The 72,089-nt window shown below is 40.5% G+C and overlaps 2 protein-coding genes across 2 annotated transcripts; one reads left to right on the top strand and one right to left on the bottom strand.

The window, feature by feature from the left end:
* The first annotated feature begins 15,141 nt into the window (after positions 1-15,141).
* Positions 15,142-64,492, top strand: LOC128733095 (Y+L amino acid transporter 2). Its single transcript, XM_053826707.1, has 10 exons — positions 15,142-15,517; positions 35,342-35,658; positions 35,718-35,964; positions 52,432-52,557; positions 53,333-53,426; positions 53,547-53,761; positions 54,353-54,582; positions 54,652-54,904; positions 55,238-55,332; positions 62,894-64,492. Exons 2-9 carry the CDS (start codon positions 35,392-35,394, stop codon positions 55,294-55,296), a joined length of 1,491 nt encoding a protein of 496 aa, XP_053682682.1. The 5' UTR covers positions 15,142-15,517; positions 35,342-35,391; the 3' UTR covers positions 55,297-55,332; positions 62,894-64,492.
* Positions 64,493-68,516: 4,024 nt separating this feature from the next.
* On the bottom strand, positions 68,517-69,911 carry LOC128745705 (cystinosin homolog). Its single transcript, XM_053842785.1, has 5 exons — positions 69,757-69,911; positions 69,262-69,694; positions 68,797-69,205; positions 68,637-68,739; positions 68,517-68,580 (listed from the first exon to the last, which is right to left on the bottom strand). Exons 1-5 carry the CDS (start codon positions 69,909-69,911, stop codon positions 68,517-68,519), a joined length of 1,164 nt encoding a protein of 387 aa, XP_053698760.1.
* Positions 69,912-72,089: the final 2,178 nt, after the last annotated feature.

The raw sequence follows: 72,089 nt of genomic DNA, 5'->3' as shown, positions 1-72,089 counted from the left end.
CTCTAACCAACACATAAGCGCATACCCATACTTTCAATGTAAGGATAGAAAAGTTAGTCTACATATTATTCTGACAGAGCAAATTGCTATGTTGTGCATGTATGCGCACGAGACATCTTTCACAGCATCCCTTCGGTATATGCTGACTGTCGTATTCCATTCATTCATTTGCGTGGGAATCCGTGTACGGAAAAGGAGTTTTTCCTTTTCCAAGATCGAGAAAATTTACAACAAATTAGTGATTAGTGAAACCTGCCCAATATCGTGATTCGACTATCTTTATTAAGTGTTTTGTTTAATCCTGAATCGGATCTAACTTTAGGTCATTCAGCTGAAATCAATTTGCCGACCGGAACAAGCGTAGTCATCAAGAAAGTAAGTTTTAAATAGAATTAAATATATAGTTCATCAACCCTTCTGTCTAAAAAAAATATGAACTTTTGAAAAACAATTGCTCCATAACGAAACCGCAATCTAAACTCTAGTGCTGAGCTTTACTTCCATCTCGCGCAATCCTGTCAATAGCAGGCAACAGTCGCTGTGACCGAGAAGGATGATGAAAATTTAATTATCTTTCTATCATCTAGAGAAGAGAACTGCGTCAGGATTTCCCGGGAGGACGTGGTTAGCAGTGGTGTGAAATGCACTTTGTTTTCTATATATGGGACAGTACCCTATGAGTATGTAATTTAAATCGTCCTTCAAACATGCCTGTCGAGAAGATATATAGGTAATGACGTTTTTCGCATTCAAATGACCTTAAATGTATGTTGAACGCTGGTTAGAAGCATAAGAAAGTACGAGCTACCAAAAAAAAAGTGGTGATGGTAAATATGACGCTCACTGTTTTCAAAACAATCGAAAGCTATCAATCCGTTTAGCTGTTTAAAACCAACACGTTTACGCTAAATATGATATTATAGATTTGCAATTAAGCTTTAAACGGTGCTAAGTAACTCGTTTGTATACGAATGTATTCTTACAATAAACAAATCGATAAGGATTAAATAATGCATTATTTTTATTGGTAACAAACATTTGTGTTAGAATTAGATTTAGTCACAATTGTGTATGTTTCTCAAAATTGGTTGAGGTTAGGTGAGACTTTTTGAGAGGTACTGCTATATTAGTTCTGATTTGTAGAAGCGGAAAATCATTATATTCAAACCTGTTTCCACAATTGATGGAAATGTTGAACCTGTTTCCAGTCTTTATGTTTATTCTTATTTTTATTTCAAATTTATCTCGCTGTTTTCTACGAAGCTACTAAAAAGTGTGAATGCAAATAATGCAGTGTAATGCATAATTTTCAATATAGGAGTTTACCATTCACCCTAGTGAAATTAGCATACACAAGAAGAGCATTAGAATTGACGCCGACTGTAGTATGTGGTGGCATATGTGCAACGCTTTGGCATGCATGTGTTTGGCTTATTTCGTTGCTAAATTACTTGTGTGTACGGGATTCACCCTTTCATCAATGCTGCTTACTAAACTATAACAAACCCATTCCTGGCATCAGCTGTTATTATCTAATTAGACATTGTCCAAGCAAGACCTCATTACTAACTATAAAAATCTCTGAAAGCCTTCATTTGGAAGATAAATTTCAAAAGCAACTTTTTGCTCGAAATAATAATACCGTTTACCTATAAAACTTTGGTTTACGCAAAGTAAATACGTTTTCATGAAGAGAATTTTTGGATTGAGCAATAGCAATAATTGAAATTAGAAAACACATGGATAATTATCATAATTATCGATAAAATTTCGCAAATTTTTCGAACAGTCTGCCTCTTCTTTGTTTTGTGAGGTAAAGCAAAATCTTGCTGACAACAGGTGTAATTTTTACCTTGCTGGGAAAAACATAGAGAAAAACTGGCAACACCTGTTCTGAGGCACCCTATGCTTCAGATTTTTTTTTCTGTCAATGTTATGGTTTCAAACATCAGCTCTGTGTTGTTCTGTTACCTTTTACTTTTACTTTTTACCAACTCTCAGAAAACTTTCGAGTTCCGTCTAGAAAAAATGTTTTGTCCTCTGAGATAGTCAATTGGCAATTTCTACGAAAAAAGTGACGCGATGACCTGTTAAGTCGTGATGCAGCAATAACTAAGCAATAACTCGGAATAACTAATTATCAGACGGAGTCCGAAAATGTCTTTTTCGGTTTGTGCGGTATGAGGCACAACTATTATGTCTTTTCGCTTATTTTGGCCGGTTTTCTCATAATGTGCTACTCAAACGAATCAATTGTAGCCTGTACCGATCACCCGAAATGAATTGTCCAAACTCGATCTTGGGCCACTGCCCACTCATCGCCAATTTCGTAGTCGTCTCAGAAATTACTTTCAATCTGGCCGAGCCATCTTGCACATTAAAGTGGGGTTGTTGAAGAGAACTGTATTCGGCGCACTGCCGTCCGGCATCCTCACGTCGTGCCCGGCCCACCGTAGCCTACCGACTTTCGCCAAATGCACATTGGGAATCTCTAGTAGCAGTGCCTGTAGCTCGTGATTCATACGTCTCCGCCATTCTCCGCTTTCAGTTTGTACTCCGCCAAATATCGTCCACAGTACCTTCCACTCGAACACGGCAAGGGTGCATATGTCCTCCGTGAGTAGCGTCACGGCTTCAAGTCCTTAAAGAACAACAGGTCTTACAAGGGGTTTGCACATTGCCAGCTTCGTACGGCGGCGTATGCTTTTCGATCGAAGCGGTTTGAGAAGCACAAACTAGGCCCGATTTTCCGCTTGAATGCACCACCAGTTCTCCTTACTAGTGTTGTTATCCGCGGTCACCAGCGATCCCAAATCCACGAATTCATACCACTTCTACTGTGTTACCTGACTCATAACGAACCCCAATTTCCGAAATTCTAAAATCTCATGTGTTTATTTTTGGAATAAACATGTAATTTCTTATGTTATATAGTTGATATTTGTATGCTCTATTCGAATTTATGATCAATTAAACGAAAAACCACAAAGTTTGTGAGTTATGAGTCCCTCCCCCGTATATAACGTATATTCGTCATGAGTCAGGTAACACAGTAGTTCGTCGCTGTCAAGGATTACCGTTCGTGAGAGGCGCGTTTGTTTCCTTTGAGCATCTTCCTTCATGTATTTGGTCGACGCATTTATTTGTAGCCAAATCCTCCAAGACTCCATTTTCAGTCTGGCGCAGAGTGCCTCTGCCGCCGCGAAGTTCCTGGCTATGATATCCAAGACATCTGAAAAGCCTAGGAGTTGGTGAAAATCCTGCCTCTTGTTTCGATACCCGCAAGTCGGGTCACACCCTCCCTCAGCGATGTTGAACAGCAAGCACGATAAGCCGTCACCTTGTCTCAATCCGCGTCGAATCTCAAAGAGACTTCAGTATGACCTCGAGATGCTCACGAAACACATCACTCCAATATAGCTCTGAACAGTCGCGTCAGTTTATCCGGAAAACCGTATTCGTGCATTATCTACCATAGTTGGTCTCGAGCGACTGTATCGTGCGCTGCTTTGAAATCAATAAAGATTTGATGTGTGGGCACATTGTATTCCTGACATTTCTGCAAGATCTGTCGGATGGTAAAAATTTGGTCCGCAATGGCGCAAGCTCCCATGAAGCCTGCTTGCTAATTCCGCTACGAACCCCTGTGCTATCGGTGACAGCCGACGTAACAGGATCTTAGAGAGTACCTAGTGGGTGGCGTTTACCAGCGTTATGCCGCGATAGTTGCAGCAGTCACCCATTTGTAAATGGGACAAACCACTCCATCCATTCCTGCGGTAGCTTGTCCTCCTCCTGAATCTTGGATATAACCAAGTTAGAGCAGTTGCCAGCAGTTCTTGTTTATGTTTATAAAGCTCTGCCGATAGGCGGTCCTTACCAGCGGCTATGTTGGTCTTCAGCAACACGATTTCTCGTTTGACTTCTTGGAGATCATGTGCTTGGTCATTACAATCAATCTGCGACTCTGCTATTAAGGTGTTCATCGAAGAACTGTTTCCACCTGTCGACCACCTCGTGCTCGAGGATAAGATTCCTACCCTTGTCCCTACTCATGTCAGGTTTCGATGTGCAGCCCTTACGAGTTTGGTTCACCTTCTCATAAAACTTGCGCATGTCATCAGCTCGTAATAATTGTTCCAATTCTTTGCAATCTCTGTCCCGATTTTGGCGCTTTTTACTTCTCAGGCTCGTGGTCAACTGGTCGCCTTTCTCGTCGATATTTGAACAACTTCTCTTTAGTGGCAATGCGCAAATAATTTTTCCAAGTATTTTTTTTCTCTCCACGACTTGTTGGCCCCCATCAAACCAATCATTTCCTATACTCCGAGGCTCTTCACCTAGTGCCCCCGGTAGCGGCCTCTCCGGTGGCCGATGAAAGCATCAAACGTCTCGGAAGAAGGCAGATCTAGCTGAGACTATCTAGCAGCCTAATATACGGTTGACAGTTTTGAGCGCACATATACTGCTACTAGGTGATGGTCAGAATCAATATCCTCATTCCGTAGGGAACATATGTTCATGGCGTTAAAGAAGAACCGTACATCAACCGGAACCGGAATGTCAATCTGGTTCATTGTACGGTCGTTGGTCAGGTGATCTCCAGGTGGCGTTGTGGATATCTTTGCGTACGAAAAAGGTGCTTCGAATCACCAAGCCTCGGGAAGCTGAGAAGTTAATACATAGTTGGCCGTTATCATTCATGTCGGTGTGCAGGTTATGGGTTCCTATCACCGTTCTTTACATTTCTTTCCGACCGACATGGGCGTTTATATCCCCGAAGACGATCTTGATGACCCGTGGCGAGCAGCCCAAGAAACATTTATGCGCTGAATAAACATTTTAGCAGCCACAATTATTCAGCCATAGCTGAAAATCTAACGAATAAAATTTATATAAACAACTGTACAATACTTATTCAGCCGAAATTGGAGAACTTATACAACCTATTTTTTTCGAGGCGGAAAAACACTTGTTAAGCAGTTATATCGCCTCTATGCGCCTTGTTTCCAGCTTTGCGCAAATTGGTTATTTAAAAACGGGCAAAAGCCTCTATTAAGCTACATTACAGCTTCAAAGCAGCTATTAGCAAGCCCGAAGCTTGACTTAGATGTTTAAGAGCTGAAAAAAGGTTTTTATTTCTAATACTAAACCATAGTTCAGCCACAGGTTAAATAAATTCAGCTAAAAAACGTTTGATCAGCCTGGAATTGTTACTTGGGCAGCTGCTTTCAAAGCTGAAATGGAGCTTAATAGACGCTTTTGCGTGTTTTTAAATAACCAATTTGCGCAACTCTGTCAATTCTATTTTTAGAACGTGAAACAGTTTTGCAATACTTTTTGAGTCGCTTAATCAACGTCTTATCAACCTTTATGCATCCAAAAAATAATCTATTTTTAAATTTAAAAAAGAATAGAACGCGTCCTATTTATTTTGCTTTGGCGTCGTATGCTATGTTTTAAATTTTCTATGCTATGTATGCTATGTTTTTGAATTCGTATATACAAGCTAATTAAAACTGCATGTCGTCATCTTTCGGGAATTGAACCGCCATCTTCTGATCCATAGGCACTCATCGTATGATCCGCCACATCTGCATCTGCAGAACAGACAGTGGAAATATCTTTACACTTGAAGCAGTCGATAATGTCGATAACTGACATATATTTTTGCTGCCAGTCGAATTGCGAAACTCTATGATCTGACAATCTGATCTGATCTGTGTGCTGTGAACCGAATGAAAGCTTAGTATTAGTTTGTAAAGCCACTTTAACACCCTTAAGCAGCTTTAAAGTAGTTTGAAAGCTGTGAGCCTAATGAAAGCGTCTAAAAGCCACTTTAACACCTTTAAGCAACCGTAAAACGTTTCTATGTGTATGGCTGTTTAGAAGCGGACTGTTTAGCAGAAAAATCCGCTATTAAGCTTGTTTATCAGCTTTGGAGGAAAGCTGGTTTGGAAAAACTTAAAGCAGCTTAAACATCGCTTGGTCAAACACCATTTTGCGTGCTTACTTTATGCAGCTTGGATCGCCTCAAACCAATTCGTAAACAACAATTGCTCTTGCTGTTCCCGAAAGATGACGACATGCATTTTTATTTAGCTTGCATATACGAATTCAAGTTATTCGAAATTTAAAATATAGCTTATGACACCAAAGCAAAATAAATATGACGCGTTCCATTTTTGAAATTTAAAAATAGATTATTTTTTGGCTGCATAAAGGTTGATGAGACGTTGATTAAGCGACTGAAAGAGCATTGCAAAACTATTTCTCGTCCTAAAAATAGAATTGACAGCATTGCGCAAATTGGTTATTTCAAAAAACGCAAAAGCCTCTATTATACTCCATTGCAGCTTTGAAAGCAGCTACCCAAGTAACAATTTCAGGCTAATCAAACGCTTTTATAGCTGAATTTATTCTACCTGTGGCTGAACTATGGTTTAGTTTTAGAAATAAAAACCTTTTTTCAGCTCTTAAACATCTAAGTCAAGCTTCGGGCTTGCTAATAGCTGCTTTGAAGCTGTAATGTAGCTTAAAAGAGGCTTTTACGCATTTTTAAAAAACCAATTTACGCAAAGCTGGAAACAAGGCGCACAGAGGTTATATAAAGGGCGATATAATTGCTTAACAAGTGTTTTTTCTACCTCAAGCGAAATAGGTTGTATAAGTTCTCCAATTGCGGCTGAATAAGTACTGTAGAATTGTTTACATAAATTTTATTCGATGCATATTCAGCTATGGTTGAATAATAATGGATGCTAAAATATTTAATCAGCGCATAAATGTTTCGTGGGAGGGCTGTTTATTAAGATGACAAATCGTTTATTCAGCTAGTATAGCACAATTATTGAGAATATTGACGGGTTGTGGATAGGTTGAAGATGCGCCTAATCTGCTTGTGACACTATTATGTGAAGCAGCTGATTTACAGCGCACTCGTTGGCTGCTTAATCACTTATAGAATACAGAGGTCTTTGCTTAAATTTATTCAGCGTCTACCACCTGTATTCAGAGTTAAATCAGCTATGACCAAATCAGTAGCATTTTAATTCAGCTTCGGTGTTTGTTGGGAGCTGTCGTACATTACCTCGTGTAGAACGCTTCCTTCTCATCGTCGGGTCTACCTTCGTGCGGGCAGTGCACGTTGATGACATTCTCTCGTTGATCGCCTTCCAATCTATCACGCGATCTTGCATTCTGCCCAACACTACAAAGCCCTCTTGCAGCATGTTGGTAGTGCCACCACTCTGGCAACACTGGGCCTTTCCTTAGACCCCTGCAGAAATTTAATTTAGGCCCTTGGAAAACTGACTTTTTTCTTCACTTTTGAGAAGAATTATCCGTCTGATGTCTGGTGGCTCCAGAAGAATGGCGGCGTTTGGCATGGTTTCGATTTCGGGAACATAAAAGATACGCGTTTGTTTCAAGATTTGATATCCTACTGTATTTTTAAATCGAATATTAATAAGCTAAAAGTCAAAGATTGTTGATTTCCTCTACAATTTTTGCTTCGATATAAATAACTGCAATTGCTTTCAACGCTATATACGTCATGCAACTTTTCCTTTTTGGAGCGTATTGCAGACCAATCTCGTCATGCGGCTTCGGCGTTGTCCCGAGACGATGAGTATCGTCAGTATCGGCCAGCAAATCCATGCAGTAAAATCTCATTTCCTGCAACAGCATTATATGCTGGCAAACGCGACCTGCTTGGCAAAAGTCAAGGAGTAAATATACGACGTCATTTGTATTTTCTTTTGATAAGAAAATTCCCACATAACTCACACTCACGCTTCTATTCGGTCGTGTCCTTGTGGGTGACTGGTTCGAACGTGGCCTGCAGAATTAGCGAAGAAAGACGTAGTAGCGACTAGTAGCTTTGATAATGGCAGACAATCGAACTGGACTGCCTTGCTCAGTTTGCGTCAATATTTGGTAAACGATGAAAGATTGGTAGTGGTAGCTTTAAAGTTAACCGCGAATAAAAGCATAATACTTATCTTTGTCAGTATTCAACCGCAAACCCGGTGCCGTCAAAATAAGTTTACGTCATGATCCTGTGTGTACTGGAATAATGCAGAAGTGACGTATATTAAATTTTCTCTGATAAATGAGCATTCGAAGCAATACTAAACTTAAAAAGAAACCGCGATTTCGGACCAGATTTGAATATTCCATACTTCATGTAAGAACCACAACAATTACGCATCATATTTTTTTTCGAGAATGGACGCTCATTTCATTTCATTAACGATGTATAATCCATGTAACAGTGAATTCATACTTACCTCATACAGCAATATTGTTATTTATACGCTATGCAGTATACGAGCAAAATTCGATTATTTTAATAGGTAATTTAAGGTGGATTTTACGCATTGCTGCACTCTGTATGTGTTTGGTTGATAATCCAACAAGTTACGAAAAATATGCCCTTTAGTAGCAACTTAGTAAATATTACAAATATTTAACATATTATCAAAATCTCGACGTACGGTTGCAAGACAAAAATAAGACAACTACTCACATTTCAAAATTAGTTGAAACAGCAAGCAGCGATTGTACATAGAAATAGTGTCTCGCTCTACGCGTTTCGGTGAAAGTTCCCGATGTTAAACGATTCCAATGTCAAATCTCGATTGGGTCAACGACACGCACACAATTTGCAAGAATCGGTCAACTGCCTGTCTGAACAACTTGCCCCGTTTACCCAAATTAAAAACCGGTTTTTGCTACGGTTTCAAACCCCTATTGCTATTCTACGGGGTTAACAAAAACAAGCATATGACCTTCAGTTCGGAAGTCACGGAGTAGTAAACTTACTGTATACCAACAACATAACAACAAAATCTGCGTGAGCGTCATTAACAAAACCCCCAGTTCCATGAACCGACCTTTGCCGCTCCATATATCTCTCGAGTGCATCGCTGCCCACTCTAGCACTCACTCTCTAGTCTCTGTTAGAGGCGCTCCCAGCCCGCCCGATGAATGAACCAAACATGTGCGTCGAACAACAGTGGGCTACTTTGGAATCAACATGCTATTTATTTTAAAAAATAAGCATAGTCAAACCGCTAAACCAACCTACATTACCTCAAATTGATTTAAGAGTTATGCGACCCCTACCTTTTATTTTCGAAACTTGAATAATGATCAAAAATGGTTCGTTAAAAGAGTACACAGGGGGAAGTTCCCCAAAGCCGCACAGCTCCCAGTACTGGACACTTCTGACCAGGGATGGTTCGATCACTTTGTCTCAATTTTGATTCATTTGACAGTAGCGTCCTAACCAAGCAAAATTTGACAAATTGATGTACGGGACATTTGTAGATAATAACTAAATCTACAGTTTTGTTGAATAAAGTGTTGCTGTATCTTTTGTAGTTACGGTGCTACAATGCTAGTATCTCATTAGTAACTAAATGAACGTTCATTTAGTTACTAAAGAGGTACTAGCATTGTAGCGCTGTAACTACAAAAGTTACAGCAACACTTTATTCTACAAAACTGTAAATAATAACGAGTTCTACAAATGTCTCATACTTAACTTTGTCAAATTTTGCTCGGCTGAGACGGTAGTAACAAATGAATCAAAATTGAGTCAAAGTGATCGAACCATCCCTGCTTCTGACTTCCGAAGTTCAAATGGGTCATATTAATAGCAAATACGAAAAAATCAACAGAAAAGAAAACGAATGTATTTGATGGGATTTATTATGAGCTCTTGAAACCAAAATAAAACTGGGAAACGTTATAGAACTCGATTTATACTATTGAACCGAGCACTGCGAGATACACCCACAATACGAGCAAAGGCGCGGCAAAGTAAGGTTACAGCATGGCAATGCTTGACCTCATGTTGCTAAACCCGTTAAAACCTACTTCAAAATACTCAAATGGAAAATCCTACATCCCAAGTGCACGGAAAAAAATTTGATTCAGCTGCCATGAACGAAATGAAATCATGAAATGTGAATTCCTGTCAAATCATGACTGAACTGCCATATCAGACAACACAAAATCATGAACAATAGTTCACGATTTTGCGTTGTGTTGTACTATAAGAAGCTCGTGATATCATGATTATTATTCATAGTGTAGGGTATGTTGCTGCTTCGTCGTAATTGCCTATTCCCGTCCTATCCAACACAAATTTTAAAGTTTTTAGTTATTGTCTAATATTTTAGTTTGTTGTCTATCATACGCGATCAATCAAAGTGAGCTGAAATCTATTTAAATGCTTTTTATCATTAAAGAAGTCCTACCAACCAAATTTCCTACGTTTTTTCGTGCGACGAAGAAGAAAATGTCGACTAATCGTTTTAATTTCCATCATTCATAAATGAAAATAACTCATGCAAGGCATTGTCGTTATTCTACAGCAAGGAAAACTTGCCTGACCCGCAGAAATTTTGCAGAATAACATTTGTCATGCCGTCCTACACAAATACATGCGCGTTAGCTTCGTAAACATTGTAGTGATTTTTAGTTTGGACGATGAAAAATTTCGAACGAATTTAAGAAGTAAAGTCAGTTGCGTAATTTCAATAATATGCTTTAATAATCGCTTTTCAGTGATTTCAAAGTTCACGGATCGAAAGGTAAGTGTACTGTACAAGTGTACAAGTGTACAAGAACTTTTGGAGTGTTCAATAAATCCATCCAACAAATGATGAAAATTAAAATGGCTTTACTTACTGCGAAATAAACCCTAAACCTGGAATCATGAGTCATTTTGCTCGTTTTGGAGATTAAATTTCTATCCTTGTGAGCATGTGTATGTTTGTATGTATGTATGTATTTTCCGCCATAACTCCGGGACGCCTGGACCGTTCTCTACCAAACTTGGCACACATATTCCTTGGCATAAGGGATTCAGCACTGGGTAATTGACAAAAGGTTGAGGTCCCTTACAGGGGGTGGCCATATCTCCGATACGCCTGGGCGTTTCTTCATCAAACTTAGCGCACATGTTCCTTGACATGCGGGAGCACTGAACTGAAGGCTTAACAGAAGAGGATCCTGAAGGGTTAACAGAAGGGGGTAGCTAAGAGGCAAGATGACGGGAATGGGTGAGGTGTAATGAAGGAGGGTCCACCGAGCAGGGATATATGGAACAAAGGCTTTGTTTCCCTTTCGTTAGAAGGATTTTCATAGAGCAAACAGATGCATAATAGCTTATGCGACAGAAGGAGGAGCTGACTGGGAGGATGCCAACAGAAGGGGGAACGAGGAACGTGAATATGAATGTATTTCGCGCCATAACTCCGAAGCACCTGGACGGTTCTTGGCACACATGCTTATTGACGCAAAAAAATCAGTGCAGGGAAGTGTTGACAAAATGAAAGTGGTCCCTAACAAGTAGGGGAGCTCCAAATTAGTAAAAAGAGTTGCGTTTCACTTGCATTTAGATCGATTGCAGTCATGCAAGTGACTGTGAGAAAAGAGGTAGGTTCTACCGAGAAGAGATATATGAAAGAAAAAGCCTTTGTTTCGTTTCTGTTATTAGGATTTTCATAAAGCAAACCGATGCATAATTAGCTACGTGATAGAAGGGGGAGCTGACTGGGAAGAAGCCGATAGGGGGACGAGGAACGTGAGTATGAATGTATGTTCCGCCAAAACTCCGGAAGATCTGGAAGGTTCTTCATCAAACGTCGTTTGTCAAACACGTTTTACCTTTGTTATACTCATTGGCGAAACTAGCGCTCAGGGCCCCGACATTTTTTTCGACCATTTTATTTCATCAGCATATTAAAATTACATGCACATTAATGCATAAAATTTTGTAACAGTGATGCAGTTAAACATTACTCTTAAATTTTTATTATCTAAAGTTAGGGTTTTTTTCAAATTCCCGTCGTGATAAGTAAAGCTATTCTAATTTTCATTATTTGTTGGATGGATTTAATGAATACTCCAAAGGTTCTTGTGCTGATTTGACTAAAACACACTTACCTTCCGATCAGTGAACTTTGAAATCACTGAAAAACGACTATTAAAGCCTATTATTGAAATTACGCAACTGACTTTATTTCTAAAATTCGTCGTACCGTTAAAAATCCGTTCATCAAAATTTTCCATCGTCCGAACTAAAAAGCACAACAATGTTTACGAAGCTAACGCGCATGTATTTGTGTAGGACGGCCTGACAAATGTTATTCTACAAAATTTCTGCAGGTCAGGCAAATTTTTCTGGCTGCAGAATAACGACAATGCCTTGCGTGAGTTATTTTCATTTATGAATGACGGAAATTAAATCGATTAGTCGAGACATTGTCTTCTTCGTCGCACGAGAAAACGTAGGAAATTTAGATGGTAGGACTTCTTTAATGACAAAAAGCATTTAAATAGATCTCCGCTCACTTTGATTGATCGCGTATGATAGACAACAAACTAAAATATTAGGGAATAACTAGTTTTGCATTGTGTGTCATAAAAATGCTGATATTTTTAATTTGTGTTGGATAGGACGGGAATAGGCAATAACGACGATGTAGCAACATACCCTATCTAACTACAATTTTTTCCTAAATTTGAAAAGGGGGGCTTAGCCATATCTGTGTGTGTGTGTGTGTGTGTGTGTGTGTGTGTGTGTGTGTGTGTGTGTGTGTGTGTGTGTGTGAGTGTGTGTGTGTGTGTGTGTGTGTGTGTGTGTGTGTGTGTGTGTGTGTGTGTGTGTGTGTGTGTGTGTGTGTGTGTGTGTGTGTGTGTGTGTGTGTGTGTGTGTGTGTGTGTGTGTGTGTGTGTGTGTGTGTGAGTGTGTGTGTGTGAGTGTGTGTGTGTGTGAGTGTGTGTGTGTGTGAGTGTGTGTGTGTGTGAGTGTGTGAGTGTGTGTGTGCGTGTGTGTGTGTGTGTGTGTGCGTGTGTGTGTGCGTGTGTTTGTGTGTGCGTGTGTGTGTGCGTGTGTGTGTGCGTGTGTGTGTGCGTGTGTGTGTGCGTGTGTGTGTGCGTGTGTGTGTGCGTGTGTGTGTGTTTGTATTTTCTTTATGTGAGAAAACGTTCTATGCCAGGCACACTAATGATGTACGTGGCACAGAGTGGGACTCTAACCCACTAAGAACCTCACGGGCGTCTGACCTTAATCCCCCCGGAACTACCGTTAAGTATTACTTCGGGGGGAGGCTGTGTTTGTACACTGCTCCATACACCTGTCAAGACGTGAACCGATCCGCAGATGGCGACTGTTATAACGTCCACTCCTTCACAGCCACCCTGTCAGGGTTCTGTCATTCTTGATGCTACTCCTGCTCCTTCACTAGCTTCACTAGGTAATATAGCCAGATAGATCACTATTGATTTGTTTTTTGATTGGACGTTTAATTTTAAAGTTAGGAGCACAACACATCAAAATTGACAATAATCTATAATGATTTTAACCAAGATAGTTTATCTACTCTCAATTATTTTAGTATCAAACAAGAGGTTTTAACACTATGAATATATCTGCGAAATTTCATAAGAATTGGTTTCACCGGTCAAAAGCTATTTAAAAATAATTCTAGTCAAAAGATATTTAAGATGATCTATGACTATGAGTGCCTTACAGAAAATATTCTGAATTTTCATAATTAAAAACCTGAAAAATATAAAACATATTTCTTCACTGAGAAAATAACATTTTAAAAACTAAACCTTCTATTTTCCAAAAAACGCCATCTCAGAAATTAATGAAATTTTTTCTTGAGATAGATAATTATGTGGCCTACAAGTCTTCCATACATTGCAAAATGGTCATATTTAAGAGAAAAAAGTTTTCCTGACACATTCAATGCCAGATCATGGCCTTCTTTACGAGTTTATCAGCAAACACGAACTTAGACTTGCCTAGTTAATCATCACGCCTAGTTGAAATGTAAAATTTTTGACCAGGAAGTTGCTCGAAATCCATTTTCACGTAGGTTTCGTCGTCAAAATACATCCGTTGAATTTCGTCAAAATTTGTTCCTACAAACTGCTGGCTGCCAAATTCTGCTACAAGTGCCGATTCGGAAGTTTACTGGCACTGTAAGACCTAAGCTTCTTGAGCGAGGATATTCCGAGTGGTTCGATAGTGGGCCTCGTACCTTCTAGCCATATTTCGGATGGAGATGTCAGAATTGGACTTAACGCACCTCAATATCTTCCTCCCCAGCGCAAAGCGACATCTAGTTCCGGATTTCTTGAAAGTTCTTTGCCGCCTTTCCCCACCTAAGTTTCCCTTAAACCAATCAGAACATTACTCACTGTTGATTTTGGCATTTTCAGCCCATTGACTAACTTTTATCCTGACCAGGCTCTTGATTCCCCAGGTATTTGTGCAAGAATTTTTAACTTCGTTCGAGTTCCATTTCGTATTGTTTCACAACGTGGTGGAATATTCCGACGAAACCTGCACCAGCTGTTCTTCATAAAGATGTCGAAAGGCACTAGTTCTTACCACAAGAGGCACCCGGTAACGCACGCGGGGCATCCAAGTTAGTTTTAGCCTATATACTTTACTATCCTATTGAGCCTTACAGTCTCTCCCAATCGAGATTCGAACCTATCACGACTAATTTGTTAGATCAGTACCAGTGTCCCTCGAGGCTAACTAGAACGCTCTTCTTACGAGCTTGGGTTTATCTAAGATTACAATAGCATTACCTTTATCAGTATTGTATTATTTTCTGACAATTATTGAACATAAGCTTCACGTTTTTCCTACTAAAATCCGGTTTTTGAAACGGACATGCAAACACAATTATCCGCTTCACGTAAATCTATGAATACATACTGTTCCTGAAACTGTAATTATTTAGAAATCAGTAAAATACCAAAATAAACTGCGCGTCTCTTTATTTATGTAAAACACGACACCTCAATGCTGTGTTTGTGTAAGCTTTGGCCAGCTCTTCCAGTTAGAGCCCCCGCGAATCGAAACGTAAATGTTACTGTTTATGCTTGACCATTCTAGCGCGAAGCGAGCGTGAGTATCGGATGCCGCGAATGCTGCTCTGAGTGCCGTCATCGCATATGGGAGCCAAGCCAACAACGCGAGGAAGTTCATCGCGTACGTTCGAGCATGCTGGCTGGTCGCTATCATCATAAAAGGTTCCTTGCTTCAGCTGCCGCCGGACAACGTCAAGCCATTTGAATTGTGTCGCTCAAAGCGTACACTACCTCCCCGAGCTTGGCGCGAAGTTTTCACGTGGCATTGACGCGTTACCGGTTGAAGGGGATTTTTTACAAACCCGAAGCAAATCGAATTTTTTGTTCAATCGGTTGAGAAAAGGGGAAGAGAAGTATTAAGCTTGTTCAGTAAAACTATAATAACAGTGATTCTAACAGATTATTTGGTGATGTATTGTGAGCGTTAATAGGAGTGCAATTCGATGAAGGAATAAATTTCACCCGAAAACGGAAACCGGTGTTAAGAAGAGTGCAAAAGCGAGCTTGCAAAATTGAAAGTGATTTAGCGCAGGTGCTGCGTATACAACACTCCTTACAGGATTTATGCGAAACGAGCAGAAGCACTTCATTCTGTTTCGGTGAGGTATGTTCCATGCAACGGACTAAGGATCGTTAGGATTAAAAAACAGAACAAGGTCAGCGACGACCCTCCAGTTAAAAACGTAAGATGATGTCTGGCAAATTCCCATTCATCACAACACGCATTTATTTACTTTATATGATGTATTTACTTTATATGAAGTATGAAAAACATGCAACGTAAGCATATCGCAGTGACAGACACAGTGAATTCTATTGTCGAATAAACACGTTGAACTCTGGAATTATTCTCATACATGCTTCTTTCAATAAAAAAATTGTCTAAAAATGCAAAATAATGCAAATATGTTGTTTCTACTGTCTTGGAATATTGGCAGTATTGCATTTCATAGACAAATTCCATGCTCCTAGTATCCATTTCTCACCATCGCTTGCTGGCATTTTTCATCAAACCACAGTAACGGCCGCATCTTTTAGCTACCATAAAAAATGAACGGCATCCTATATCGTATGGCAATCTGTCTGAGATATTTCGGAACAACCAGTGATACATGTTTAACTTAGAAAAGAAGAGTAAATTATGCATTCATTACATCGAAGCCTCGCACACTCCAACAAGGATTTACCAGAGATTCGAATGATTTTGAACATGAATAATTTGCTTTCAAGAAAACTATTTTTACCAATGTTTTATATTCAACAATTAGAAGTAGAATAATCTTTTATCAGAGTCTTCAAGGCAATGCTGCGTTTATCTAAATCTCCGATTACATGCGAAATTTTAGATAAGAGCCACAATAAAATAGGTACGTTCAACCCGTCGAAACCTTCCGAATATTTCTCCACGCAAATGTTTCGAGCACAATCATTTATATTTCAACTCTTCGGGTGCTGGATGGGTTCGTCTACGGCGGGTCTTCGTCTACTTTCCAGACATATAGACAAGAAACCAGCATTATAACCAATTTTGATGCGAATTACATTGAAACTAACCTGGTATTGGAATTTATGGTTTTTCTCTTCGCTATCGAGGAAATCAATATGTTAGAAAATTACTATTTTTCACTATTTATTCAAAAAAATAGAAGTCCTCTTGGTTTTTCTACCAGTTTTGAATATGACGAAGAGAATTTGCTGATCGCTCGGAGTAACTACTTGAAATTTTGATCTGTGATTCAAACTATTTCCACTTTTTTATAGTAGTTCGGTAGCTTTTGCACATGGCTCAAAGACATGCATAGATTTTTGTAAATAATTGCTATCTGTCCATGATAAGCGAGAGAAATCTTACTTATGACGAAGTGAATTATCGTATGACGAACTCCCGCTGGAGCATGAAAAATTGTTCCACTGAGAAATGTAAGTTCCGAAATATTTTTTCGAGCTAAATGGTTTTACAAGTACAGACAAGATGTGTCGGATTTATCTGCTGTAAAAAACTCGAGTACGGATTAATTCATATAAAAAGTCTCAATAAAGTGTGGATCGTGTTTACGTATGACGAACAGGGTCCGTAACCCTACATGCTTAAATTCTTAGAAATATAATGTCTCTAAGCAGTTCTAATCAGTTGACCTTAACCGTTGCTAAACTAAAAATATACTCGAATTACTTTCATAGCTTTTATCGATTGAAAAAACAAATCTGCATGAGTCATCAGTTGAACCACAAACCACCTCACACATTGGAAGCCTTTTTCCATTGACAGTGAAGTTCATTATTGGATAAAGAATAATATTTACTTTAAATCATCTAACAAAATTTGTCTTAATGAACTAACAGAACAAACAAAATGAACTGGATCTAGTAATTTTACTTTAACCGTTATGTGTTCGGCTGGGTACCCGGGTACCTTTTGAGACTTTACAGCCTCGAAAAACAAGGTTTACGACAACTCAGCCAGCTAAAACTCGTAGAATGCTCCTAACTAGTGGGAATAAACCATTTGTCATCAACAGATTGCCTGTAGCAGCAGGGGGGGTCGAAGGGGGGGCCTTCGAATTTTTTTACCCCGTAAGTGTTCGGATGGGTACCCGGGTACCCACCGAAATGAAATGCTTCTAACTTTATCAATTCTTGACCGATTTTGGATCTTGAACCGTCAAAAGATTGGAAAATTTGTCTATTTTTAGAGCATGAGACTTACCAAGCCTGGGACCACGTCTGGTTCCCGTAAATCCGGATCTCCGGGACCATGTTCCGGATCCAAAACTAATGTGTACAATTGTCAATAAAACCACACAATATTGGTATCAAAATTCATGAAATCGCTCCAGGAGTTGATTTTTATCCATTTTCAGTCCATTCAACTCATAGTCTTCGGAATGGCCACTCCGGAGCAAATTCCTGTGAGGCCTTACGGGACCGCTAACATATTTGGATAGAAAACCCCAGCAATATGTATATCAAAATTCACGAAATCACTCCAGGAGTTGAGTTTTATCCATTTTAAGTTCATTTGATAAGCTGTCCCCGGAATGGCCACTCCGGAGCAGGTTCCTGTGGAGCCCTAACAGACCATTAACATGTTTGGATAGAAACCCCAGCAATATGTATGTCAAACTTCATGAAATCACTCCAGGAGTTGATTTTTATCCACTTTGAGTCCATTTGATGAGTTGTCTCCAGAATGGCCATTCCAGAGCAGATTCCCGTGGGGTCCTATGAGGCCACTAGCATGTTTGGATAAAAACCCTAGCAATATGTATGTCAAAATTCATGAAATCACGCCAGGAGTTCATTTTTGTCCATTTTGAGTCCATCTGACAAGTTGTCCCCGTAGTGGCCATTCTGAGGACAGCTCATCAAATGGACTCAAAGTGAATAAAAATCAACTTCTGAAGCGATTTCATGAAGTTTGACATACATATCGCTGGGGTTTCTATCCAAACATGTTACTGGTCTCATAAGGCTCCACAGGAACCTGTTGCGGAATGGCCATTCCGAAGACATGTCATCAACTGAACTCAAAAAGGGTAAATTTCAATTCCTGGAGTGATTTCACGAATTTTGATATACATATTGCTAGGGTTTCTATCCAAACATGTTACTGGTCTCATAAGGCTCCACAGGAACCTGCTCCGGAATGGCCATTCCGAAGACAACCCGTTAAATGGACTCAAAATGGACAAACATAAACTCCTGGAGTGATTTCATGAATTTTGATACCAATATTGTGTGGTTTTATTGACAATTGTACACATTTGTTTTGGATCCGGAACATGGTCCCGGAGATCCGGGTTTATGGGAACCAGACGTGGTCCCAGGCTTAATTAGTCTCATGCTCTAAAAATAGACAAATTTTCCAATCTTTTGACGGTTCAAGATCCAAAATCGGTCAAGAATTGATAAAGTTAGAAGCATTTCATTTCGGTGGGTACCCGGGTACCCATCCGAACACTTATGGGTGTTAAATTTCCCGTACACATAACGGTTAAACAAGTGCGAAGGTTCGCTAAATTCGAACAAATACTCAATACTAGTGAATTACCTCACACTGAACGCTACAAGTTTGTAATAGACGAAGTTTGTACGGTGAAATTCGTTTACTAGCATGGAAGACGGTCTCAGAATAAACGTTGCAATCCACGGAAGTTCATCCTGGATAGGAGTTTAGGCTAGTCCATTTCGCCAATCAGCATTTTGGCCACAACCACAAGTAATATCCGTTGTAGTTTGTGACGCCGTTCAAGCGTGTCCAGTCCTAGCAGACAACAACACTCCGGAGGAGGTTGTGGGGAGCTCGTTCGATTCGTAGGCCGTAAGATCCATGTAAGCTGATGCGGAGTTCAAACCGCACATGCGTTTTCAAGTAGGGGACGTACAAGGGAACCGTACAAAGCTTTCTAACTATGATGATCTTTCAAGTTACGTCCTATTTTTAGACTTTAGGCTTTAGAAACAGTTTCCGTGTGGTGCCTCTCCAACGTCAGCTTATGGTCGAGGATAACACCAAGATCGTTAACGTAGTCGACTTTGTTCAACACTTGCCCATCAATACTATACTCGAAAATAATGGGCATTTGAATTCGGTAAAACGTAATTACCTCGCACTTAGCAGTGCTTATTATTATTATCGATTTGTTTATTTATTTATTTGTTACAAATCAGCAGATCCAGATGGTCCTAACGATTACGAACGAGGAACTCATTGAGATCGCTAAATCCCTAAAGGTGAGCAAGGCACCAGGACCTGACGGAATCCCGAATATGGCCATTAAAGCGGCTATTCTGGAGGCTCCCGAATTATTCGGGGCAGTAATGAGTAGATGCCTAGAAGCTGGCCACTTCCCGGACAGATGGAAGCGACAGAACCTAGTCCTATTGCCGAAGCCTGGAAAACCTCCGGGTGTCCCCTCGTCATATAGGCCGATCTGTCTGCTCGATACTGCCGGCAAGGTGCTGGAAAGGGTTATCTTTAACAGACTCGTACAGTACACTGAGGGTACAAACGGTCTGTCAAGGAACCAATTCGGCTTCCGAAAAGGCAAATCTACGGTGGATGCCATCTTGTCTGTCACTAAGACAGCTGAGATGGCGATCCAGCGCAAGAGGCAGTTGTCACGCTCGACGTGAGAAATGCGTTTAATAGTGCTAGCTGGGACTCCATAGCCAACTCGCTTCGGAACGTCCAAGTGCCGGTGTCGCTGTACAGAATCCTGGAAAATTATTTCCAGAATCGTGTGCTATGCTACAACACGGAGGAGGGTCAGAAGTGCGTTCCAATCACCGCAGGGGTTCCGCAAGGTTCCATACTGGGCCCGGTGTTGTGGAACGTCATGTATGACGAGGTGTTGAAGCTAAGGTTCCCGGTAGGGGTGGTGATTGTCGGCTTTGCGAATGACATCACCTTGGAAGCCTATGGTGAATCTATCAGAGTGGTAGAGTTGACGGCTGCCCACTCTATAAGCATTGTTGAAGATTGGATGCGATCCAGGAAACTGGAGCTAGCGCATCATAAAACGGAGGTTATCGTGGTAAACAACCGCAAGTCGGTACAGCAAGCAAATATCAGCGTTGGGGACTGCACTATTTCGTCAACGCGGTCCTTAAAACTTCTGGGAGTCATGGTCGACGACAAGCTCAAGTTCGGAAGCCACGTCGACTATGCCTGCAAGAAGGCTTCCACAGCTGTTTCGGCATTGTCTCGTATGATGTCTAATAGCTCTGCGGTATATGGCAGCAAGCGAAGGCTATTAGCCAACGTGGTCCAGTCCATACTCAGGTATGGCGGACCGGTGTGGTCATCGGCGTTAGGTACCAAAAGCTATCTAGCCAAGCTGGAAAGCACCTTTCGTCTCATGTGCTTAAGAGTGGCGAGTGCGTATCGCACAGTTTCACATGACGCAATCTGCGTCTTAACGGGTATGATGCCTATTGGTATCATCATCAGCGAGGACGTAGAGTGCTTCAACCAACGTGGAACTAGAGGCATACGGAGTACCACAAGATCGATCTCGATGATCACATGGCAGCGGGCATGGTCTAATTCCACAAAAGGCCGGTGGACACATCGACTTATCCCGGAGCTATCCGGGTGGCTCAACAGGCGTCACGGCGAAGTCAACTTCCACCTGTCACAAATTCTGTCAGGGCATGGTTGTTTTAGACAGTATCTGCAAAAGTTTGGGCATGCGGAGTCACCCGCGAGTCCCGAATGCGCGGACGTTGAGGAAACTGCAGAACATGCTTTCTTCATATGCCCTCGTTTCGCGGGCGTGAGAAGCTAGATGATGGCAGTGAGCGGACAGGACACTACTCCGGAAAACTTAGTCCAAAGGATGTGTTCTAGCTCGGACGTCTGGGGAGCGGTCAATGCGGCTGCTACCCAGATCGTACTTGAGCTACAAAACCGCTGGAAAGCCGATCAACGGCGAATAAACAGCCTAACTACCATAGTCCAGTAGTTATCTAAGAGTGTGCGTTAAGCACAATAGCCCCTCCCTGAAGTAATACCGATAAGGTGGTGCCAGGGGGGATTGAGGCTGGAGACTCGAGTAGGGTTTTAGTGGGTCTGGATCCTCACGCCCCAGTAGCTGTCTTGACAGCTGAGCTGTCTTCTCAGGTGTCTGATAGCAGATTTCAGAAAAAAAGCAGAAAAAAAGATGGTCCTAACGAAGTATACTTAAAAAGTTCACCTTAATGCTAGAACGTGTAATGTGGTAGTTGAGTCAAGAAGAAACTCTATTAAAGGCGAGTCAAGTCCACTAAGCTGTGCACGACTTTCGTAACTTGGCAGCTGGTGTAGATTATTCCAGGGTAACCACCGAAGAGCATATCTTACAAATCTTCGTTGAACTGCTTCGATCCTGTGATACTCCGTTGAGGTGATGAGGATGAGGGTTCCAAACTACAGAGCAATACTCAAGAACTAAACGAATGAGTGAACAGTACAGAGATTTCAGGCAGAAAATATTCGTAAAATTACTAGACACGCTCATTATGAATTCCATGCAACGAAATGCTTTGGCTACTACATTAGGAAGTTTGCTGTTTAATTGTTCGTCGAGGTGTATACCGAAATCCTTAACACATGTTTCTCTATTGATTGCGTTATCTGCTAGGCTAGGTGATAGTCAAATCGAATTAGTATTTTACTTCGTGTGGAAGTGATGTCAGAGCACTTTATTAGAGTTTAGGCTCATACGGTTAATTTTGCACCACTCAGCAAAAACGGTTAGTTGACGTTGAAGAAAGAAAGCATCCTCGGCGGTCCGAATTACAAAGAATATTTGAGGGTCATCGGCAAAAGATAATCCCGGATATTCAAGAGAGAAGATGGCTGCCTTACGGAATTCCGAAAGTGGCAGAGAACTCGTTAGATATAGAGTCGCCTATCTTGACTGACAAACACCGATCATAGTACCATTGGAACCAGTGTAAATTAGTGAATTTAGTTTACACCACGTCAAGATTTTATCTAAAATGCTCCACCTGGTCTGGCCACCTCGCTCGCTGTGCCCCTCTTTGTCTTGTTCCTACCGGATTCAATTCGAAAACCATTTTTGCAGGATAGTCCGGCATTCTAGCAATATGTCCTGCTAAACGTATCCGTCCAGCTTTAACGACTTTCTGAATACTGGGTTCGCCGTGGAGACGCGTGAGCTCCTAGTTCAGTCTTCGCCTCCATACCCCGTTCTTTTACACGCCGCCAAAGATGGTTCTTAGCACCCGTCGTCTGAAAACTCCGAGTGCTCAAAGGTCCTCTTTTAGCAGTGTCCACGTTTTGTGCCCATAGAGAACAACCGGCATAATTAGCGTTTTGTACAGTACAAAGTGCACTTTGTACGGGGACTCAGATTGTTTGACCGCAAGTGTTTGTGAAGTCCGCAGTAGGCCCGACTTCCGCTGATAATACACCACTTAATCTCACGGCTGGTATTGTTGCCCCCTGTTGCTAGTGAACCAAGGTATACGAAGTACGAACTCGTCGAATACCTCAAACTCATCCCCGTCGATTACCACGGTACTGCCCAAGCGGGCCCTGTCGCGCTCGGGCCCTCCTGCCAGCATATACTTCGTTTTATACGTATTTATCTTCAATCCAATCTTCTCTGCTTCGCGTTTTAGTTTTTGGTTTACTGATCTTCCACCGCCTCAAAGGTTCTGCCGACAGCATCCACGTCGTCGGCAAAGCAGATAAATTGACTGGATTTATTGAAAATCGTGCCCCTCATTTCGATCACCGCTCGTTTTAACTCAAACTCAAGCGCAATGTTGAATAGCAGACAGGAAAGGCCATCTCCTTGCCGAAGACCCCTGCGAGATTCGAAGGGGTCCGAAAATCCACCCGAGATTCTCACACAGCACTGGATCTCATACATCGTAGCCATAACAAGTCTGATAAGCTTTTCCGGAAAGCCGTTTTCGTCCAAAATTTTCCATAGCTCTTGTCGGTTCACACTATCATATGCGGCTTTAAAATCGATGAACAGGTGATGCGTGGGGACTCGGAATTCGTGGCACTTCTGCAGGATCTACCGCAGGGTGAAGATTTGGTCCGTTGTAGACCGACCCTCCATGAAGCCAGCCTGATAACTTTCCACAAATCTATTGGCTATTGGCGATAGTCGATAGAAGATGACTTTGGACAGCACTTTGCAAGCGGCATTGAGGATAGTGATCGCTCGGTAGTAGCGACAATCCAGCTTATCGCCTTTATTGTAGATAGGGCAAATAACCCCGTCTTTCCACTTCTCCGGTAGTCGTTCCGTATCCCAAATCTTGACAATCAGTTGATACAGACAGCCGACCAACTTGTCCGAGCCCATTGCCATGATAAATGGTGATAAATTAGATCCAAGCTTAACTTGCAAAACTCTATCAAACAAGAAGGACTTTAGCCACGTGACAACCACTGTGAAGCTCACAAAACAATTTTTTTAGCAGGATGTGATGATCATTTCAGTCGAATGCAGGTTTCAGATCTGTTTCGACTACATCAACTTACGCTTTACGTTCAATATCACGAATGTAGTTAATCGTAAAATCTAGAAGGTTCGTTGTCACGTAACGGCCAGGAACAAACCCATGCTGATTAGAAGATATGTAGTTCCTCGCGTCACTCAACATCACAGTTACAATTATTTCAAACAATTTGGATTCAGCTGATCCACTAGTCAACTTCGACGATAGTTTCGTACGTTTCGACAGTTACCACTCGTAAAAACCGGGAACATATTCGAATGTTTCCAGACATCAGGGAATTTCCCTTGTGACAAAGAACGGAAAATTAGATAAGAGCGGATTAAATCAAACTAAAATGGGACACCCGGATTCAACCACAAGTTTTCCGCTAGACCGTGTGGATCACAGATATTGATGAATCTTTGAACCACAGCAGACTGAATAAAGACAAATTTACCACCCCCATATTAAGCGTGCAACGTATTTCAAACTCCACCAATACTGGCGGGTACAAATTGTGTCCCAAACCTGTGTAGCTTTCACCTATTGAGACGCTGCAGAATCTTGATGGAAGCAGTATGGTGCATTCTTGTAATGTTTTTTGACGATGGGAAGCAAATGGTTCCTCAAAAAATTATCGATGTAGTCACACCTTTTCTACATTCCTTGTATCGTTTGATGGTACGAAAGGTGAATCTTTTAGTTTATTTGAAATGGCTTCAGTTTCTTGAAAACATCACATAGTCGAAAAATTTTTCAAAAACAGTCTTATCTCTAGTTCTCTTTTTGCGTCCGTAATTACCACGACACTTAAACGAATGAAAATTCAATACAAACTCGCTAGCTGTTGTTGTTGACATTTGAAATTACTCTAAACGAAGAATATGCAGACGCATGTATGATTAGCCCATTTTTAATTAAACACGTCCAAAAACAATGACAGTTATTACTACTCACCCTGTACAGTGTAATTCTGAAAATTTTGTTGGTACTATTGCTGTTAACGATCCTTTAAATGAAAAATGTCCGACTTCACAACATTTGAATTTGAATTAGAATTAACTAACTTTTCACGGATGGTATTTTTACGTTCACCTAGGTACAAGATTGATGCTTTATGTATGCAATAACAACGAGCGTATTTGTATTTGCTCCTAAGCGCATACACGATAATATATGTGCCTCTAAAATAGGACAGACATAAAGGAGTTAATGACTATGCAAATCTCTATGACAAAGAGAAGCGATTTTTGGTGAATAGAGCGGAACGCTATTCGTATGCTCCATTCTACGCAAGCTTTGTATTATAGGTACTTCCTGTATAAAATATTATTAAACTTGCTGCATAAAATAGTAGGCAAGACATTCTATTGTCAATAAACAAATTAACCATTCTTTAATGTATCTGTTATTGGATTATGAGGTATGAAAAAAAAAATCAAGCCCAAATTTTTGGAACCTCCATAAATAAAGTTCAAAGCGCTAAGAAGAAAATTAGTCTCAAAAATCATTTATTTGTGAAGTTTGCATATTAATGTTAATGGTGAAACTATGAAACCCACCCTGTTCCACCACACATCGTTCTCATTTGCTATCGATCAGATAAGATATCGACCAGATAAGCAACACCGAATGATTGAATCAGTGCTTGATAAATTGTTTAAATCAAAAAAGACGAAGAAATCATTCACCTCATTAGAGTCCTGACAAAAAAAAACACGTTACTGATCTCCGAGCAATTAGTGTTCAATTAGGGCAACTGAAAAGTTTTGTTCAAGCGAATCAGAGTTGTTGTTAAGCTGTGCTACATTCAAACAAAAAATATAAATTTCCGCGCGGCAGACTAATCCCCAGATCCATTTGGGTCGCTAATCACTGATAGATGAAATGCAAATATTAATACCATCCATTTGTATGTCGACTGTGTTTTTCTCATGTAGGTATGTTTGATATTATTAACGCGATGAGACGGGCTTGCTAAAAAATTAAGCAAAACTTTGCTTGCGTAGGTCGCGATAACAGCCGTTTACGAAAGGGGCTCACCGTTGCCGTCGGTGTTATGGTAGAATTAATGTTATCAACCATATGATCACGAAATTTTGTATTCACTTCATGGCTTTGCCCTAGCCTAAAGGTCATTGCAGTTGACGAATTGCGTTGTCCGCTGGATTTTGATCACAAGCCACTTCAGAATGGCGGTACGATCATAGCCAAACAGCAATTTTTGGAAATTGTCATATTATGGCCACATTATCGTAAGTGGGATAACCGGTCTGTCGTTGCTTTTTCATAAGAAAATGCATTGCGATTGGCAAGATAAATATATCTTCATAATTTAGATAGTTCACAAGATTTGAAAAATACATCACGGATGTTTGCTCTGCATTAGCAAGTAATTATAAATGAATCTAATAATGTGTTTTGTGATGTATCCCGCCAAGCGCCAACACTTGTATAAGCAAAAAAAACTAACACAAATAATCCTCCTCTGATCTTGTTCAAATATTCAACAAATGTCATCACCGAAAACCTTTCTAGCTAGTTTCAGACTCGCCCCGGTATCAAAACAAAATGTGTACTCATTTTGGATTGTTATAAAATTTCACAATAAACTTTCGGCTTGTCCCGGCTGTTTTGTCTGTTCTTCCTATCTAAGTAAACAAATGGGACGCTCCTCTAGCCACATGAAGGTCACCAGCAACGCAAGTGACAATTGTAGATTAGCTAATGCGTTGAAACCCGTAAGTAGGTATTGCCGAAGTGAAGAAATGGATTTGGATGAGCTTTGGTCGTGTTTTACTTTTGGTCTGTGACGAAAGGAGGTATAAAAATCGACCAAAAAGCGACGCACGTGTGCGGAGAGAAGCTGTTTATGCGTCGATGCAAATGAATGCCATTTCATCCAAAATGGCTTAACTGATCGGCACGTTATTAGATTTAGCGAATGCTTTGGTCGTGTGATTGAAAGTGAAAAAAGCAACCTAATTCCGCACAAGTTTGCTGGGGCATAGCAGTTATCGACTCTAGAAAACAATTTTTTTTATAGATTTTTCGAACGATTAACATTTTAAGATAGATACAGATAAAGAATATTTTATGATACGGAAAACAACGTAGGTACGTTTTACGAATTTTTTTATAGTTTTCTACTACGAATTAGATTCGTAATATTAGTCCTTGGTGTTTTGTACTTAAACATAACCCCTGTTAGACTTAGAAAATGATCGGGACAGACAAAATTTTGGCAATATTCAAACGGCCATAACTTCTACAAAATAAAACCTTTTTACATTAAACCAATTGCATTCGATGGAAAAAATTCTAGTTTTTCTAAAATATTACAAGATTCGCAGAAGTCAGTGGACACCGGAGATATTCCGGGTTGTACGGGGGTATGTCAAAAACTGAATTTTTCATCCCTTGTATCTTTCTCCGTCATGGAAATTTTATAATATTCATATTTTGTTCCAAAACTAGATTTCATTTCCAGTCGATTAGTAAAAAGAGAACGGAGATCCGTCGAGAAACAACCGACATATGGCCATTTCAGTGAAATCAGTTCTGGAAATGTTGCCGGTAACGTCTCACTTTTACTTTTTATGCTTTTTATACATGACCAGTGCTTAGAAATGTCATATTCAATTTATGCAATACGCCTGAATTGATGCAATATACTACTCATTTCTTGCTGTTTCTAGTACAGATTAAATGTACTCAGCATTGCCAACCTGAAACCTAATGATTCGAGCGAACCACTTGCATTCATGTTTGTGTTGTTCTCTACGTTCATTTATTCTTGACCATAGGGCATAGGGAATGAAATCAAATGTAAATCACACATTCATTTTGAACTGCCGACAACGGTAGATAAAACTATAACAAACGTAACATTGCTTGGAAGTTTTAATTAATTTCCTTCAACCAGGTTCTGGTTGATTTTAAAAAGCAGGCAGTTTAACAAACTAAGCTTTGAGAATATCAGTCATGAGCAAGAAAATTGACTGACAGGTGAATTGTATTGAAGGGTAGAAAACCGAAAAAGATTAACACTGTCAGCAACTCAGTAGTCATGTCCATGGGCCGACAGATACAAGAATACTACCAGGGATAAAACTGAATTTACGAGGGTTGAAAACCCAGAACTTTTCTGCAGAACTTCCCTACAGGGTTGCCATGGTAAGCTGCGAACCTGGAAAAGCATCTATTGTCAGTGGTTCAGAAAACCTTAAGGTTTGATACTCATATTGGTATGGTTTGCGTCATGTCATGGAAATACTATCGCCTCGTCGAAGTCCCCTGCATGTTTCAAACGGGTTTGATAAAGCGCCCGAAATCCTCACATAGCACCGAACACAATCCATTGTGGCCTTAATCAGTCTTGTCCGTTTCCTGGGAAAGCAAGTAAAGCATAAGTGGCTAAAATGATGACATTAGCAATGTGTTTTTACAGTATAAAATGCACCTTGGACAATTTTGCTTGAAATTCGTATCAATCAAATATATTTATTTTGACTAAACAGCTTGTTTACTAAATCTGCACTGTTTTCATGGCACGTTTATTCTAGTTATCTATCTTATCAATGCACAATAAAATTTGATGCGCATACTTCAACTACGGAAACTATTGAAAATTTTCGATTTATTCCTTAACATATTTTACTATCAGTGTAATCTGCCAAGAAGTCTAGAGCATTTCCTCTCTTGGCTATGTTCTTTCAACCTAACAAAGCATAACTGGCTGATTTAACCTATTTAGCATATCTTTTTGGTAAACGGCTGGATAATGCGGAATATAGACCCCATAGTGGTCGTTAGCCTCTTATCCAGCCACTCCGATCCCGACCTCCTCGTGGTACCAGCCGGAATACGAGCAACCTTAGCGGAGATCGGGTAACCAACCCCGGTGGAAACTAAGGTCGTATACTAACCGGGAAGGAGGTAGTGAGTCTCGGCACTATAAGATGGCAGCCCCATCACGAGACTCGGTAGTGTTGCCCCAGTACGGCTACACACCTAAACAACACAAACTAACAACATTCAAGCATATACGGAGCGGAATATTCGGCATCGACCTAGGCGACGGAATAAGGACGACGAATGGAGACTCGGGACTTGGAACTGCAGATCGCTAAATTTCGCAGGTTGCGAGCGGGTGCTGATTGAACAGCTGGAACCCCGCAAACTCGGCATCGTAGCTCTGCAGGAAATCTGTCGCAAAGGAGAGAAGGTATGGAAGATCCGTGGCGGAAAGGCCCAGTTTTACCAGAGCGGTGGCGCTACCAACGAACTGGGGACGGGCTTTGTAGTGCTGGGCGGAATGCAGGATCGCGTGATAGATTGGAAGGCGATCAACGAGAGAATGTGTGTATTGAGGATAAAGGGTCGTTTCTTCAATTATAGCATCATTAACGTGCACTGCCCGCACGAAGGTAGACCCGACGATGAGAAAGAAGCGTTCTACGCGAGGCTGGAGGCAACGTACGACAGCTGCTCGTCACGGGACATCAAGATCGTCATCGGGGATATGAACGCCCAGGTCGGTAGGGAAGAAATGTATAGACCGGTGGTAGGACCCCATAGCCTGCACACCGACACAAACGATAACGGCCAACGATGTATAAACTTCGCAGCTTCCCGAGGCCTGGTGATCCGAAGCACCTTTTTCCCGCGCAAGGATATCCACAAAGCCACCTGGAGATCACCTGACCAACGTACAATGAACCAAATTGACCACGTTCTCATAGAGGGCCGGTTCTTCTCTAACATCACGAACGTACGCTCCCGTCGGGGTGCGGATATTGATTCTGACCATTACCTAGTAGCAGTACATGTGCGCTCAAAGCTGTCCACCGTATACCGGACACGTCAAAGCCGCCCTCCTCGGCTGAACATCAGGCAGCTAGACAACCCACAAGCTGCCGAGAACTACGCGCGAGTACTGAATGAGGCACTGCCTTCTTCCGAGGAGTTAGGTGCTTCAAACATCGAAGACGGTTGGGGCAGAATACGCTCGGCCATCGGAGAGGCCGCTACCGCGGCACTAGGTATTGAGCCCGGAGTACACAAAATGATTGGTTTGATGGGGAATGCCAACAAGCGGTGGAAGAGAAAAAAAATGCTTGGAGAAATTATCTAAGTATTGCCACTAGAGAGAACCTGGCCAAGTACCGACGAGCTAGGAACCAGTTGACCACGATCCTGAGGAGAAAAAAGCGCCAAAAGGAGGACAGAGATCGTGAAGAATTAGAGCAACTATTCCGAGCTAATGACACGCGCAAGTTTTATGAGAAAGTGAACCAAACTCGAAAGGGCTACACACCGAAACCTGACATGTGTAGGGACGAGGGAGGGAATCTAATTACAAACGCGCGCGAGGTGGTCGACAGGTGGAAGCAGTTCTTCGATGAACACCTCAATGGCGAAGTCGCAGAAGGAGGCGGAACGGAAATTAACCTAGGAGCGCCCATGGAAGATAGTGATGTCCTAGCACCTGATCTCCAAGAAGTCAAACGAGAAATCAGGCTGCTGAAGACCAATAAAGCCGCTGGGAAGGACCGTCTACCGGCAGAGCTTTATAAACATGGCGGAGAAGCGCTAGCAAAGGCTCTACACTGGGTTATTTCGAGGATTTGGGAGGAGGAAAAGCTACCGGAGGAATGGATGGAAGGAGTGGTTTGTCCCATCTACAAAAAGGGTGATCGGCTAGACTGCTGCAACTATCGTGGTATTACGCAGGTAAACGCCGCCTACAAGGTACTCTCCCAGTTCCTGTTACGCCGGCTGTCACCGATAGCACAAGGTTTCGTAGGGAATTATCAGGCGGGTTTCATGGGGGCTCGCGCAACTACGGACCAAATTTTTACTATCCGACAGATCTTGCAGAAATGTCGGGAGTACAACGTGCCCACGCATCACATCTTTATTGATTTCAAAGCAGCATACGATACAGTCGATCGAGACAAGCTATGGCAGATAATGCACGAATACGGTTTTCCGGACAAACTGACGCGGCTGATCAGAGCTACATTGGATCGAGTGATGTGTTTCGTACGCATCTCTGGGACACCCTCGAGTCCCTTCGAGACGCGACGAGGGTTGAGACAAGGTGACGGTCTATCCTGCATGCTGTTCAACATCGCTCTTGAGGGGGTGATCCGACGAGCGGGCATCGAAACGAGAGGCACGATTTTTACCAAGAGTAGCCAACTTCTAGGCTTTGCAGATGACTTCGATATCATTGCCAGGAACTTTGCGACGGCGGAGGCAATCTACGCCAGACTGAAAGTGGAGTCTAGGAGAATTGGGCTAAAAATAAATGCGTCGAAGACCAAATACATGAAAGGAAGAGGCTCAAAGGAAACAAATGCGTGCCTCCCACGGACGGTAACCGTTGACGGCGACGAACTAGAAGTGGTAGAGGAGTTCGTGTATTTGGGATCGCTGGTGACCGCGGACAACAACACTAGTAAGGAGATCCAGCGGCGCATCCAAGCGGGAAATCGGGCCTACTTTGCCCTTCGTAAAACGCTACGATCAGGAAGCATACGCCGCCGCACGAAGCTAACAATGTACAAAACCATTATTAGACCGGTAGTTCTTTATGAACTTGAAGCCGTGACGCTGCTTACGGAGGACATACGCGCCCTTGCCGTGTTTGAGCGGAAAGTGCTGCGGACGATATTTGGCGGAGTACAAACTGAAAGCGGAGAGTGGCGGAGGCGTATGAATCACGAGCTACAGACACTGCTTGGAGAGACTCCCATCGTACATCTAGCGAAAGTTAGCAGGCTACGGTGGGCTGGACACGTCGTAAGGATGCCGGACGACAGTGCGATGAAAATAGTCCTCTTCAACAACCCCACCGGCACCAGGAACAGGGGGGCCCAACGTGCACGATGGCTCGACCAGGTCGAAAGCGATTTGCGACTTCTGAGACGACCAGGAAATTGGTGACGAGTGGCCCAAGACCGACTTGAATGGAGACGAGTGCTTGAAACAGCACGAGCCACCCCGGCTCTATGCTGCTGAAGAAGAAGAAGAAGCATATCTTTTTGCTTCATAGCTGTATGGAACGGAATGAAAAGCTTCACCAACCTATGGTGGGTGCCGTCAAGCATCGAAAAATGCATTTGACTTTCTTGCTGTTTTCAGTCTCTCTCCGCTTTTGGTTTCCGCTCTGCTTCCTTTATCGCAACGTCTTGCAGAGGGCAAAATAAGACCCTTTTTCTCAACTTGCATGCAATACTGGATCGTCTTAGTCACGTTGTTGTCCGCGGACAAACATAGAAATTCATCTTGTACTTCAAGTACGTTATCGTCGAGGACTAACGTCCACGCAAGGCAGCGCACGCTCGTCTCCTTTGAGTCTCTAACTTTCGTACCTATATTTGATCGTTTCGACGCATTTTTTTTTTTTGACCGAACCTTCTAGCTTCCGCTTTCAGTCTAACGTAGATTGCCGTCTCAAAAGTCGTCGCAAAGTTAAATTTTTATCTCTCACGTGAATCCCTTCAAAGCATCTAAGTTCCGATGAGATATCACTTTGTTTATTCATGTTTGTAGTAATATTCTCCGTGTTTTGTTTTTTATGTTTGTAAGACTCCGCTACTAGGAGGCTCTTAATGCGAGCCTTTTGGCGTAGGAATCAGTTGAAGGTATAAAAAACAAAAGGGTGGTATTCAATCGGATACAGTTTAAGTCGTCAGCTTTTCTCAACCCTCTGCGCTACTCGACGAGACTGGGGAATATAGCTGAAACGAGCCACAAGTCACATCACTCGATCCAACGTAACGTAATCGGTCGCGTTAGCTTATTCGAAAATTCATACTCGTGCATGATATGCTATAACTGCTTTGGGTCGACTATATCATACGTTGCTTTAAAGTCGATTAATATGCGATAAAAGCAAAGCAAAGCCTAGGTGCTACATTCCGTTTTCGAAACTTTAGCTTCTGATTTTATACAAAAGGCTTCGCAGTAGCTGTAAGAGTACACGACAATAGCAGGGCTAGTGCTATGTTCCTTGTGACTCTTCAGCCTCTTCCAGTCAAGGCCTGTTAGACTAGTGCCGTCAGCCTCGAGGCCCAGTTAAGAAGGCAATATGCGATGCGTAAAGCAAATCAAGGTCTAGGAGCTACATTCCGTTATCAAACTTGACCTTCATCTTTAATGCGACAGACTTCGCGCTTCGATTCGAACTAACGACGACTGGTTTATTAGGTCAGCATCATACCTCAAGGCCAACTGAGAGGCGATGTGATGCGCAGGAACGTTATATTCCTGATACTCCTGCAAGATCAGTTAAATGGTAAAAATTTCGTCTTAAGTTGTGCGGGCTCTTATGAAGAAACCCGTTACTTTGAAAGAGTACTTGAGCTGATGGTGTTTTCCTCTTTTATAGATGAAATAAATAAATAAAAAAAAACTCCTTCCGTATAATCTACCGGTAGTTTCTACTCTTCCCAAATCTCAACAATTACTGCAGTGAATAGCCGTAGCCAACGTTTTCTTGTGTTGTTTGTACATTTGTCTTCAGCAACACGATTTCTCGGTTAACCTTTTGGAGATCAAATGCTAGGAGGCTTCTATCAGTCATGGCTCACGGACACTTCTAAATAAATATTTGCTCCGCTTCCTTCTATTCGGTTACGTCACTATTTAAGTGTGTATTAAAGAAAAGTTTTCACCTGTCAACCAACTTGTGGTAAGCTATAATAAGGTTACTCTTCTCGTCTCTACACACGTCAGCTTTTGGGGTGTATCCCTTACAAAATCGGTTCATCCGTTCACTTCGCGATCTTCTTAATCGAGACTTAACTCGTTTCTTTATTCAGCCGCCTGCTCTGAATCAGTCGCTGTCATAAGCCGCTCCTAACATGGAATGCGAGCTTCTGCATCGGAGGTTGCATAATCAATTGGTAATGGAATCGCTATTAAGAGCAGCCCCTGATATGAGAACAGACGATCGAGGCTGATTAAGCTAATCCTTGAATCAATACTCAGCGACCACGTGAGTATCTCTTTGCCTGTCAAGAAAAGACTTGCTGCAACTTAAGTGGATCCTCTGGTTACGCCGAATCCCCAGTTACAGCCCAGCGTGCACCCAATCGTATATTAACGTACGAATATCATCGTAAATATCTCTTAACAAATTCAAAGTCGCAAGTAAAACTAAATGATGGACCCCCATGTTGATTTGATAATTAAGTGACCGACATACGATTTTCAGCACATAATTGTATAGCAGTTCGGTGCTAGTCGCGCCTAATCGGATATTACCGTATAGAAATACTTATATAGATGAATCGTTTACAATTATTCCTCATCATTTCGAAAATAGTACGTATATGACAGTATTGCGCATCGAATACGATTTTTTATATCCATATCCATACATAATGCTCACTAATAACTGCAATATAACATATGAAAATGGCAGCTGAGAGCTTTTTCTACCGATCTGATGCTCAATAGTAATGGTTGATGATCAATTGGTTGAGTAAGGTCTTTAAATCGAGGTAATAAAGTGATTATTTGATTAATTAAGATCCTCTTTATTTGCATGAGTATCCTGGTTTCCATTAAATTGACCACATGGAGTCAGGCTTGTATGAACCTTATCACATTAAAAGTACAATATCTAAAATGACTCAGAGTAAGATGATAAAAGGCCAAAAAAAAGTATTTTGACATTTGGTTTTAAGCATTGCTACGTTCTATGTTATTTTTTTTCATCTTGTGAAGTGTAAAGAAATAAGTTAGGTCACTTATCGCATTGATACTGCAAATCGGAACCGTCAGTAGAATATGAGATAGGTCATGTCACACCGATAGTTGCTTTAATGCACTCATATATTATTTTACTAAGCTAAGAGTTGCTTGCCGTTAATCGTTATGTTCAGTGAAAATGAACAGTAACACACAAATGAAGAAAAACAAAACGCGTAACGAATTTCGTTACCTCAAACAGACACAACTGATTAAATCCAATAGTATTCAATACATTCTCGTTTGTTACGGTCTAGTTATGTAATTCTGATCGAATTTTTTATGTTCTATAAAAGGATAACATTTTTTAACCAAACGTACTGCTTAAGAATTACAATTTTATCACTCCTGATGTGTAAGTACAGAACGAATCACTTCTGATCAGGTTTCGAATCAACGAATTACTGCTACCGTGGTTCGCAGAGAATCGCTAACCATGAAAGGCAGATGGAAATGTGCAATTTGCTTCGATATTTTTTGTTGTTGTCTATGATTTATCAGCCAAAGCCACGATTAGAAATGAGAGCAAGGCAAGGCTGCTCGTTACCATCTCTGCTGATTGATTACAGTAATAATAGGGTTACAAGCGAGGAGAAAAGCACGACAAGCAATCATAATCATATTGTTTGTTCACTGATTGAAAGGATGCTATCCAGTAATTCACCAGCGAATGCATTCTTTTCTATTATTTCAGAAACCATCATCATACTTTAAAGGGTAATCATTGGCACACTCCGCGCAGTCATGGAAGATGAAGCACTTAAAAAAGACAGCCGAAAGGGATCTTTTGAAGCCGACGATCTCAACAGCAATGGAACGAAAAAAGGCGGAGATGGTGGCGATGGGGAAATTACACTTAAACCCAAAATGACTCTAGTCAACGGAGTAACGGTTATTGTAGGATCGATTATCGGCTCCGGAATCTTTGTTTCGCCAACCGGTGTGCTTATCAATACCGGCAGTGTCAACATGTCATTGGTTGTTTGGGTTCTGTCAGGATTGTTTTCAATGGTAAGCTCACTATAATAATAAAAGCGGGAAACACTGTAATAGAAATGTTATAATTACAGGTTGGTGCATATTGCTATGCTGAGTTGGGAACGATGATTAAAAAATCCGGAGCTGATTATGCGTACATTATGGAAACATTCGGACCTTTCTTGGCGTTCATTCGATTATGGATCGAGTGCATGATCGTACGTCCTTGCTCGCAAGCGATCGTTGCTCTGACATTCAGTGTATACGTTCTGAAGCCCTTCTTCCCCGAATGTCAACCCCCAGAGGATGCTGCCAGACTGCTGGCCGTTTGCTGCATATGTAAGTATCAACCCACCTACTCAAATGCCCCTGCAAACGAAGCTACTTTTTTGTCGCTAACCTAAGATCTTCCTCAGTACGAGATGAAATAATTGCCTCCCGCAAATGCCGTAAACGATCGCGGTAAATTGCAAGCAGTTGAGCAGTTACATCAATTTATTCCGTTTCAAATGTACAACTTAAACGGTCTATGTACCATAAAAGCCATGTTATAATCTAATCTAACTGCTTACTGCACACTAATTTCATTTTAGCAAAGAATAAGAAAAGGCAATATTTTCTAATTGTTACTAAATTATATAAATTCTTTCTAAAATGATGTGTGTCCAATTTTGACTGAATGGGCTACGACAATGTTATGCCTTAACTTTAGAGTGTAAAAGATACTCACGTAGGCAGAGATGTTGAATGTTGTACATGTCACCGAAATGAAACCTTCCCAGTCGGTGGGGCTTTAAGACATTTAGAATAATAGGCGTCTTTTCAAGATAAATCAACCGCTAAAACAGTTGATATCCGGGCCCTATTCTCACAGTCACCTCACCTAAATTTTTTAGGTGAGAACACAATTAGCGAATCTCAAAGCCACCTAGGTGACTCCGCTCACCTGGGTGACTACAATTCAAATGGGGCCTGTAAGGTGAGGTGAAGGTGACTGTGAGAATAGGTCGGGTGAGAGAAGTGAGGTGGGGTGAGGTGACCGTGAGAATAAGGCCCCCAGTAATGCTTTTTTCCGTTTTTTTAGATTTCAACTTTAGTCAACAACTCAAGAAAACATTGCAAAACTTGACTTCATCAGTTCCTTAAATTATCTATATTTAATTACTATATTAAATTAATTTAAAAGTTTCAACTAAATTTATTGAATATGTTTTGCGAGCTTTTACACAAGTTTACAGATGCAAAAGCGAGCCTGTGACATTCGCATTTCAGTGAAGTTGTAATTTTCAAACTAAGCCATTCTTCGTGCAAATCCGCTTACGACATCAATTTTCATACGTTTAATACAATAAATATGTGAAAATTTAAAAAAACGATTTTTTGAAGATGCTGCAAGTGAATCCCAGCTTGGCATTACACACTAGCAACACGCACGTCAGTAGAGTTATACTTTGTATAAGTTCACTTGACACAGAATAATTTAGTTACATTGAATTCATGAATCTCATAGAACTTGAACATAGAGCTTGAACTTTCCTGAAGTACACACACTATTTGTCATCATAGAAATTAATAAAAAAAAAGTCCGGCGAAAAATAAACAAACATGCGATTGCAATTATCGCCACTGCCTTGTTGTGTTCGCTGCCCGTCATAATCTAGCGGGATGCAGAAAACGTCGGCAATTTCCGCATTATCTCCCCGATAGTAATTCAGGAAAGGAAAAGGGGCTATTTTTATAGCTGTCTTGTCATATTTGACGCCACTAGCTAAATAACACATCACGCTTGTGGAGTCCATTTTCCACAAAAATGATTGAGAAAAGGAAAAAAAATATTCATCGGCTTTCTAAAGTCGTTGTTTTACTAAATTTGAGAGGGATTTTCTGTTATGTTTCAAAACAATATTGCAGTAGCTGTTGGCAGCTATGTTAATGATAAATTTACTTCTGCGAATATATTCCGAATAATGCGCTACTAACCACAAAAAGATTACAGACAATCTTTGCAAGATGGATCGCACAAGTAAATAAATCAGAAAGTTACTTAGTTGATAGAGTTTTCATTTGCATTTTAAATGGGTTCGAATCAGGTTGGTTGTCGCACTTATTGAATTGGTTGGTATTAGATTGTAAATAGATGTTTTACCTTTGTTATACTATATAACAAAGCTTTAGAAATTGGTCGAAAAACACGAAATTGATCCGAGGCCCGGAGGGCCGAATCACATATACCAATCGATAGAGCTCGACGAACTGAGCAATGTCTGTGTGTGTGTGTGTGTGTGTGTGTGTGTGTGTGTGTGTGTGTGTGTGTGTGTGTGTGTGTGTGTGTGTGTGTGTGTGTGTGTGTGTGTGTGTGTGTGTGTGTGTGTGTGTGTGTGTGTGTGTGTGTGTGTGTGTGTGTGTCTGTGTGTGTGTGTGTGTGTGTGTGTGTGTGTCTGTGTGTGTGTGTGTGTGTGTGTGTGTGTGTGTGTGTGTGTGTGTGTGTGTGTGTGTGTGTGTGTGTGTGTGTGTGTGTGTGTGTGTGTGTGTGTGTGTGTGTGTGTGTGTGTGTGTGTGTGTGTGTGTGTGTGTGTGTGTCTGTGTGTGTGTCTGTGTGTGTGTGTCTGTGTGTGTGTGTCTGTCTGTGTGTGTGTGTGTGTGTGTGTGTGTGTGTGTGTGTGTGTGTGTGTGTGTGTGTGTGTGTGTGTGTGTGTGTGTGTGTGTGTGTGTGTGTGTGTGTGTGTGTGTGTGTGTGTGTGTGTGTGTGTGTGTGTGTGTGTGTGTGTGTGTGTGTGTGTGTGTGTGTGTGTGTGTGTGTGTGTGTGTGTGTGTGTGTGTGTGTGTGTGTGTGTGTGTGTGTGTGTGTGTGTGTGTGTGTGTGTGTGTGTGTGTGTGTGTGTGTGTGTGTGTGTGTGTGTGTGTGTGTGTGTGTGTGTGTGTGTGTGTGTGTGTGTGTGTGTGTGTGTGTGTGTGTGTGTGTGTGTGTGTGTGTGTGTGTGTGTGTGTGTGTGTGTGTGTGTGTATGTGTATGTGCAGCTCATTTTCTATCGCCTGTTTCTCAAAGGTGGCTTAACTGATTTGACCGCTTTTACTTTTGTTTGAAAGGTATTATTGCCTAGTATATCACTATTGAATTGCATTGCTGTCCGACGTTTCGTTTAAAAGTTATAAGCAAAAATGTGAAAACTACGTGATACGCGTTTCTCCGGAACTACGCAACCAATTTGAACGATCTTAGTACCAAACGAAAGCTCTTGCTATTACTAAACTTTTTACCAAGTTTTATTAAAAACGGACAAGCAGTTTAAAAGTTAGCCTTAAAAAACCGGTTTTGACTAGGTACAAATGATCGCCTGTTTCTCAGAGTTGGCTGAACCGATTTATGCGCTATTATTCTCATTTGAAAGGTAATATAGCCTAATAGATCACTATTGATTTGTTTTTGATTGGACGTTTAATTCAAAAGTTATGAGCAATCGTATACAACACATTAAAATTTACAATTATTTTTGACTATTTCATCTTAGATAATTTATCTAGTTTAAATTTTTTTGGCATCAAATTAGAGGTTTATTTGCTGCAAATATATCTGCAAAATTTCAGAAGAATTGGTTTTGCCGGTAAAAAGATATTAACCCTTGAACACTCGCGCCAACTTTTGTAACACGGTTGCTCGCGGGAGACAATAGCCCAAAACCAAAAAAATGTGCGCATTAGAGTTTTGACTAGGAAAACCTGGTTTTAGGTTTATCGCACCTTTGGAAGAGTTTCTTGAAATTGCAAGCTCTATCGTCTGGTAAAATTTACATTTTGATTAATCCCCCTAAAAGTGAAATAAAAAAAATATTTTTCTTCAGTTTCAATATAACACATTGATGTGTTCTGTAAAGTTGAAGAGTATATTATTACAAGAAACTTTGCTGAAGACAGTAACCTTCTATCTCTTCAGCGAAGAGAGAAAAATCTTATTTATTTGTAAAATCAGTTTTTCCATTTTAGCTCGTTTTGTAATTGTTGTATGACTTTTTCATGTTGTACAAATAGTAAAAATACACAACTTTGCTGAACCTCTATGATTGCTTGTTTAGGAACTGTAGAACTTTGATTATAAAAATACCCTAATTTTGACCCCAAACTACTCGACTATCGACAGACGGATACATTTAAAACATTTTACTTTTGCTGATAGTTTTGTTGCATACAGACACCATTTTTACATATGGAGAAACGAGAGAAAGATCCAGCTGGGGCCTATTGTGGTACACCTCACATACTGATTGCTTCGTTTCTGTGATGTCAGTTTTTGCTGATCTATTTTGCCAACAGTTTAAAGAATTAATGCATTGAATAATTATGGTATTTTGCTCATAACAAGTTTATTGAAAAATATACGTTAGTTAAACATCAATTTGTAACTTTATAACAATATGGCATTCTAAAACCTACACGTGTTATACAAAATACAACAGCGTGAGTAACCGAAGGTTAATAAAAATTGATGAAAACTTTATTGAATCAAACAGAATGGCATTACAGTAAATTATGCATAGTTCAAAACCTTTAAACTAGACCTTTACTACGCAATGTATATGTTAAATAATAATATTTCCTCTTACAACTTACTTTTACTTGCATTTACTCAAATTAGTAACAACTTACTTATACTTTCTCAGCAATTTCATGAAAAAAGGATCTATCAAAATTTATAAGTGCTCCTAAACTTTTTCAATTGTCAAAAAAATTATGTAAACAAACGCACTACGCAACGTTAACGTAGATGCAGACCGTATAACAAAGGTTCTTTCACCACTAGGTGGATTAAATCGGGTTTTTTTTCTTCTATGTGGTGGAATGGAATAGTGTTGTTTGTCTTCCGTTTGGCGCTTTTTACTCCTCTGGATCGTAATCAATTGGTTCCTTGCACATCGGTATTTGACCAAACTCTCCCTAGCGGCAATGCTCAGATAATTTTGCCGAACAATTTTACTTCTCTCCACCGCTTGTTGGCATTTCCCTTCAAACCAATCATTATGTATACTCCGACGCTCTTCATTCAGACCACTATGATGGCGTGCGCATTCTGCTCTTCGAAGTTTGAAGCACCTAACTCCTCGGAAGAAGGCAGTGCCTCATCCAGCATTCACGCGTAGTTCTCGGATAATTGCGGATTAGCTAGCTGCCTGATGTTTAGCCGAAGAAGACGGCTTTGACGTATCTGGTATAGGATTGACAGGTTTGAGCACACATATACTGCTATTAGGTGATGGTCAGAGTTAAGATATCCGACCCCGAATGAAATCCTATTATCGATCTATTCATTTCTTTCCTACCGACCTGGGCACTTATATATCCCCGATAAAAATCTTGATGTCCCGTGGCGAGCAGCTGTTCTACATTGCGTAGAATGCTTCCTTGTCATCGTCGGGTCTACCTTCGTGCGGGAAATACACGTTGATGATGCTGTAATTGAAAAAACGGCCCTTTATCCTCAATACACTTATTCTTGCGTTGATCGGCTACCTACAGGCTTGGCATGCACATTTCGCTTCGATTTTGCTCTTTTGATTACTGCAAAACTAAGCAAAATTTGTAAAAGTGGTGTATGGGGCATTTGTAGAACAAGAAATTGTCTCAGCAATATTGCTGAAGAAAGTAATGGTTTATCTTTTGTGTTTACAGCGCTATAGGGCTGCAACGCCGTGAGTAGCAAAACGAGCGCCTTATAGCGCCGTAAATACAAAAGACAAACCATTACTTTCTTAAGCAATATTACAGATAACAACTAATTATACAAATGTCTCATACATCACTTTTTCAAATTCTGCTTGCTTTGGGAGCAGTAATCAAAAGAGCAAAATCTAAGCGAAAAGAGCGAGCCAAGCCTGCCTACCTATCTATCACGCGATCCTGCGATTTTACCCAACACTACAAAACCCGTTCCTAGTCCATTGGTAGTGCCCCCGCTCTAGTAAAACCTGCCGTTTCCGCCGCAGATCTGGGCCTTTGCGACATATTTGCTGCAGAGCTACGATGCGAACTGCGCCATTTAGCGATCTGCAGTTTCAAGTACCGAGTTTCCAGTCGTCGTCCTTGTGTTGTGGCCTAGGTCGATGCCGAGTATTAAGATCCGGATTCCCTTGGATTTTCGTAGTTGTTTAATTTAGGTGGGTTTCCTTACAAGGGCCACGCTACCGAGTCTCGCGATAAGGCTGCTTTACCGATAAGGCTGCCAGTACCAAGACAACACTGTGCATCCAATCTTAGTTTATGTTGGCTATCCGATCCCCGCTACGGTTGCCCGTATTTCAGCTGTTACCATGAGGTAGTAGGAATAGGAGTTGCTGGATAGGATACTAAGGACCACTATGGGGTCTATGTTGCGCAATATCCAACCGTTCACCAGCTAGAAGAACATGACAATGACAACAGCAATTCTAACGAGAGAGAGAGAGAGAGAGAGAGAGAGAGAGAGAGAGAGAGAGAGAGAGAGAGGGATCTACAAAAGCCTAGAAAAATCAGGAACACCGTGTGAACACAGGAGGATGCGATCATTACCTACACCCAAAACTCGGGGAGAATATTTTGTTGTTTTTGAGCAATAATCTATTACTTTTTTCGTCTTATGACTGTACATTAGACGAAAATAGTAACAACCTAAAAGTAACAAGAAAAATGACAGCTACATCTATGTATGCGTCTCAGCAAAGAACCACACATTCGAAAACTGCGCTATATGTGTTAGTTAGAGATAAGTTCTTGTGGCTGTATGGATGTGATATTCGCTAATTACTCTATTCTTCACTTACTAATTTCGGCGCTAGCGTATGAGTACACTAGCACCAGAATCGAGCAGTTGTGATTTTAGTAACCTGTTCCCAATTTCCAAACCACTCTTCATGGATCCATTCGCAGACCGGCGTCACTTTTGTCCGTTTGCATCTTGATAGGGTATAATAACCAAAACCGTTTTTGTACTTGAGTTGATTTCTCTTATGAGAGAAAAGTTGATTGTTGATTGTTAATTGATTATACGAAATGCCCAAAAAGTTATATTTACATCATCAACAATATTGTTTTATCATATTGTTGAGCTGTATGTGTACCGTATTGCGACACTTTTATTATATAACAATATTCGTTTGCTAAAAATATTGACATTAATGATCGAACTCGGAAAATGTTTTATAAATTAAAGTGTATTTTATATTGACTTTATTCTGTTTCAGATCGAATATATATAAAAATATGTATAAGTTACAAAAAAATTATATGCAAGGGTTCATAATATGAAAAGGGTCCATAACTGGTAGACGAACCCCATAGTTAGAGTGACTATATACAGAGTGGCGACAATGTCAAAATTGGAATGATAATTATCTGTCAGTGTCATTCCAATCGAGCAGACGACCTATCCAACGCGTATGCAGGAAAGAGAAAGAAAAACCTTGGAAAAACCGCATTGCATACATTAGGGATGACATGTCGTATATGTATATATACGTATATAGTCACTCTACCCATAGTTGAAACCGGTTATATATTTGTCATGGCCTGAGCTGCTAGTATAGTTTAACTTTTGAAAATTGACTTTCGATTGTATACCAATTCATTTTTTGAGAGCGGATAAATGAAAATAAGCTCTACAGTTTTTGTTTTCTAAGCAAAAGAAATTCTAGAACTCAATAGGCGGTAGGAATAAAAGAGTTTGCTTTGCTTCTTCCATAAAGCTGACACAATAAAAACAAAGCTTAGAAGAACAATTTTTCGTTCACTCATTCAACTTTAGCTGTAAAAATATACTGCAATTCAGTAAACAACTATGGGTTTCAAAATATCCGATAATGGATAATTACCTAGTTGCTTTTTGTCCAGAAATTCTGGCCGCGCAGTTTCACTTTTTCGTATTGGAATACGCAAACAAAGTTTACCAATACGCCTACACTTTACAGATGCAAACCAGGGAGCTGGCAGCCAGGCATGTTTTGCAGCTAACATCGAACATATTGAAAAGATGCGTTTAGACTGGACAATTTTTTGGCAACATGTCGAATGAAAAAAGTGGAATGCGACATGTTGCTCAATGTTGTTTCTGTCGCCACTTGAACATTTGTGATACGTTGCCATGCATCTCATGGAAACTTCGAAGAACAGTTTGGAACAAGTTGCCAATCTAAACGCACCTTAAGTGTTTTAAAATGTGGTTCACGTTACTCTTTGTTATGTCCGATCTGATACTCCTGCCAGTACGGGTACCAAATGGTTGCTTAGATAGTTTGATGATTGCACAAATTGTAATTGTGTCATCATCTTTACAATAAAAAACAACAAACAGTACCGGATGATAGTTTTCAGTCGCATTCGAATAAGGCCCGCGGTTGCTGTCATTTGTTGTAGAAAGGAATGGGGCTGCTAGTCCCCCGATGCAAACGGTAACGGTTAGCAAATTCAACATACAACGCACATTTACAATCAATGTTTTTGTATTGAGTGCTATCCAACAGTCATGCTATGAATGCAAATCAAAGCGCAGGCGCAAATAACAGATAGTTGGACTGTATAACGTATACAATATGCATTAGTGTATGTTATTATTCATCCGACGACGAACGCTATTACTCTTTAAGTAACAAAGTTGTTAGCAAAAGAAGAATTTTTCGTTATTCCTTTTAAAGTAATAGTTTCAAGTTTTGGGTGTATGAGCCTTGTATGCATTCGTATCCAGGTCCCCGATAAGGCCCCATATTTTCATGGTAAGAATCGCCCACATTAAGCAAACACTCAAACCAACCAGACTTTATATTTTTAGTCACCGTAACGTTATTAATAACACTGAGAAGAATCAACAAGACGTGTTATTATCAAAACAACTATAGCAGAATGCTTTCAAGACAAGCAAAAGCAACGTAGTAGCATCCCATTGAGTTAGGCTACGGAAGGGGATTTCCAGCACGCTACTAAATTCGGCAAACATTACCTTTTTTGCCGCTTTATAACAATACTGAAACGAATGTAGCACTCATAAGCTTTAATGTGTTATAACTATTTTCATAAAAATGAAAGTAATTTGCTAAATTTTATTCAATAAACATCAAAACCACTGTTTTTCCACTGGCACGTAATCAGGATGAAAAAACCAGCAGCAATCGCTTACGCGTATCCGCTCTTGATGATGGTTTAGAAAACACACAATTATGATCACGTTTACTTATTCTGGCAACTAAACAGCTGTGAATATGATGTCACAGAACCATTCTACTTCTTTTCATCACGGAAGAACACAAAAATGCCCCTCTTATATGAAAATATAAATCAATTTTCATTCACTAGCAATTTGCAGCATTTTGCTTTTAGTTTCAGCATATGGTGCTTTATTTAAACCGCTACCAAGATGTGTTACAGTTGCGCCTGAAACTCTTCTATCGTGTTGACATAGCTAGTATTTGAGTGACAACCACTTGCTTCTGGTGCTAAAGTATATGCACGATTCAATGATACACTAGCTCCAGCAGCAAGCTGTTGTCACTGCAAAACTAGTTATCTTCAATGAGCCGGTATCTAGGCAATACCGACACGTTATCCATCGGTCTCTCTTTTGATCTATTTTTGAAAAGCATCTAATCCCTGTGCAGGCTATTTCGGCCGGTCGGATTTAATAAACACAGCCACCACTATAGAGAATGGGCCCAATTTAGCCGCAGCGACTTCATCATTTCTCGCGACTATAACTCAAATTCAGTAGCGTTTCATTAAGACCAAAATACACGCCGATACACAGTAAATATTATTCTGTCAACTGGTATAAAAATCTTGTCTCGAATGAATATAGTTTCAACGTAAATCCTGAATATTGTTTAGGCGGAAAATACCCTTCCGTACCCTACATGGCGTTAGTGTTACATAGCGTTAGTGTTACATAGCGTACCCCAATTCGCTCTCAATTAAACGTGACGCGACGCACGCGAGTAACAGCTAGTGTTGTAGATAATCTACTTCGTGGTGCAATGGATTTAACTCAACTGTAGCGTCTGGTGCCATTACTGGCAGTTATCAGTGAGGCCCTTTACACGAACTCGTCGCCGTCAATCCGAATTATTGGTGGGAGATAAATATTTGTCTCCTTAGGGTATTTTCCTCACATATATTTTGACTTCGACGTATTAATGTCAAGATTAACTCTACCGAGTTCAACCTTTAGCCTAATATTCGTTTCTATCATCATCCCACCGTTGCGTGCAACAATGTCAAAGACTTTCAGAAAATCGAACCGCTCGTGTCTGTCTTCTGATCACACCTTCTAACGCTACATTAAACGGCAGGTACGCTTTGCCATAGTCCCCTTGCACCGTTTGATTCCGAGTGGTACTTGTAATAAATCTGTGTGTCACTACGTTGTATTCGCGTCATTTCCGCAGTAGTTGAAGTTTTTGGAGTGTCTTGGCAGAATACGAAATTCTCCTATTTATATTTAATCGCGACAGATACGTATTTCGCCTACGACTCGCAGGCTCCATCAGTGCCTGCAGTGTCTACGGACACTGTAGTTCGAATCTGTGCTCGAAAACAGACACTGATGAAGCCGTAATGTAGGCGAAATACGTATCTGTCACGAATAAATATTACTCCGCCGGCTCCTCTTGCCAGTGCTTCACCGCCGTACAATAGTAGCATGCTCGAGAATCGGTCAATATCAACGAATGTATTGTTTTCCAACCATTCGATTTCCTCCTCAACCTCCTGAAAACCGGGGACCTTGAAGATGCCATCGTCTACGCGCATTATCTAGATCTATCGTTGTATCGCCGTCGTATATTACTGTATCGCCATTAAAATGCTCGTCGTAGTGCCGTTTCCATATTTTGAAAACCTCGCAATCGTTCTAGATATTGCGTACCAAATTTCGGCAATTGCTCCTGTTGGCACTCTTTCGATCCGAATGCCGAGTTTTGCCTATTCCGCGCCTGTTTGTACCATACCATGTAAACTCTAGTAAGGTGTTACAGCATTTTCGATCTTGCTGCATTCTTCTCCTCCAGTAGCGATTAACCTCCGCCGTCAGCCCATTGGGTTTTCGTTTCGAAGCCGTCGTACTTAATGTCGCTACTATAACATGGTAGCTTTTCGAACTCCAACCAAATTCAAGAATAGTTGCGCATAGATGCTCTTCTGTTCATAATACCGCCTCAAGCTGTCGGGTTCAGGGCCTTAACCAAAGTTGCTTTGATAGAGTAGTACTAATGAAACTTTAAAATTTTGTGTTCCCAAGTAACATTTTTGTTGTAAAATAGCTTATCAAGCAGTTGTCCCACGGGAATTAGCTGTATAATAATAAGCTATTACACGACAAAAATGTTACTTCGGTTGTACACCACTGAGAATTTTAACTGCGTGCATCTATATCCAATTTACGTAGCTGTATCTAACCTATATTCGCACTACGATCCGTATGAAAATTGTTAATGTCAGAGAAGTTCAGGTGATCTCCAAGATTCCTTGTGGATATCTTTGCGGGGAAGAAGGCCGACTGGAGCATTCATATCGTCTACTTAACATTGACAAGACGATTTTCACATTCCTCTGTTGGCACCCGCCATACACTTGTTCCAGTAGCACAAAGAACAATTCTTCCTCGTTGTCGTGTTTTCTCTCGTGAGGCATTGTACGATGCTTTAGTTGGAAAAACGGTCTTCTCATATACTTGCATTGATCAGCCGCCACTTGCTTACACACTGTCGCATCATACAAAGTGAGTTCCAAGCTCATCTGTTGTACCTCTGTAACTCTGGTGAAAGGATGTACCCATACGGAACTCGGTTTTTAATACCATTTGCCTGTCCTACAATATTTTTGAAGCGCTACGGTTTCAAAATTGCGGAATTGAAACGCGTTCATGAATCGTGATTACCCTATCATGATCAGCCGCTCCCAGCTAAAGGACTAACGCTCAAAAGCTCGAAAGAGCCGCCCTTCCCTGCCGGCAGACGACTAAGTTCCCACCGGGGTTAATTATTCGCGTCCCAGCTAGTACCGCGTTGAAGTAGAAATAAAAGTTGCTGGATACAAAGCTGAGACGGCACGCTTTATCCAGCCTTTCACCAGCCAAACATTTCTGCTGGATTTCTTACAAAATTTACAATTTTTCCATGTCGGGTATTTTTATCACTGCGGCCATTTGTTTGATCTATTGTGATATATGCCCTGTTTAATTATAGCTATGTTGTCAAGATGACGCACCACTATCAGAAGTGATCGTCATTGTTTGACCGATTGCATTTGTACAGGTCGATGATGTACTTCGGATGAAGTTGTAACTGACAGGGTCCTAACAGCCCAGCGCTTACCCTAAAACAAGCCTCAGGACGGCAAAGGTTCGCGACTTATTGCCAAGAAAACGCATGTAAACCTTCGGCTTTTACTTTCCTTTTATTTCACGAATTTCCCTCGGGCATCTCCTACCTTTTAGTTTCTGGGGTTTCACTTCCGACGGAGATGCTAACCGTGTGGTTCGTTGGCGGTCAGGTCGGTGACTATTGGCACGGGGTTTGCTGTCTTACTCCCGGCGTTCTGGCTGCGTGCTCACTTAGGACTCTGGTTAAGCGCGACGGCGACGACACGACGCGGCGTGACTGCGATGGCGTCGATGGCAGGGACGCTCTTTCAGTTTCGGGATGGATGGAAGTAGTGGCAACGGCGGAATTCAGCAGTAACGGGTGAACTCCGGGTCAAACGTAGGTAAACGTCAGGTAAGCAGGCAGTGTAAACACAGGAAACTAAGGGGTCCTAAGAGCGAGAGAGGCCTTAGCATTGGATCTGTAGCGGTCATGGTCGGGAGTATGGTCGAAAAATTCCTAAATAGCCATGACTTTCGTTTGCTTTGCTATACACACTTTTCCTTTCCTCATTCAAACTCGCGGTATTTCTGTCTTTCACTTCTATCTTTGTTTCTAATTTCTAATTATTTCGTCTTTCTATTTTACTTTGTGCACTGCTATGAATTTATATTTTGACGGTTTGCCTTCAAACAAGGTAATGGCTTTGATGCTCCTGCTTCCTCAGAACAAATTGCTTATGCTGTTAGAAACACACCTAACAAAGTCATCAACCTCAACGTCTTTCGTGTAACGGAGGAGATTGTGAAAACTGCCATCGGAAAATTAAAATATTCGTTAGTGGCCGGACCTGACGGAATTCCATCTTGTATCCTGAAAAAGTGTTCTACTGTACTCGCTAGACCTCTCTCACTGTTGTTCAATGCTTCAATTCAGCAGTGTAAGTTCCCTACTCTATGGAAAGAATCAGTAATGTTCCCTGTACACAAGAAGGGTGATAAGCGCAACGTACAAAACTATCGAGGGATTACATCGTTATGCTCAAGTTCTAAAGTTCTCGAGATAATCGTGAACGACGCTTTGTTCGCTAGCTGCCAACACTACATTTCCTCAGACCAGCATGGTTTTTTTCCAAAACGTTCAGTTTCCACGAATCTCGTCGATTTCGTCTCGTTCTGCCTGCGCAACATGAATGAAGGGGTGCAAATTGATGCAGTGTATACGGACCTGAAAGCTGCGTTTGATCGGGTGGATCACGGCATCCTCCTTGCTAGGCTGGAGAAGCTGGGAGTTTCCGCACCGTTCTGCAAGTGGCTACGTTCGTACCTAACACACCGTAGGCTAAGTGTGAAGATCGGATCAGAGGTCTCCGACTCGTTCAACAACATCTCTGGCAAGCCACAGGGGAGCAACCTTGGACCCTTGCTCTTTTCTCTTTGTATAAACGAACTATCAGCTCTTCTGCCACCTGGCTGTCGATCTTTCTATGCTGACGATGTAAAAATCTTTAAAGCAATTAAAAGGGACTCCGACTGCATTGAACTGCAACGCCTTGTGGATAAATTTGAAGATTGGTGCTCGAAAAACATGCTTACCGTCAGCATCTCAAAGTGCTTCGCCATCTCGTTTCATCGTAAAAATAAGCCCATAGCTTTTAGCTACAACATGGCAGGACATTTGTTACAACGCGTCTATCACATTCGTGATCTTGGTGTCGTCCTGGATAGCGCACTAACCTTCCGTATACACTACAACGACATTATCTCCAGAGCCAATAAGCAACTTGGATTTATTTTTAAAATGGCCAAGGAATTTCGTGACCCGTACTGTTTTCGATCTTTGTACTATGCACTTGTAAGGTCTGTTTTGGAATTCGGATCAGTGATCTGGTGTCCATATCAACAAATTTGGATCACTAGAATCGAAGCAGTGCAGAAAAAATTTCTACGGTATGCTTTGCGCAGTCTTCCATGGCGCGATCCCAGAAACCTTCCGCCATATGAGGAACGCTGCCGTCTGCTTAACTTGGAGAGTCTTGAAAGAAGACGTGCCAACGCTCAAGCCACGTTCCTGGCTAGATTGCTACTAGGAGATATTGACAGCCCCGCTCTTCTGAGCCAACTAAATCTGTATGCTCCTGAACGACCCCTCAGAACCAGGTATTTCCTGCACCTGCAGGGACGGAATGCAAACTACGGACTGTACGACCCTATCCGATTTATGGCAATGCGGCGGTTTAACGAACTCTACGGTTGGTTCGATTTCAACATGACGCCTAATAATTTTCAACGACGACTCTCTCGTAGACGATAAATTTGTAATTGTATTATTGTATGTATTTACTGTCATATGTGTTTATATCATGAAGACCACCTTGTGTCCGATGATTTTTTTACAAATAAACAAATAAACAAAAGATTAGCTTTTGTCCGAAGAGCTATCACCTTTCGTCGCGCCAAGAACCTTACTCTTTCTTGCTTATCTCCATTTGTCCACCCCCTGTTGTGGGTGGATGGAAACCGTTGACGCGCGGCTACGTACGTCGTTGGGGAAAACTGGTCGCAATACGGTGTTCCAACTACTCTCTTGACAATTTATTATGTGACATTCAATGGGACCCTTCTGTAACCCTTCTGCCCAAACCAGTAGGATTATTAATTTGAAAATGTGTATACCCAAATATGTACGTTATCAATAGAACAACTTACTAACTGGACCATTTTGAGCGCTTTTGAAATCACTCGAATAATATTTTGTTTTTTTTTTTCAACACAATTGCCTTGTTGTCTCTATAAACGACATCATTAATACAAATCATACCTAAATAAAGTATTTCTTATTAACCCATTTCCTCCCAGCGTTGCGAAAACGCAACGCACTTTCATTCGTTTCTAGAGAAGACCCGGTTGAAAATATCAACTTGGACCCTGAGAAACAAAGAAAGATTGGAAAAAAATCTAATCGACCTGTTTTTGCTCAAAGGTCAGATGTTACATGTAACATAATTACAGCCGTGACAAAACAACAGGTTTTGCTATTTTTCAGACAGTTAAGGAAAAATGCTCATAAAACTCGATTTTACCTCTATTAACGCGTGACCTATTAATTAGTGTTAGTAAGAATCGGTTGCTTGAAAAAAAAAAATTTGTTTCATAATTTTGATTATTTTTGTAATTTTCAGATAGGTTTGAAGCTTTGCGTTGCGAAAACGCAACGCTAGGAAGTAACGATATTCAAAATTTGCAACGGGAACGTTTGTTTTCGTTCGTTCGCTGCGGTGTTTCATTTGATGTCGTTGCTTTTTAGTAAACAAATGAATGTTAATCTTATCTTTCGCTTATTTGAAATATTCCGGAAACATTATAAAAGTTTACATAACATAGAATTCGCAGCTTCCAACACTGATGGCAAATGCAGAAGCCATTGTGATAAGAGCGTGATAAAATTGTTAAAGTACCTTTGCCTCCGGAATATCTGGGGGAATTGAGTGATGGCAACGACAGTTTCATGGACCCAAATTTAATGTTACAACTTTTCCGGAACGTGTTGGTAGGCATTTAATCATCTGCGATGACATGCATTTAGCATTCAAACTGCATACTATTACCCTTATTCTGCGAGTCACATGACTCAATACGACAATTGTCACTTGCCGTGACTCGCCACGGCGAGTCGAGTCACCTAAGTGACAATCGTGTCACCTAGGTAAGAAACCCTTGTCACCTAAATGACAAGGCGAGTCACCTAGGTGACAATTGTCACCTGATTCGCGGTGACTGCAACATAGTCACGTCACTCGCCTCGCAGAATAAGGGTATATGTGTCTAGTGCAAAGATGGTATCCAACCCAAATGTTTTGATATTTATCATAAAACATAACATGTAATACTCTAAGCCGTTCATTTAATCTTTATTAATACTCAAAATCACAGAAAAAAATTCCAAATTTGATTTAACGGTGTAAAAGTATGAAGCATTTATATGCATAATAATGCAGGTATGCAAAAACGGTATACCCTTAATGCCCAGCGTTGCGTTTTCGCAACGTAGCGTTGCGGGACACAGGGTCAAAATTAAAAATACATGTCAGTGGTTTTTTCTTAGTTGACCTAAAAGAGAATTTTCCTGAAAGTTTCAAATTTCTATCCCTGCTGGGAAAAGTCTGGGGCTTAATGGGTTAAGCGCCTGAAACTTTTGTCTTACTAGACGTAATGCCATAAAGCTTTGAATTGAATTGAACCTGGAAGTAAAAAGATTTGCTGTTTCAATCGTAAAAACAGATCGTTATGTTAATCTCCACTGTGTTCATCCAATCGAAAGTAACATAAAAAGCGTGTTCAACCGTACCGTAGTTTCCATAATTAACATTGCATTATCAAGGTCGAGCTGCCTTTTATACTTCGACGACGATAATAACCATGACACATTCAATCTGTTAGTCAAATCTATTGGAATCAGCATTGTCATTAAATGGTATTATGCTTGTTTTTCATTGCAGTGGTTCTGACGTTCGTTAACTGTTGGGACGTGAAATGGGCTACTGCCGTCCAGGACATCTTCACCTACGCCAAATTGCTGGCTCTATTCATCATTATAGGTACCGGAGCATTCTATCTGTTCAAAGGTAAGTGAACCCCTTGTGTGAGTACTTGTTCAGGCTGCCATTTGATCATATAGTTTTGAATTTACGAGACATGCAATAGATTCTGATATGAAATTCAAATAGGGTTCGAAGGAGAATACGCGTGACCGCCAGCATTGATCAGCACGGAGACTTGTTGCGAACAAATGTTTCCAGGTTGTTAGCATTTTGAAACAGGTGTCAACTTTGTCGCTCGCTGAAATCATGAGCAATGGCAGCTTGAATTGTTTTCACATCTTATTCGATAAACAAATACGAGATTATTTATGACCGAGTTCGATTCAACAAGCTTCCAGTTTGCTAATTTGCGTTATTTGTTTTTCCACGAGTAGTCAATAGTATGAAGAGATATTCCGAAGAAATCATACGAGTCTGTCGCTAAGCAATCATATGGTAGCACAGAATATACACAGAAAATCAAATATGGTTCTTGAGTTTGTGGAATAAATCGGCCCTAGTGGCTTTAATGAAACTGAACAACACTCATAAATTCTATTATTATTCCGGTCTCGTATACCTATTGCTATCTTTTCGACAGAGGCAAACACTTTCACTTTGCGGTCACATAATCGCAAATTTGTTCTTATAGCCGCTCAGCCATTCTTTAATCAAATCATCCCACCAGCAATTTGAATGAATTACTCGAGAATTCACTTTGATCGTCGTATCGCAGACACGACTCCGGCGATCAAATCATATCTTAACAGCTTAAATAAGAAAGAGTGACGTGATTTCCTCTGATTTGTATAATTTGCAGGCAACACGGAGTACTTTACCTTCGACAACACGAAAACTGAGGTCACCTCGCTGGCACTATCGTTCTATTCTGGTTTATTCGCCTACAATGGATGGTAAGTTCGAGAATAAAATATTATTATATGTATAATTGAGCGAACTGATGCTCCAACAGTAGCGATTCAGCATAGTTTAACTTAATATTAATATTTATTCTCTCGATTTATCACTACCAGGAACTATCTGAACTTCATCATAGAAGAACTTAAGGATCCTGTAAAAAATCTACCTCGTGCCATCGCCATCTCCTGTACTCTAGTCACGGTAGTGTACGTCTGCACTAACGTATCCTTCTATACTGTCCTATCGCCGGAGGAAGTGCTTGGTTCGGAAGCGGTTGCTGTTACCTTCGCAGATCGCGTATTCGGAATATTCGCATGGACCATACCAGGTAGGACGTGCTTTTATAATATGCATTCTACTGTCATATCTAATTAGCCGTACAGTCTATTAACCAATCAACTCGAGCATGATTGATTCGTCTCCAATTCTATGCGCTAATACATATTACATCGACATACACTGGCTTAAAACTATTCAACTGTCGTCTAGCGAAATCAATGCAAAAATGTTACAGTCATTACCGCGTACCAGAAAACCAAGTAAAATCGACCTTCCTCGACTTTTTACTGAAAAGCTGTTTTTTGCAAATTTTGTAATGCATTCTGAATACACATGTTATTTGTTACATTACGTTGAGTCAATTAGGAATGGGGTGTTTATAAGCAATATGCATTTTTGTTACAATATGGTTGATTCATATAGTTTGCCTTGAGTTGCTCTGAGTATTCAATTCTTAATTTAAAACCAAAATGTTTTCTTTTTCCAAACTAACTAAGATTTGAAAATAAATTCTAGCAAATTGTAATTGAAAGTATATATGTATATTTCAAGTCAAATTTATTCGTGTCCATGGATCCCCACTAAAAGCAATTTCCTTTTAACTGTACACTCCGATTTTGTCTTTCCCCTTCTTCCGTAGTTTTTGTGGCGCTTTCCACCTTCGGTGCCGTTAATGGAATCCTGCTGACGTCATCGCGGCTTTTCTATGCGGGTGCCTGCGAAGGCCAAATGCCCGAGATTCTAACAATGATTCAAATTCAACGATTAACGCCAACCCCTGCCGTGTTGATTATGGCGCTACTATCGATGGTGTACCTGACAGTCTCGGATATTTTCGCATTGATCAACTACGTAGGATTTGCAACATGGGTAAGATACTGTTCATATCATTAGCATTTGAAAGATGATTTACAGTGTTTTTTTTCTATTTCTATTTAGCTGAGTATCGGAGTTGCTGTCCTCTGTCTACCATGGCTGCGCTGGAAGCAACCGGATTTAACCCGTCCAATTAAGGTCAATCTGCTGTTTCCAATTTTCTACCTAATCGCCACAGTATTCGTCACCGTAGTTCCTATGATTGCTAGCCCAGTCGAGACTGGCTACGGACTACTTATGATTCTGTCCAGTATTCCCGTCTACTTTTTATTCATCGCGTGGCGAAACAAACCGAAATGGTTCAACCATTCAATGGGTAAGTCCTATCGATATGTCTCGTGACAACGCCCCAAAATTCTCTACCGAATAACTCGCAAAAGTTCACTTTCACTTACTCATAGATTCAGTTGAACTTATATTGGGTGCAAAGCGTAGCTTTTTTGCAAACACATCAGTTCAACTTGCTGTGCAAGTCCGAATCAACTTTTTAATTGGCCAACGCTTTTTCTAAATTATGATTCTATTTATTTATTTTCATGTTCTATTCATTGATCGTGGAATTACTGAAAAACCTCACACGTACACCACCCACTTGCTGCTATCTCTGTTTCCTACTATCTCGCTATCCCACGGATTGTGACTTTTGCAGGAGGAGTCACGAAATGTTTACAGAAGTTGATGATGGTGGTGCGACCGAAACAAAAATAAATTTCGCTTACCGCACCGCACAGTCAGTTGGAAAAGGTTTTTATCTTTTACTTTTCAATTGTTATGATTTACTAATTTAGTTATAGGCTCTAGTGGTAACTACCATTCTTTACTAATGTTTCTTACTGCATGATTTTGTTTTTCGAATCTTTCTATCAATGTATCGATTTGGCTAGCTCATGTTACGACTCTTAAGGTCTTAGGTATCAATATCGTACCTCACTTTGGGATCAGGAATCACAATCAATATCCATATGCAACCTTCTATCTATTGATATCCGAGTTTTTATTGGATTATATTGAATCAACTTGCCAGTTCTATTTTTTTTTAATTTAAATTCTGTACAATCACAATCCTGTACATGCAAACGTATTCATTGTCTTCCAATTGACAAGAATAATTCAGGGAAGAATAGAACAGAACCTTAAGAGTCCGACAGAATGCCCCAGGCACCAATATAATTGAAATACACACAAAGACTACTTCACAGTTTCCGTAAAGTTGGACATGAATTAGAATTTGACAGTTCGTTTATACCACGCTGATCCTCACTATGAACGATGTGAACAATTCCCGATTATTGTTTGGTTTATCACATGAAGCGAAAATTTTCAAAATGGTGCGGGATATTGGAAGATGAATTTTTGTCCAGCACAGTATTGACGATTATACCTACCTCATTTCATATTTATGTTTACTAATGCACATTACACTTTTTTCTTTCTTTTTTCTAACGACGTATAGCAGTCGGCTTAACTTTTCTGTTGGGGAAGAATTAATGCTTAATGCGAGAAACGTCTTTTAGACGGCTTAGTGGTGTAATTGGTTAACCAACACGCTCAACTAGAGATTGGGAGCTGTGAGTTCGACTCTCACCTTCGCTAAGTCTATATTTTTGGCCTAATATCAAGAATTTTCAGTTTTCCTGAATCTACATTTCTCGCATTAAGCATTTATTCTTCCCCAGCACATTATACTTACTTTACTTTTTCGGCGACAATCCGCTTATCGAATCCATCTCGAATTCAGGAGCCATCAATATTGTTTTTGCTGGTCTCTCATCCGGCATCCTTGCTACATTGCCAGCCCATTGTAGCCTGCCGAATTTTAGTCGCTTCACAATATCCGTATCTTTGTTCACTTGGTATATTTCATGATTCATGCGCCTGCGCCACACTCCTTCGTCTAATATGCCGCCAAGAATTGATCGCAGGATCTTACACTCGAAAACCGATGATATCGATGTCGTCCGCAAACCCTAGAAGCATATAAGATTTCGTGATGAAGGTACCGCTTCTCTGCACGCCCGCCCCTTCGAATAGCACCTTCCAATGCAATGTTGAACAGCAAGTTCAATAGTCCGTCACCTTGCTTCAAACCATCTAACGTCACAAACGAGCCCGATGTCCCACCCGCTATCCTGACGCTTGATTTTGAACCATCAAGAGTAGCACGTATCAGCCTAATCAGTTTTGTTGGAAAACCTCGTTCAAGCATAATCTGCCACAGCTCGTTTCGTTTAACTGAATCGTACGCCGCCCTGAAGTTTATAAACAAATGATGAGTCTGCAAATTGAATGCCCGGAATTTATCGAGGATCTGTCGCAAGGTGAACATTTGGTCCGTCGTGGAGCGTCCATCTCGAAAACCGCACTGGTATTCGCCAACAAAGGTTTCCTGCAACGGCCTCAGTCTGAGAAACAAGATGCGGGAAAGAATTGTGTATGCAGAATTGAGGAGAGTAATACCTCGATAATTGCTGCATTCGAGTCGATGGCCCTTTTTGTAAATTGGGCATATGAGATCTTCCAACCGGTCCGTAGGTAATTCCTCCTCAGTTCATACCTTTAGTACAACCTAATGGATTGCACAAGACAGCCGTTCGCTCCCGACTTTCAAAAGTTCGGCGGGGATGCCGTCCTTTCCAGCTGCTTTGCAGTTTTCAGCTCACTCGCTGCTTTCCTAACCTCGTCCAAAGTTGGTGGATCCACAGCTTGTCCATCATCCTCAATCGCTATCCTGTTTCTGTTGACCGTTCCATCTTGTTCACCATTCAACAAAGCATCGAAATATTGTTTCCAACGCAACGCCTAGCCACCTCCGATTTTTCGGTAATCAGGTTCCCCTCCTTGTCGTTGCACATAACAGGAGTTAGCACGATCTGGTTCCTGATTCCGTTGACCGTATTAAAGAAGCTTCTCGTATCGTGCCTTTCGAAGCAATTCTCCGCCTCCGCAAGAACGCGATCCCAGTGCTGACGTTTCTTACGACGGTGAAGTCTCTTTTCGGCAGCTCTAGCATCTCGGTATCTTTCTGTGCTTTGGCGTGTCACAGTTGCAGCCAAAATGTGACTTCTGGCTCGATTCTTCTCATCAGTCACTCGCTGGCATTCTGCGTCAAACCACTCACTGGAACGGGCTGCAGCAGTAGTACCCAACACTTCTCGCGCTGTAGTACTGATCGCGTCGTGGATGTGTCTCCTCTGTTCGTTCCGGTTCTCTCCAAGATTTTCACCGATCCGCTCATCAGTCTTCCGAGAGTACTCTGCAGCAACTCCCTCCGCTGATAACCGCCGAATGTTCAGTCGTATCTTCCTCGTTGGCTTCGATTTGAATACGTTGGACAACCGGGCGCGGATTTTGCTTACTACGAGATAGTGGTCCGAGTCAACGTTTGGTCCCCAGAAGGATCGCACGTCTGCGACATCAGAAAGGTGCCGGCTATCTACCAGAACGTGGTCGATCTGAGAGCAGGCCTCTCCATTAGGGTGTTTCCAGGTGTGCTTCCAAATGTTGCATCGTGCAAAATGGGTACTACAGATAACCATTCCTCTGGCTGCAGCGAAGTTGATAAGCCTCAGGCCATTGTCGTTCGTGGTAGGATGGAGGCTTTAACTACCAATAACGGGACGAAAGAACTCTTCACGTCCGACATGTGCATTTGTATCCCCGATGACTATCTTTATGTCACGTCTTGGGTACTCTCCATATGTCCTGTCGAGAAGATCATATAACGCCTCTTTTACGTCATCGGGCTTGTCGTTCGTCGGTGCGTACACATTTATCAGACTGTAGTTAAAGAATTTGCCCTTAATTCTCAACACGCATGGACGGTCATTGATGGGCCTCCACCTAATGACACGCTTCGTTTGTTTTCCATGTAATACGAATCCGACTCCATGCTCTGCTTTATCGCCGCCACTGTAGTAGATGTGATACTTGAATGTCGTGCCCGCAATAGGATCTACTGCCCGGAATTCACGTTCTCCCGTCTTCGGCCACCGCACTTCCTGGATGGCTGCAACCTCGACCTTCATCTTCTGCAGCTCTCTTGCCAGGATACCCGCGCGTGCCGGTTCAAGTAGAAACCTGACATTCCAAGTACTAAGTTTCCAGTAATCGTTGTCCTTTTTCTTTTGCCTGGGTCCATGCCGATTATCCGGTTGTAGTTCCCTTCCTGAATTGCTCCTAGCAAAAGTTCTTTAAGCATACTGCCTTACTGGGGCTGCGATGCCTAGTCTCGCGGACAGGGCTACTGTCTTGGCTATAGCTGGCGAGACACAGCGTTTCATAAGTCAGCCGTCCGCTCCGGATCAGTCGCTGTTGTATGCCGCCCCTAACCTAGGATACAGCCGCATATCTGGTACGGAAACGGCGATTCACCGTGCAGTGGAATCACCGTCGCTAGCCACCCCTAACCTGGAGTCAGACGCTCATGGCTGGCAAGGCTGTTTCTTTTGCCATGCTGAATGATGCATGAGTGCCTCCTTCTCTGTCGGTATACGACCTTAGCTTCCACCGGGGTTGGTAACCCGATCTCCACCAAGGTTGCTCGTATTCCGGCTGGTACCACGAGGAGGCAGGGAGAGGAGTTGCTGGATAAGAGGCTAATGACCACTGTGGGGTCTATTTTATAACTGCAGGTACGCGAGGTACCGATGTTACCGATGTGTAAATTAATTAAAACTTCGGAGCAATGTTTTCGTTTGCTGTTGTCGGCAGTTCAAAATGGATGAATGATTCACATTTGATTTCATTCACCATTGGCGAGAATAAATGAATGCAGGGAACAGCACGAACATGAACGCAAATGATTCGCTTGAATCGTTGGTTTCAGGTTGGCAATGCTGAGTTCATTTCATCTGTACTAGAACCAGCAAAGAATAACCAGCATATTGCATCAATTCAGGCGTGTTACATAAATTAAATATGAGATTTCTAAGTACTGTGTAGATCATCCGCAACAAAAACCTTGGGTATAAATTTCTTTCACTCTTAACCCTTTTTTTACTAACAGACTTCGCAATAGGGCTGTCTAACCGGTAGTACCAGTAGTACCGAAACCGGTAATACCTACCAATTTTTGGATACCGAAATACCGGTTTTGGAAAGGCAAAAAACCGGTATTTCCGGTACATTCTAATTTCCTAAATCTTTCGAGTGATATATTGATTAAACAAGTAGATAAAAGCTTTAATCTCGAAAAGTGGGATTGATTACAAAGAAGAGAAGATCTGTGAACGATGATGAAGAGGATGACGCTATGCAAGGGTGTTACGGTTTGGGGATGCAAGAGAAATTCGTGAAGAGACTATAGACCGAGCATTAATTAGGCTAGAAGCTACAATACTGGAATTTTTGAAAATAGTTATAAGCGAGTTTTTCTACTATAAATTTGTAAAAATGAAAGGAAAATTCCTAGTGCGCTTAGAGCCGTTCATCCGACTTCGATGGAAGCGGAAGATTTTTCAATTGTTGGAAGCGTTGGCAACAAAATTAGTTCTACGGAGCGACAAGCAGCAGTCGACTTGCCCATAATGCGACAATCTGCACTTCAGGTCACACCGCTCGGTTAGCTTCGAATTACTCCAATAACCGGCTGCGAAGTCTGTCAATAAAGAAGGGTCAAGACTTAAAGACGTTTATGCCCCAAAGGCTGTGCTTTGCGCTTCAGGCCATGTCGCCTGGAAAACATACTGCATGCTTATTTCTCAATACGATAGTTATTCACTACCAGGGGACCTCAAGATCATCATCGGGAATATGATCGCCAAGATCCTGCGCAACGTGATGCACAAGCTTTGCACCTTCTCGAGTCCTGGTGATCACAAGCACTTTCTTTCCCCGTAAAGCTGTCCACAAAGCCATCTAGTGACACCTGACTAAAAACATTGAACGTTGACTATATTCACGTCAATGACCAATTTTACACGAACATCGCCAACATACGCTCCCTACGGGGTACGGATACTGACTCGGATCATTACCTAATAGCAGTACAAGTGTGCTCAAAACTACCTCGCAAGCCGCCCTCCTCGGATCAATATTCGGTAATTAGACAACCCGCTAGTTGCCGAAAGCTACGGGCGCCAAATAGCAAAAGAACTAAACTAATCGATTGGTTTCACGTGAAATGCCAACAAGCTAAGGAGAGGAAAAAAGAGCTTGGAAAAACTATCTAAGCACGAAGGAGAATTTGACCAAGTATCAACGAGCGAGGAATGAATTGACCACGATTCTGAGGAAGAGAAAGTACCAGAAGAATGTCGTGAAGAGCTAGAACAACTATTCCGGGTTAATGAGACACGGAAGCTCTATGAGAAGGTGAACCAATCTCGTAAAGGATACACAACGAAGACTGATATGCGTAGAGACGGGCTGGGAAACCTGGTCACAAACCAGCGCGAGGTGGTTGACAGGTTGAAACAATTTTTCGATGCGATGTCAATGGCAATACAATACAATACAAGATGGAACGGAAGTTAACTGAGGAATTCCTATAAACGATTACAGCGTCCCGACACCCGATCTCGAAGAGATCCGGCGAGAAATCGGTTAGCTGAAGAATTATAGAGCTGCCGGCAAGCTCCAACTCCTGACAGAACTCTACAAAAATGGCAAGGAACCGGATAATTTCAAAGATTTGCGAGGAGCTACCAGTAGAATGAATAAAACGTGAGGTTGCTCCTATCTATAAAAAGAGCGATAGACTCGATTGCTGTATTTACCGCGGGATTACACTAATCAACGCCGCTTACGAGGTACTCTCCCAGATTTTATTACGTCGTCTATCCTCAATAGCAAAAGAATTCGTAGGTCAGAATTAGGTGGACCCGTGCTACTACGAATATAATTTAGACTCTCTTAATCTAACACAAAAGTCGGCAGTACAACATGCTTAAGCATCATATTTTCGTATATTTCAAGGCGGCATGCGATATAGTCGATCGCGAACAGTCATGGTGAATAATGCACGAGAACAACTTACTAGACAAATTCACGCGGTTAATTAAATCTACCAGGGAGCGAGTGTTTCTTGTGTGTTTCTGGGGCACTCTCGAGTTCCTTCGAATCGGTCAGAGGATTACGGCGAGGGGATCGATTCTCCCGTATGTTATTCAACATTGCTATTGAAGGTGTGATCCGGTGAGCGGCCATCGAAACAAGAGGAAAAAGTAGCCAACTCCTAGCCTTCACGGACATTCTCGACATCATTACAGGCAATCTTCGCCAGACTAAACACGGAGAATAGGAGAATTGGGCTACAAATCGGTGCGTTGAAAACCAAATATATGGTAGGAAGAGGCACCAGAGGAAAACAACGTTCGCCTCCCACGGATAGTGACTATTGACGACAATGAACTGAAAGTGGTTAATGAGTTCGTATATTTCGGATCTCTGGTCACCGTCACGAGCAACGACGCATTAAAGTTGGCCTACTTTTTCCTCCGCTTTGGTCAAGGCGCATACGTCCACCGTACAACGTACATCTGCCAAACGTTGGGAGATTACGAGGACCGACACATCGCAAGGATGCCGGATAACTGTCCACTGGAAATATGTTCTCTTCAAGAACCCCACCAGCAGCAGCAATGGGCCAACTATTCGGCGCTAGATGGCTTTACCAGGTTTAAGCCGACTTGCGTGTGTCGAGACGCTCAGCGAATTGACGACAAGTAGCTCGGGACTGAGTACAGTCAAGAGCCACTCCGAAAATTTTTAATTTATACGGCACGTAACATTCGCAATAAAGGCGACTTTAGTGTATTTCAAAATCTATCCGCATTTAATTATAAAAATTGGGACACACGATTTGTAAAATCTACAACAAAAATTTTAAAACAAATAATATATTTTTACAACGAAAATCAAACAAAAGCAAGTGTGCATGCCATTAACAACAAAACACGTGGTAAATAAATTGGAAAGTCCAAGGCGGAATACGCATTCAAAATAAGTGAACTTACTCGACTACCATCAAATAGCTCTTTTTTACTTCTCTGTGTGATATTTTCATTTGATATAACATAAAACCTACAAAACAATGTAAGCACCAATCTGCACATACAGCTACTAATCAATGCACATGCACCGAATCGTAAGTTAAATGAAATGTAACTGTTTCTACTAACCTTGCGGTAGCGTTTAATCCATTCAACAGCGTTTGCTCATGTTTATAACACTAGTTATTTCCTTTGCTTACAATAATAAACAATATGAATTGACGTTTTATAAAGACTTCATAAAATGTTTAAAAAAACGTAAGCTATTTTGTACTAATGCAGTTTAAATATTTCTATTCCTTCGGCAAACCTAGTGGCCATCACTCGCTTCCTGCAGAAAATGCTCATGGTCGTTGGAAAGACCAAACCAGCTCAGGTTTAAATCAAATCACCTTCATAGTAGCGGATCCACACAAGCTAAACTACTTCCGAAGTCATAAACGCCATAAAGCATAGCATGTATTACGTTTAGGAAAATCTCCATGCAGAGATGTTTAAACCGGACCAGAACACAAAAATTACGAAATAGTACCGGAAATGTCAAGTGATAAATTTTCAGTTTAAATCACAAAGTGGTGAGATGTATAACTTAGCGTTATTTTCGAATATGTTGTAGTGTAGTATTTCATTGTTAGACTCGTTTTAAAAGATAACCATTCTACAAAGGCTGTTTGTGTCTCAGCAGAAACGTTACATTCCAATAGTGTTTTAATAGGCTACATGGTATGAGTATTTGTTTTGTCTTATTTTATGTGTATGTTTATAAACTGTCATCGCACAATACAAAATGTTCCTTTTTAACACTGATTGATTAGTTATTTCATTAAGTTGTGAACAAGGGCAGGAAATCTCCAACCAGGCTCGATATAAAAAGAGGAAACAAGGTGTTCATTTACAATGACTGAAAATCCACTAAATTTGGAACCCAAAACCAGTAAATGACTGAGTGTTGAAAATAAAACATTCCGTATTCAAGTGATTTCGTTATTGTGTGCATAAAATTAGAAATATCTTTTATCTTACAAGCGACTAATTCGAGGTTAGTTTCATATCACAACGAAAATAATAATTTTATCTAAACACCTGGCTTGACAAAAAACTTGTCATATAAGCACAACAGAAGAAACCGTTTTATTGACCAAGAGATATCATTTTCCTGTATTTAAGTTACTATAACAACTTCAATACTAACCAAATTAAATGCAAACCATGCCGCTTCAAAGAACAAATCTAAGCCACTATTTGGTCAAAACCAACTATTGTAATTAAATTTATAATAATAATTGTTTTTATTGAGGTACAGCTTTGCACCACACATATCATAAACCAACCGGAATCTCAAAACAAAACAAGTGCACGTTGTATCTTTGTTAAGTAACTCTTTATTGTTCAAATTGGTACACAATTTCAAACTGTAAAACTCTAACGCTAAATTGAAGGATAACGTGGCAATCTAGAATCCAATCTTCTGGTTCTAGCACAAACTCAAATTATATATACAAAAAGTAACCAACTCAAATTTTAATCTCTAAGAGAAATGTTTTACGTGTGTTTAATTCAATGTGGCTGCGTTTATACTCGCTTGTCTCAAAGCGAAATAAATGGCTTGTTCATCTGATCTGCCATACTAAATGCTATTAAAATTATTAATTGTTCGGAAACCGATTTGGTATGATGAAAATGGTGTTTCAAAAAACGGTTACCAATTAAAAATCGTACTCTATACGTTCGTTGAATCACCGGCAGCAACTAAAGTAAAGTAAACGGTTGAACTGATTGCAAAATAATATTGTTGACAATAATGTAAAGTTTAGTGTATAGCATGAGAAAATTTATTAAACGAAGCATACGGTAGGATTTCAAGACATATGCCAACCTGTATATACACATTATATTGCATTATACACGGCAGGAACAAGCATATGCTTAAAAAAAACGAATTAGTAAAATACATTCATATAAATGCTATATCATATTGAAGTCATAATTAACTGAACATAAATTTACAGCCAACTCCATACTCACGCATTCCAGTACATGCTAGCATAAATGTAAAATTAACTCTAAGAAACGATGTTGAAGCCTCTGCTTGAGCAAACGTATGGCCAAGAACAGCACCCTTAGTTACAATGGAAAAGCAATTGAAGACCCTATAGTTGATACATATTAAATCTGGTGTAGTTTTTGGAAAACGTTTGGCAATTTGGCTTTACCCATATCATTAGGTAAAATCTTATTACTTAGCATGTTATTTAACTTAAGTCCAACGACCATACAATCTTCTAGGCACGCAATTGAATTACATCGAAACTAATTTAAAAGAAAAAAAGGTTATAAAAGACATCAACGACTAATTACTCCCGAAACTGTATTACGTTTCAACCCATCTTGCCAAACTTTTCCATTCTATACCACAATTTCAAGTGCTTCTGCAGCGAGATTGACAAGACACGATTGCGTACGTGAAATGAATGGAACTAAGTTTTAGAAATCAGTAAAATAAAATGTAGTAATGCAAATGAAGTTCAACTTTCTTTGTACTAATGTTCCTTGGAATATCACGGCGCGAAACAGTGCGAGGTATTTTTAACCCATTTCCTGCCAGCGCACAGTGGTTCAAAAGGCGAAATACGTGATCGTGTGATATTGCGCCGAAACGTGAAGCTTTTCGCATGTAGTGTCTTTAGGAACATTTCTTGGTATAATAAGCCTCTTCTTGTGAGAGAAATTTTTGGGTGATTGATTCCCTTAGAAGTGAGATACGAAATTTATTTTCTCTTATATTCGAGATACAGGTGTGGTACTTTCGGCAAAGTTGTTGTAAATATTAATACAAACAACTTTGTCAAAGACACCATACTTGTATCTCTTCATGGAAATTATCTATTAAGTGTTATTCTTGGACAAACCCTTTAAAACAGTTTTTAAACCCTGACTTATTCTGGTCGATTTTGACGTGTTCATAGTGTTCTAGAAAGTTGTTTATCTTGCTAAAATCAACGTTTCTGTAGAACATTATTATATGTTATTTTTCAAGGTTTCGGAGATTTTGAGCTTTTTTGGTGAAAAATAGTACTTCTTTGAGCCTAAAAATTTCCCAAGGTGGCAAATGGTGGCAGATCAAACAACTCCTACCTAAAAGTACAACAAAAACCCTGTAAAAGCAAGTGTCAATTGACTGTATCCGTTTGTATCCTCAAAAGTTATATTTGTTTTAAAAATCCATCTCAGTCATGTTTACAGAACAATTAAACTGTACTTCGGATGCAATAAGCGCCATTTTGTTTACGTTGACAATCTCTTTCTAACAAGTTAAGTTACCAGCAATTTTTTCGCCTATTTTCGAGTCGAAAATGAATGTAGACTTAAAATTATTTAACGCAATTAATAAGAGAAAAACTTCCAAATAACTTACCTATGCCTATTTTGTTCAATTCCTTCGATTGATGTCTTTTCAAAAGAACACACTCTGGCTGGTACCGAATGGCCGAAACACAAATGGTCGAATCACGAATGGCCGAAATCCAAATGGCCGAATTTCAACAACAGTCACAAAAGGTCGAGTCATGAAAGACCGAATTTTTTCGGAATAACTAAGTAAGCAGTACGTCATATATAGTTAATTATGTTAAATAAAGGTGTAGGTGAGACGACTCATGATCAAATGTTGTTTTGAAAAAATGCGGAAGGAGAGATCAATGCAAAATTGAACAAAATAGACTTAAGTTAGTTATTTGGAAGCTTTTCTCTTATTAATTGCGTCCATTTTAAATTTACATTCATTTTCGAATCAGAAATAGGCGAAAAAATTGTTGTTAACTTAACTTGTTAGAAAGCGATTGTCAACGTAAACAAAATGGAGTTTATTGCATCCGAAGTACAGTTTAATTGTTCTGTAAACATGACTGAGATGGATTTTTAAAACAACTATAACTTTTGAGGATACAAACGGATACAGTCAATTGACACTTGCTTTTACAGGGTTTTTGTTGTTCTTTTAGGTAGGAGTTGTTTGATCTGCCACCATTTGCCACCTAGGGAAATTTTTAGGCTCAAAGAAGTACTATTTTTCACCAAAAAAGCTCAAAATCTCCGAAACTTTAGAAAAATAACATAATAATATACTACAGAAACGTTGATTTTAGCAAGATAAACAACTTTCTAGAACACTATGAACACGCCAAAATTGACCAGAATAAGTCAGGGTTTAAAAACTGTGTTAAAGGGTTTGTCCACGAATAACGCTTCATAGATAATTTCCATGAAGAGATACAAGTATGGTGTCTTTGACAAAGTTGTTTGTATTAATATTTACAACAACTTTGCTGAAAGTACCACACCTGTATCTCGAATATAAGAGAAAATAAATTTCGTATCTCACTTTTAAGGGAATCAATCACCTAAAGATTTCTCTCACAAGAAGGGGCTTATTATACCAAGAAATGTTCCTAAAGACACTACATGCGAAAAACTTCACGTTTTGGCGCAATATCACACGATTACGTATTTCGCTGTTTGAACCACTGTGCAGCGTTGCGAATACGCAAATCACTCTTCTATCGACTCTAGGAACAGCTAGGTTTGAGGTATCAACTTGAACCAACTTGAAATCATCTTGAAAACAGATGTGAATGTGAACTTATCGAACTCGAGAAATTTTAGACTTCCATAAAACAAGACCACCAAAAATTACCCATGGTAACACTAGACGAACCTGGGCGAGACAGCCACAGGTCTAGGTTTATTTGTTTACATAGCCACAGGTCTAGGTTTATTTGTTTACCTAAGTCTACTTTCCTTCAGTTGAGTCCGAATGAGCGACATCGAGTAAGGAGAGGATTACCCCTGCGAATGGTACTTTCCACGAAAAGGTTTTCCGTGAAGTGGTACATTCCGCGTAAATGTTTTTCGAAACACTATATTCCGTGTTATCATCAACCGAGAATTGGTTTTCCGCAAAATGGTATTCGGCGAAATGTTATACAATCACGGCGAAAATTTACATGCAATCCGCTTTATTTTATCTGGCTAAGCAATAGGGGATTTTTTTCTACTTTACTGTGAGGAAAAATTCAAAAATTTGGATATTAAACTACCCATGACAGTGGCCCAAAAGGGTGAAAAGTGGGACTTTTTCGTAGTGTATTTTGCTTTATAATTTATGGTCTACAGCACTTTTGTTCGTATGAATATCCCCCTTAATCTAAAGCTGGCTTCAGATAGTATTGGAACAAAAACAATTGCGTGTATTTCAGTGCCCCACCCCCCCCCCAAACGAAAATCCTGGCTACGTCACTGACACACACATTTGACACATTCCAGCGTTCCACATTCCACCCATTGTTACCCTGTGAATCGCCTCCTGTTTCACCAATTTTTTGGCAAATACCTTGTAAAATAGTGTTTTAAAGAGTACTTCATTTTCCACTAGAATGCATGGGATTTGATGAAACATGAACCAATCTACATAGTAGGGATAGTGTCCCGTAACACTGGAATGTGTCATATGCATATATAATGTAAATACATTGTCTGAACATGTGTGACGCGGCGAGGGTCGAGACCAGATGCCGGCTTATGCAGGCAGTCTGTTCAACGTTGCTTTGTGGGGGGGGCGGGAGGGTTAACCGTCAAGCGGGCATCAAAACGAGAGGCACGATTTTCACCAAGTCATAAATGTCGTAAAACGAATTTCTGCAACCGAACAATGGATTCCTACAATCAGTTTTGGAGCCGTTGATAATATGACGGACAGAGAATTGGACAAAGTCGTTCTTTGCTTTCAGCTATCAGCATACTTTTGAGCATAAGAATCTGAAAACCAGAACGGTGTCTATTTTATGCCTGCAGATAATGTATTTCGGTATTGTTTTTTTATGAAACTAGCTTATAATAAATAAATGAACAACTTTTCAAGAACATGTAAAACAAGTTGATTCACTGAGTATCTGTTAAATTGTACATCACCTTCATATCATTGTTTCCGGTAACGTGCTGCTTCCTGAAATAATTAAATTCAACGTCTACACGCAGTATGACAAACTTTTCATATCTAACCTGTACAGAAAATAATGCTGAACAATAAACACCAAATCAAACAGGATTGAAAATAACCCCATACCAAACTTAACAGGATCGCCAGTAATCGACTGCCAGTCGTCTGAAAAAAATTGTTTATTTATGCCAGCGACAATATCCAAAAGTGTTATATCTCAACCAAAGTTCCACGCATTGATCACCATCTGCAGGATTCCAAATAATCCCCCAGCAATATCCAAGAGTCGATTCACAATTGAAAATCCTTCGGTGCTCTTTCGTTTATAGTTTATATACGCCTGAGGAAAGTATTTCACCAGTGTGGTTGATAGCTTTATGTAGCTCAAAACGTACAAAAAATCTAGCCAGTGATACGTTCCCAATAGTACCATGATGAATGACACCAACATTATGACAACATAGCTCCAGATAATTCCTTTGGCAGTCGTGGATACAGAGTTTCCTCCAGACTCATATACATAACATTGTACGATGGTATATCCCGTTGCAAATGATGCATGAATAGCGAATCCTACATCGTTTCCAATTACCGGATTCAGTCCGTAAGGATGACGATTAAAGTACTCTTGCTGAAACCAGTATCTGCTGTCATTTGTGTTCACTCAAGCAAATCTTAAAATTGAACCTCAATATAGCTGTTCCAATACAGAAATGAGTTAAATATTGCATAACTGATGTGACCGACAATGTTGATGTGAAGAAAATCGAAACTTAGACCAACAACACTTCTTTTGCGATAGTTGAGAAGAATCTGTGGATAATATCCAGTAGACCAACATGCCGTATAGCTCCAACCGATCAGCAATGAAATATAAATCATAGGCTGGTTCAATGCGATTTTAAGGTGCACAAATAACCTACGATCATCGACTTCTCCCTTAGGTTCTACCTTTGCCGTAACAACGAATCTGCCTGGGCGTAATCCGTTAGCTTCCAATCGGGATAGATTTCTTCGATAATTTTGTTTCTCATAAATCCTAGTAGTATGTGGCCTCACAAGCACGAAGGTGTTATCTGCTGCATTGAACAATACCGATAGATTTTTACTCCATGAACCACTAAAACATGAAAAAATCAAGAGATTAACTATGGAGCAATCTAGCGTACTAGTTGAACGGACTCGATCCACAAATTTAGGAAAACCGGTTGACTAAACGTGGTAGTATAGTCCTGGGGATCAAACTGTATTCGTAGGTTGTCGGACGTATTAGTCCTCAGTTCGGAGCTGGCTGCTACTTTCCAGCAAATCACTCCCAACCAAGCTACTAACAACATTTTTGGAAGATCCACAGGATGTTACGGCATCAAAGAAACGACTGGGTTGAATATAATGTGTTGTAGTGTCATGGACCAAGCACCTTGCAATCAGCTTGATTTTAATCCAAATGCTAATAGCTGCTGTGCGTGGTTAAGATAAGAATCACGCTAAGAAACATTTGAAAGAAAGTATGAATAGGTGAATCAAATGATCCACACACTTCACAAATCCTGGTAATTTACCTTTGCTGACATATGCATAAGACACATTCCAGCGTTACGGGACACAATTAGTACCCATTGTTATCGTGTGAATCGCCTCCTGTTTCACCAATTTTTTGGCAAGTAGCTTGTAAAATAGTTGTATAAAGAGAACTTCATTTTTCAGTAGAATGCCAGAGATTTGATTAAACAGGAATCAATCTGCATAATTGGGATAGTGTCCCGTAACGCTGGAATGTGTCATAAAAGAAACACTGCGAAAAATGTATAGTAACCTGTTATATACAGTAATGCTTACATTTAGTGAACGGGACACAACACTTATAGTTCTCACAAAACGTACTTTTGTACGTAAAACGTTCTTACATTGGCACGAAGGGGTAATAGGGGCATAATGAGCTTACGGGGCAAAATGGCCCACCCTTCGTTTGGGCATATTGGATAATAAATTTCGCTAATTTGATTAATGAACTTGTTGATAATTTTCTTAATAAGCATCTCAACAAAAATCGCGTTTACAGCGGTTACAGAGCAAAAGTTCTGCCTTTCATCTACCTGCCACTTGAACTGCCATGTTGCCCATGTTGTTCAACTGAAAAAAAAATCGTTAAATAGAAACAATCATAAAATAACCGCTGAATGAAAGCAAAATAGTCACCATTTCTCTTTTCTTCTAAATGTTATAATCTTTTATGTTATTTTCCAGTATTGTCAACTGCAAGGAAAATTGTACCATCCAAAGTGAGATATCGCTCATAAAAGTGCGATTTTGCATTAAATCGTTTCGGTATGTTCGGCGCACTTATTGCTTGGAAAATAACGAAAAAGTGCGCCGAAGATACCGAAACGATTTAATGCATATTAGCACTTTTATGAGCGATATCGCACTTTGGATGGTACAATTTTCCTTGCAATTGACAATACAAACTGGCTAAAATGGTAGCTTTAACTAAAGTGCCCATATTGCCCCGTATGGTGGCCCATTATGCCCCGTATGGTTTTTGAACGAAGCAAAAAGTATCATTTCTTAAACATTTAAATCAAATCATAGTCAATCAATATTGTTAATTTATCAAAGACATGTCAAATCGTAAGTTTATGGCAATTATTAGAATTTTGATTACGCGCTACATGTTTTATGAAGCGTTTTGCTTAGGTGGCCCATATTGCCCCTACCACCCCTAAAAAGTTTTTGTAGTCAGATACAGTAATGTGGTGTTAGTTTTAATGCATGCAACATTATTTACCAGAGGATGTCTTATATAAACCTATAGATTTGAGCACGATATGATTATGTGCGTTTTATGTGAAAGAGGATCTAAAGTTCCCTGGGGACAATGAGTAAACGGGGTAAGTGGGGAAGTGAGCATTTAGAAACGGGGCACTTTTGAAGGCGTGTATTTTTTAGCCGTTCTTTCAATTGAAACACTTTCTAAGGATGAATCGAAGGAAATTATGCCATATTTCATGAAAAAAAATTTAAACACACCATTCATCATTATTTCGAAGAAATTCACTCACTTTACTGTTGATACCACAACGCTCGAAAAAATTGACAGCCCTGCATGAAGGTGAATATAAAGCGCATTCAGCGCATACAGTTTTACCCCTGGTAAAATTCTTTTGTCTGTCATCCCATGGACATGACTACTGAGCTGTTGACAATGTCTGTCTTTCTCAGTTCTCTCTAATTCATTTCATCTGTACTAAAACAGCAAAGAAGGAGCAGTATATTGCATCAATTCAGACTTATTGCATAAATTGAATATATGCTTCAATTGTTTTGGTCACCGTATTCCTTTGTATTTTCTTTCTAATTGATGTAAATCGGTAAAACTTTTAAACTTTCCTCTACTTTTATTACGTTTCGGCTTACTTTATATCTGTTCAGCCATCATCAGATTTATATAAACAAGCTTATAAAAAAGTGCAACACTTTTGTTGCCCGCTGTTATTATTTACGGCGACGCTGCT

This window comes from Sabethes cyaneus, chromosome 1 (genome assembly GCF_943734655.1).
Source record: "Sabethes cyaneus chromosome 1, idSabCyanKW18_F2, whole genome shotgun sequence".
NCBI lineage: Eukaryota > Metazoa > Arthropoda > Insecta > Diptera > Culicidae > Sabethes > Sabethes cyaneus.
The sequence above is the reverse complement of the archived record's forward strand: the minus strand, read 5'-3'. Positions and strand labels throughout refer to the sequence as shown.

Excerpts from the sequence above, each read along its gene's own strand:
- LOC128745705 (XM_053842785.1), bottom strand. The coding sequence starts at position 69,911 with ATGTTGTTAGTAGCTTGGTTGGGAGTGATTTGCTGGAAAGTAGCAGCC. Across the intron at positions 69,695-69,756 it reads TTCCTAAATTTGTGGATCGA|TGGTTCATGGAGTAAAAATC; the intron begins GTCCGTTCAACT and ends TTCATGTTTTAG. Across the intron at positions 69,206-69,261 it reads ATTGGAACAGCTATATTGAG|CAAGAGTACTTTAATCGTCA; the intron begins GTTCAATTTTAA and ends TACTGGTTTCAG.
- LOC128733095 (XM_053826707.1), top strand. The coding sequence starts at position 35,392 with ATGGAAGATGAAGCACTTAAAAAAGACAGCCGAAAGGGATCTTTTGAA. Across the intron at positions 52,558-53,332 it reads AGCATTCTATCTGTTCAAAG|GCAACACGGAGTACTTTACC; the intron begins GTAAGTGAACCC and ends TATAATTTGCAG. Across the intron at positions 54,583-54,651 it reads ACGTAGGATTTGCAACATGG|CTGAGTATCGGAGTTGCTGT; the intron begins GTAAGATACTGT and ends ATTTCTATTTAG.